We start from the raw sequence: 72,089 nt of genomic DNA, 5'->3' as shown, positions 1-72,089 counted from the left end.
CTACAAGTGTGTTTAAGAATCTCTACAGCAGTAGTTATCAGTGTTAACTACACCTTAAAAATCATCCAGGGAATTCTTAGGAATTCTGATGCCAGGGTCTGACCCCCAGAGATTCTGATTTAATTGGTATGATATGTGCCACAGGCATCAGGATTTTTAAAGTCTCCCTGGGTGAGTTTAATATGCAGGCAAAGTTGAGAAGCTCTGTGCTCTGCAGAAGGAAAGAGACAGGGTTTTGCTGCTGTGAGGCTGAGTGAACAATCACCTCGCAGCATCTTTGAGAATACCGTTATGTTTCATGACATGAATTAGAGCAAGGTCTTCTCTAGACTGGAAAGGAGGATATTGCAATTTCAACAGTTGATGACACTCTTTCTAGTGGCCCACACTGGAGGCCACTTCTCTTACCTTTAGACTTATCAGATGCATTTAATATTGTTGATAATGGGATTTCAATACTTGATTATGATTCCTGCTACATCTGCATGTCCAAAGCAGTATGACATTCAAAAGCTGCAGATGGTCCAGGACTTTTATTGCTTAAGGGACCAACATGCTTGAGTATAAATCCATTACTCTGCTACAAAAGACAGAGATTGGATTATTAACAGGCATTCACTGACCAACGCGGCTCAGAGATTTAGTAACAACTGGTCATTCTATCATTCACCTGTCTAGTTAAGCCACTGAAATTAAAGATCCCCACCTCCCCTACCCCCTTACCCTATGTTCCAACATTTTAATAGCCAAGCAGACCACTAAAGAAAGAGGACTCATAAATTCTGCTTAAGAACTCCTTCACGCTCAAGTTCATTTCCTCAAGTCACAGGTTCCTTTGGTCAATAAGCTAGCAGTCAAGGAAGGAGTCACCATAATGTTAAGGGTAGTAGACCTTGATAGTTAGGATGAAATAAGGCTTCTGTTTCACAATGAGGTCAGTGAATGATGTGTCTGACACTCAGGTATAGTGAGTGTATACTGTGAGCACAAAAACAGAGGTGTCACCTCCCTGTCCTTTTATGGAGATAACTTCTCCAGCCACATCTGCTTACTCCAATCCTTCTCTTCCTCTAATCTCTCCCATCTCTATGAATGATGCCAACAGCTACTCAGTTGATCTGGCTGAAGTCATCTTCGATTTCCCTCTCTCAGACATAATTCCAACATCCAATTCATGACCACAGTCTCTACTCTCAAACATAACTGAAAGTTCCCTTTTCCTCCAAGTTCTCTTTTTCTCCACCACTAAAGCTTTAGTCCATGCTACCACCTTCTCTCATCTGGACCACTTCTCCAGGCTTTTACCCTGCGCATCTCCTCCTCAGCCCATAAACTACATAAAAGCTATTTTTACTTTTATTCTTCCATTTAATACATATTTATTTTGAATGTACTATGTGATAGCAATAAGTACTCTCTTTGGTCTTGGGGATACACTAATGACCAAAACAAACCAACATATCCTACCCTAGAGGAGATAATATTCTAGTAGGGAGCTAGAAAATATACTAGATAAAGAAGTAGCATATACTGTACATTAGTGATAAGTGTATGAAAAAAATAAAGCAGAGAAAGAGGGATATGAAATGTTGGAAAAGGAGGAGGGAGGTAAGGGTGAAATTTTCTGTAGGATCTCAGGGAAGTCCCTTTTACCAAGATGACTGACATGATCCTTTTGAGGAGTAATTCATATCATATCACTCTCCTGCTTCAAATCTTTTATTGGCTTAATTTAAAATAGAATAAAAACCAAACACCTCAACCACTAAAGCTTCTCCTACTGCTGTAATGCCCTCTCGTGCTCTGCCCTCATTTTCTGTGCTCCAGCCAAACTCAGCTGCTGCTGATGTTCACAGAGATGACTAGCTTTCTCCTATCCCCATGCCATCATGTAGGTTTTAGAACAAAAATTCAACTCTTCATGTTAGATCACTTTCCCCCTCTACCATCAACTATTCTGTTTCAGTACCTTTTTATGATTTTTTATCATCTTCTGAAGTTATTTATTTGGTTGTTTGTCTACATGTTTATTATCCATAACTCCCTGAATACTGAAACAAATTGTAAGCTCTGTGAAATTAGTGGTCTCCACAGGTCAGCTTCTCTAGGAGACAGATGATGAAACCCAGATTTGCGTGCAAAGGGTTTACTGGGGATTGCCCTTTGGAACATGTACGGGGATCAAAGAAAGCAAAATTTGGCAGAGGGAGAACTTGAACTGCGGTGCAGTTGGTACCATGGACAGCTTCGGAGTTGAGTTGACCTTCAGAGACATGGCAAATCAAGGCAAGGGGACCAGAACTTCATATTTGCATTGACCAGTGCTTCCATGAAGGCTCTCTCCAGAAAGCATAACCTTGGGTGAGGTCAAAGGCAGTTCTCATATAGGAACATAGCTCTGGAAGCCTCAACAACCAACATCCCAGAAGTGAGTGGAATGAGCTGCCCCACCCAAAGGGGATCTAGATAGTACACTCCAGCTTCCACTGGAGTCCACCCCTTGTAGCACTCAAATTCCTGTTTCACATGTTATGCTTGCCATGAAAACAAGACTTCCAGTATTCTAATTGGTCTCTTCCACTAGGAACTCAAAAAAAGAAAATTAGTAGGACAAGCTACAGTCCCTTGCACCAGAGCTGACCTCAGGGTTACAACCAATGTTCAACATTTACCTCTTTTACTACCTATTTCTAGGTTCTGTTCAGCTTTGGCCAGTGCTGCTGCTGGGCTACATGGTTGGGTGATCCAGACGTCATCCCTCAGAGGTCTGGGCCCTTAACCAGCATGGCCTAAGGAGATTCTGGTTGCTGCATTTTTCCATTTGCCAACAAAACTGGTCAGGAGACTACCAAGATCATTGCCAGTGAAATACCTGAGTGTCAGACACATCATTCACTGACCTCGTTGTGAAACAGAAGCCTTATTTCATCCTAACTATCAAGGTCTACTACCCTTAACATTATGGTGACTCCTTCCTTGACTGCTAGCTTATTGACCAAAGGAACCTGAAGCAATTGGGCATCTGTACTGGCTTCAAGTTTAAAATGACTCTTGCTGTGTCCTATGGTAGAAGTATTTCTCTTCTGAGCACCAGAACCTCTAGGCATTTGGTGCCCAGGATTGCAGGGTTAGGAGGCACAGAATCCCCAACTTGATTAAAGAGTAATGGCAAGTGGAGCCCCATTCCACCCCTTGGGTCTCAGACCCATGTATTCTACACACGGGGGACACAGCACCATTAGATGCTCAATGATTTAGAGTGTGCACTCCCTCTTGGAGGATGGAGCCCCATTTTTACAGGTTATAGTCACCAAGCTGGAACTTGGCCACACTTTCCAAAGCCATCACTCTATCAGGTCAACAGCTTCTGCCTGGGGCACCATATGATGGAGCCAGTGGACCCCATGGTCATTTGCCCATGGCCAACCTCTTTGTTATCAAATGGGTCCTGTGGTCCCATGTAACATTAAACAGTTTCCCACATTGTTAGACTAAACACTGTAATCTTGGTGCTATCTGCACCTCGAAGGCATGAAAGGCAGACAGATACCTGATATACCTGTCAATTTAGTCAAGATGAATTGCCATCTGTAGAAGGGTAAAAGGGTTCAATGTCATCAACTTCCACCAGGTGACTAGTTGGTGTCCTCAAGGGATGTTGCTTACCTCAGGAGCCCAGCGATGGTCAGTGCTGTTGGTTTAGCATCAGCAACTTCTGTGTCAGCTTCAGTGTGAGAGTCCACAAGGCTGAGTAGCCTCTACCCCTGTACCAGGGTACACTCTTCATGCTCCCGTGGTGCTAACACTGGGGTGACAGAGGTTGTGTAATGACAACAAACTGAGTCATTCTGTCTTTTTAGAGATTAAGTGTCTTTGAAGTTTATTAATATGTGATACAAAGATCTTCACACTCTGTACCCTCTTACCTTATTTATGCCCAATAACAGATACAGTACTTCTGTATTATGACAGAAGTACTGTGATTGTATTATGTATTATTGTATTATGATTGCTCCTAGGCACACATAACCTTACAGAACCCAACTGGTAATGTGTAGCTATGGTCACATGGTCACTGGTCACTGGTCCCGGGGTCAGGCACTCTGTCTCTGTCAGGATGCAACAGCATTCTAGGAGCGGATTTTTGAATGGCTTGATATTTTCTGCTGGTGCTGGCATGGCCTTGTTCTACAACCCTAGGGGTCTATGTTATGATCCTACTATCTGGGGATTGCTATGAACTCCACATGGCACCCTTCCCACCAAGTTACCTCTAACAGCATGGGGTCTGCTGTGTCCCATGGCCCAAGTGACAGTGACACTTTGAGTGCAGCCAGTAACTCCTGGATCTCTTTCCTCCTCTGGGCCCACTAAAAGCTGTAAGCCTTCCATGTCACTCAGTAAACGGGCCTGAGCACTATTCCTAAGTGAGAAATATGCTCCCTCCACAATTTGAGAGCCCAAGGAAACCTACTGCCTGTTACGCGATGGTCTTAGGTATGGGAAGTGAGAAATTCAGCAATATGTTCTTTAATTTGTAGGGGAATATTTCTCCATGCCCCAGACAACTGAAAATCATACATTTCACTGATATCATGGGCTCTGACACTTTGAAGACTTTATCTCCAACCCTCTGGAGCACACAGTCTTACCAAACCCTTCAACATACTTGCCAGTTCTGGTTCTTCTGTTTTCATTGACGTGAAGTCATCAATGTAGTTGACTGGCAGACATTCAATGGGTTGTCCGGATGGTCCAGGTGCCCTTGAACTATATCCTGACAGAGGATGGGAGAAGTAACAAGGGCAAGACTGTAGGTGTAGGTGCATATTCTTTTCCATTCCATGTGAATGTGAACTGCCCCTGGCCTTCTCTCTGGATAGAGATGGGGAAAAATGCACTCACCAATTCAGTACTGGCACTACTGACATTTTGGACAAGACATTCCATCTTTGTTGTGGAAGTCTGTCCTGTACATTCTATGATGTTACTAGTATCTCTAGCTTCTCCCTACTAGACGCCCATAGCTCCACACTAGTCATGACAATAAAAATGTCACCCACCCTCAGCTGGGAACCACTGTCCTAACTCAACTGCCATATTTAAAATTGAAGCTGCAGATGTAAGCTATTATATATAGAATAGACAAACAACAAGGTCCTACTGTATAGCACAGAGGACTATATCCAATAGCCTATGTTAAACCATAATGGAAAAGAATATAAAAAAAGAATATATATATATATATGTGTAACTGAATTATTTTGCTAGACAGCAGAAAGGGACATTTTAAATCAAACATACATCAATAAAAATGTATAAATAAGTTAAAAAGCTAAATAAATAAATAGATAGCTAAAGCTTAAGCTATGTTAACCTGTTCTAGCAAAGACATCATAACTGGCAGAGCAGTTATAAATGGGTCTACTGTTTACTTGGTTAAGTTTGCGGTAGTTCACTGCTGCTCTCCAGGATTTGTGTGATTTATACAGGGGCCAGATGATGAATTAAATGAGGATATGATGGCAACTCCCTGCCCCCTGCATTTTAAGGTCCTTATGAGTGACACAAATCCCTGCCATTATTTTTTAGGATGCAATATTGTGTTGGATACACTGTCTTAACTTGGGGATGGGGATGGGTGATGGTGTGATCAGAAGTTTCTACTTGGCTCCGATGATAGCTCTTATTCCACAGGTCAAGAAATCAATGTGGGTTTCTAGCAATTACAAAATACATCCATTCTAATTATACATTGGGGAACCAAGGAAATGATCGTTGGGTGGGTGAATGGACACATGGAGCCCATGTTGAGCTGAACCTGAGCCAATATTCCATTCATTACCTGTTGCTCATGCACCTCCTACTCTAACAGGAGAAACAGGATGACAAAATTTGGGTAGGTCTCTGAAAATTTGATTTGTCAAACCAAATCCAGTATTCAATAGTCCTCCAAATGTCTAACAGTATCTTTTCATTAATGTGTGGTAACTTCAGTACAGGGCTGCAGGTCTTCTGGGAAAAAGGGAAGCAGGAATAATTATTGTATGCAATGGCCACGGTGTTGCAGGGACTTCCCTTCTAGAAACCCAGCCTCTCCTTCAGGTGTGGCGTCTACATCTGAAAACTGGATCAAGTCCAGAAACTGGCCATGAGATTGTAATGTTTTATTGGGGTGGCTGGCTTGGCCCCTTAAACATCCATCTTTTCTTCCTTTTGTTTGTGTAGATTAAACAAAATCCTTGTTGGGTTACCATCTACCTTACTTCTGGGATTATTGTATTTTCTTGAACATCCCCATAGCTTTGTGTAAACCAGGCTCTCTTGGATGGCTTCCTGTGCTCGCTGTTTGTTACAATGATTGTGCAGTTGTGCTTACCTTACTTTTGAAAGGTAAGGACCATCACCTGGACTCTAATATTCAGGACTCTATCCTCCCCTTTTCCTCCCCAGGGTCACAGTTCTGTCGACCCTATGGTCGGACCTGGCCACAGGAAGCAGGCTCCTTTGAGTTCTCAGTGACGCCAATGCCCCTCACCAATGCGTCCCTTATCACTTTGGTGAGCAGGTCGTCTGAGCTTCCTGCATTATACTGCCAGCTTGCAGGTGTTTAGCCCCTGAGCATGCCCACTTCAACGAGCCTTTGAATTCCCATTCCTGTCATGACAATTCCGGTACTTCTAATGCTGTTATCATAGATCCTTGCTTTCTCCAGGCTCTGAGGATTTCCATCCCAGCAATATGTTAGTACCAACTCCCAAGGTTCTTCCTTCCTAGAGTGTTAAATCCTGTGTAATGGGCAATGGCCTCCATATCAGTAAACTCTCCCTCACTCAGCTTTCTCTTCTGTCTCTTCTAATCTACTATGCTCAGAATACAGGCGCCTGTATACTCTCCAGCTTCTTTGACTACATGTTGGCTGAGTCCCACAGTTCCTTCAGGACACATATATATATATTTTTTCCTCTTAGCACTTTCCCAGCTAGCTATATGCTGTGATTTAGTTATTGTTCTAAGGGGAGGTAGGGTTACATCCTGAGAGAACATGGATGCCCTGCAAGACAGAGACCTTTGCATTGTCTTCAAGAAGTGGGGGAGGAGTGGGCCACCTCAGCAAAGAGCATAGGAACATCCCAGTGGGTTCAGGGATTTAATATTTTCAAGTGCTTCTAGCTAAATGTCCCTTTCCATGGCTCAGATTCTCACCTCACTTCAACCAGGGTCTTCATAATAGATTTGTTGAAGTTGACAAGTCAACACCGTTGTGATTGTTACTATCCTTATAATTAAGTTTCGGACCTGATGTCTCTCAGCTTTTTTCCACTTTCAGACTGCAATTGATGAAAATCTCTGTGTAGGCTGCCAAAGGGGCCCTTCGGCTTTCACATCCTGCATTAAATTGATGGTTAATTGTACTGATCCTTTCCATTGTCTTTCTCCAATACATTTATTGACCATGAACGATAGATATTTAACTCCCTAGTCCTTATAATTGCTATCTCTCCTTTACCTCTCAAACACTTGAGAGATCGAACCTGCCAGTGCAGTTCCCTACACTGGTATCTCGCCCCAGGTCGCAACTGGAGGAATTTTGAACTGCATGTGTGGGGCTATCCATCGTCATCATGAGTGATAAAGTCTTCCTGGCCAGTCAGACTATTGATTGCCAACTCCAAAATATGCTTCCTAGGATTCCAACTGACATTTCTCAAGTCCCCAGGATACTGGCTCTGAAACTTTGAGATACTGAGGAAGAGCTTGCTGTGAGTACTCTTGGAGTACTACTTGGAGGGAGCAAGGGAAGCAGAATTGGGCAGGAAGAGAACCTGGGCTGCACTGAGTGACAGCACCCCGCGGCTGATCCCACATGAAGTTCCAAGACGGAATGACTATTCACAGATGTCCCAAATTAGCGCAAGGGAGTCGGGCCTTTGCACCCCTTTGTACCCCATGTCTACTAGTCATTGAATGTGGGATGCTTGGTGGGGAGTAGATGCAACTTTACATAAAGCTGCTTCCACTCATGGAAATTTCTGGAAAAGGACACAGCTGTGAGCTGTCTGCATCTAACATTTCCAGCAGCTGGGGAAATGAGTTCCTCACTCTTGAAAAGCATCTGGACAGTCAGTACAGCATCTGCTAGAGTGAATTTCTCATATTCACTATTGTTTCTCTTACAAGAATAAAGATCATTATGGCAGAAAGGCCAAAGTGGAACTTCCTAGAAATGCTCCCTCTTTACCAGCATACTAAACCAAAAATATTCATATCCCTGGAAAACATGCAAATTAGTGCCACCATCAAAGACTTGAAACTGCTAGTGTAGTGATAAGCGTCCCATTCTCCTTTAACCCCCCTGTTTTGTCCATGCAGAAGGTGGGTGGGTTTTGTAGAGTGACTGTGGATTACCATAAAATTAACCAACTGCTAACTCCAATTGCATCTGGTATCCCAGATGTATATGTTCCAAAGCAAATCAGCACAGACTCTGACATCTATTTTGTAGATATGACCTAGAAAAATGTTTTTTCCTCCATACATATATTCAAGGAAGACTAGAAGCAGTTTGCTTTTCCCTTCACATTCTGACACCAGGAATGAGTCCATTCACATACTGTAATGTAATATACAAGAGACCCTGACTCTCCTTACATCGTACCCAATATTTCACCAGCTCCCTCCGTAATTAAAATATGCTAACTGGACCCTGTTAGCTGATGTAATAAGTATTTTAAATGCTTTAGTATGACATATTTGAAGTGTCAGAGATAAACCACACACAAATGTAAGCACGAGCCACCTCAACGTAGTGGTCAAGAGCATGTTGAGATATTTCTTCTAACATAAAAGACAAGCTGTACCATCTTGCACTACCCACCACAGAAAGGAAGAACGATGATTAATGCACTTTTTTTGAATTGAGGAGGCAACATATTCCATGTTCTAATGTGCCAACTTGACACATTTATCAAGTAACTCATAAGTCTTCCAGTTTGGAGTGAAAAGCAGAGCGAGAGAAACTTTGTAGTAAGTCTAAAGGACAGTGCATGCACCCGGGCCCAATGACATAGCAAATCCAAAGATATTCAAAATGCATGGCAAATAGGGTGCTGTATGGACCCTCTCACAAGCAGCTATGAAAGAATCAGACCTCTAGGGGTGCTGATCAAATCTTGGCTGTTTTCTGCATATAACCATTCTTTTTGAGAAACAGCTTCTACCTTATTATTTGGTTCTTGTAGAGATGGAGTACCTAACCATGTGACATCAATTGACTAGTCTACACTGAACGTTATCTGACCTGCCAAGCCTACTGATGGCCATATACAGCTACAATATATCAACAAATGCCTTAGTGTGACATGTGAAGTGTTGGAGATAAACCACACACAAATGTAGGCATGAATCACCTCAGTGAGCACGTTAAGATATTCCTTCTGATGTAAAAGACCAGCTGTGGCCTCCTGTGTAGGCTTGAGCAGGTCCAGAGACCAAGTAGGTTGTATGAGCACAAGTCTCTGACTCTTTGGCACCAAATCCTGCTTCAATGAATCCCTCCCTCAATTGACACTTATGTCCCTTTGGGGGAGTTTCTTATGACCACTTAATGGAGGAGGAAAAATAATGGGTCTAGTTTCCAGATGGTTGTGCTTGAAATGCTGACACCAAATAAGAATGGACGTCTGTACTGTTAAAACCCCACTGATAGATGGAGGGAGAGCACTGAAGGGAAATCTTTCAGGGCGAGAAGCTTTGAGTGGTATATTTGGTTTTCCACTCTGTCAGGAAATAGATGGTCATAAGTACATATCTGCATGGATTTATAGGTAGCAACTAATGAGTTGGCTGGATGGTCAGGAATTTGGAAAGAACAGCATTGAAATGTGGTAATGAAGAGGCAAAAGAGGGCTGTCTCAGAACAGGTACAGGAAGTAAGGACTCTTCTCTTTCATATGAATCTTCACCAAAGGGCATCTACTACAGAGAAAGCTTTCCATGATAAGACAGACAAATAACACGCTTTGTGTCCATCATTCTCTTTCCCCAAACACTCAGTCCTTTTCCAGTGGGCCATGTAAAAAGTGACCCTCACTAAGCCTGACCCGGCTCCCACTGGGGGAGAGCACCGTACCGACCAACAGCAGGAATGAACACTGAGACCCTAATACGGCACAGTGCCCGGGGTACGAGGCAGCCCCTCGATTGCAGGTAGGTTATACTGGACCTCTTCCATCATGGAGGGGGACATGGTCCTCACCAAAATACATACCTGTTCTGGATATATGGTTCTGCCTTCCTTGCCCATCACACGTACACCCACACTACAGTCTGCAGAGTTCTAGGATGCCTTACTTACCATTAGGACATTCCAGACAACGTTGTTTCTGATCAAGACGCTAGCACAGCTGCCTGGTGGTCCTTCTTCAAAGGTTTGGGTCTCAGCCTCACAGGGTGAGATGCCCCCATCAGGACCACAACAAATCCTCCTCCGAGGTACGAGTTTCAGCTTTGTGGAACTTCTCGAAGTTTCTAAGTTTTTGTTATTTTAATCTTTTCCCTTGTTCCTTCAACCCTAAGGATGGTAGTTGCTTTCTATAGCTGCTCTTATCGTGGCACTCAAAATTTTGCTTTGACCTTCTCCAGTAAAATATTATCATTTAATCATCTAGCTAACGATTCTTTACACTACATTCCTTCTGTTCACATAACTGATGTAACTTCTGTCTCCTGACTGAGCTCTGGTTGATGCACACAATAAATATTTGTTGAATGGATAGGTACGTGTATTCCTACTGGGACTCTGCCATAAACTTTTCAGGAAAACTGCCCACAGGACTCTTAGTTTGGAAATTCTTATCATCTGGAGTCTTATTTCATTTTTAGATCTAACTTGGAGACCAAAATTTCACGGTTTCACTTCCTTACTGTTCTTTTTGTGATTATCTCTATGTTGGATGAAAGTGTTGTGTTGTCTTCTTCTACAGTTGCTCACCTAAACTAAATGGGAGTTTCTGTTCCATATGAAGTAGCACCCAGAATCTAGAACCAGTAACAGAAATACACTTCTCATCCTTGTGACACTACTGCTACACAGATAAGCCACTATGTCCCAGTATCACTCTCTATATCAGTGTCCACAAACATAGAGTACATTTTGTTACTTAGTGGTAATCAAATGGGCTGCTGATAAATAAATTAATGGAGAGAATTTGGTGCTTAAGCTGCTCAGAACCCTCCATACACCTAAGCATGAGTTTTTCCTTTTTGTAATCTTCCATTAAATGCGATATTGAGAATAATCCAAGAATAATTTTGAACATAAAAGTTAATATTACACAAATGATTTCATTTGGGTTCAAAAAAAATTTGCTTCCTAACAATCTGACAACACATTGCTGAATTAAATGTGGCATCTCCCTGGCAAATTTACCAGTTTTTAAATCAGAAACCAGAACAAACTGGAATTTAAAGCAACACCACATTAAGTAAGAGAGAGCCACACACTCCTCTGATTTCTAACCTGTAAGAATAAATTAAATAGAAGCTGGCATTTATGTAAAGCTTAATTGGACGTTTAATTTGCTTCTAAACATCAGATGAAGTCTTTGATATGTGAAAGCTAAGAAGGGGGATCAGAGTTAATGCTTCTTAATCCCATGTAAATTGTTCACAAAGATACAGAGGTAGGAAAATAGTCTGCAGGGGAAAACATGCCAACTGTTTGCAGGTGCAGAATTTCTGCGAAAGAAATGCATCAGCCATCTGAAATGCATTTCCCTGCTTTCTTTTGTGTGAAAGAATTTTCCTTCATTTTGTAATGTATTTTGCACTAATCTTGATTTAAGAATGAGCTTCTTAATAATCAGTGACTTTTATTCACTAGGTCTGGTGATCATTGTGAAATTGGAGATTGAGCAACTACATATTTAGTGATTTAAAATAGGAAACCCTGTTTGGAATAATATCATTTCATCTGAATTCTCCCTACTCTTTTCTATGTCCACGCCTATTCCCCGGTGAACTATTTAAATGAGGTACACTCTCAGAGAAGAGGATGCTCTTGTAGGAACAGACCACAAGGTGAAGGTTTAGGGAGGACCCCATTATCCCATGACTTGGATGATCGTCTTCCCAGGCCTATTTTCACCTATTTGGACTCTTCTCACCCTTCCTGGGTTTAACCAACTACCACCCCCCCTGCCCCCGCTGCCGTGGGCTTGCACCACTGCCTCTGAGGCTGCACTTCCGGTGATTAAAGGACAATCTGGGCTCAGAGAGGTCACCCAGTCACCACTCACAGGTGCAATACCGATGCCAACCCACTGGCGGTTCCAGTCTCAGTACCTCTCAGCGCAAGGAAGAGTGCAACATTTTTTTCTCCCAGCTTTTTAAAATTTTTCACAGGAGGAGAGGCATGGTATTGGTTAAACATGTCACTGGAAACATGTCTCTAGTAAAACACGTATATTTCTGCAATGCCATTTCAAAGTTAATAAAATACAAAGCAAGAAATGTGCAAAAATAACAGTAGGTTTTTGTTCTGCTCAACAAAAACAAGTTAAACCCAAATTTAGGTCCTAGCCACATCCTTAGGCAGGCTCCAGTGGTTCCTAGGTACCGCTGCCCATATGGTCTGTGAGATCCCCCACTGTCTTCAGGCACCCCTGTCTGATGACCAGATGGGCTGGCTGAGGTCCCAGGGAGCAGGAAGGCAGCACAGACCATCCAGTGCCCAGCATCCTAAAGCATCTCTGCCTCATGCGTTTACCAAGGTGCATTTTCCCTAACTATAGTTTACTTAGACCTATAAGTTAGTATATTATTTTCAAACATTTTAACTTTCAGAACACATTAAACTCTTTACCCTGACTACACCCAATGTTATTTCTTTGAACAGCAAGAATAGAAACAATATATGGCCTCAAATAAAATTTTATTAGCAAAATAAAATTTTATAATTTTAATATTAATTTAAGATTTTCAGGCTTGATCAAACTGTAGTGTGTCTCCTCATTTAAGTGTTCAGTTAGGTATTCTTTGTAAGAATTTATTTTTAAATTCTCTTGCAGCTATTAAAAACCCAGGGCAAAATTGCTCAAATGTTTATCTTTATCTTTTATAGTTTTATAGTACCAATGAAATTACATATATTATATAAAGTTATATATATATTATATAAGAGGGGCATGTATATGTGTATATATTAATATATATACATATATGTATATGTATTCTGAGCTTATAGGGAAAGAAATAACTAAAATGGCTTCAAAGTCTACTATGTGCCAGGCCTATGTCTTGCACTTTTAATATATTATCTTATTTAATCGCTGCAAGATAAGAGAATTAAGCATAAGGCAATAAGGACTTAGAAAATTTAGACTGTATTTCAGTCTGTTATGTTTTGATTTGCCCTTTCATCCTTCAAATAATATATGAGGTTACGAATAATACATGAGGCTCTATAATATATTATGAATTTTGTAGTGGTTCAAATTGATCTTCAAACAGACACAATTATGAGGAAAGACTGAAGATGGAAAGAACAGCAAGTCAGATCAGAACTGAGTTCTAATCTCGCTGTGCAGCTCTGCGCAAATGACTTACCTTTGTCATCAATAACAAACACATTAACAAGACATTGATAGTAATGTATTGAAGATTATTTCAAGTAACTTATGAAAAGCTCTTGACTCAAGATAATCACTCATCCAATAAATACAGGCCCCTTCCCCTTATTAGCTATAATATTTGGCAATTGACACATACTCTTGGACAGTCAGTTTCCTGTAAGTATGGGATAATAATTTCTATCCTCAGAGTGACTGTGAAAATTAAAAAACATTATATGTGTCAATTCAATTTAATATACAATAAATTGTTACTTCTGTTACTGCCTAGGGAACAATAGAACAAGCATTTCTAACTAGAAACGTATGTTACCGAGTAAAAGCCGTTATTATTGTAGATATTCTAGCAGTCATTACCTCCCTCTCCTGACACTCAGAATAAATGTCCTCACGTGTGTTTGTACTGTGACCCTGGAATGACAAATCCAGAAGGTTTCAGCAGGGAGAGGCTTTCCTATCAGGAACATTTTTTGGTTAAAGAATTCCCAGTGCACTTCTCCAAATGGCTTCATAGAGAGACCTCGCCTTGTATTAGTACCGCGTGATCATTGACAAGTTGAAACAGACCATTCTGCACCAGATTCTGGCGAATCACCCCTGCCCTCATGAGTGGACTTGCAGAATGTAATTACAATTTAGATGTGCAGACAAAAGGTAACAGTTCATCCATATAAGATTAGATATTCTTCAGAAGTGCTCACCTACTGGCTGTCAGTTTTAGCCACGCCGTCTCAGGAAATCATGTTTCTTATTCAGCTGCGTGTTGCCTGTGCTGGTCTGTGGCTGGTGGAATTTACGACTGGTGGGATGTACAACCGGCCTTGGCTTGGTCGGAGCTGGGTGCAGCTGCCTGGCTGGCTGGGTCCCTTGACTCTGCACACACGTTCTCCATTCAGTGTCCTGGCCTGTTCAGTTACCTTCAGCCTCTGTTGCCACAAAGGACCTGATGGCTGACCCTCCACAGCTCAACTCAGCATCCGTGTTCCATGGTGATTCTGGGCAGCTTGGAGAAGTTAAACTGACTCATGCCTTTAATTGCTAACTGAGCCTTCAAGTTGACACTACCAAGCCCTAGGTTGTTTAAGGGAAGCTAAAGAAAGAATTTCCTTCCAGAGTCCAAAACTAAGAGCACAGGTGAGAGCCTCTCCCCACCCCACCACCTAGCTTGAGACCCTTACTGATCAACTTTTAGTGAGATGAACCCATAGGGAAAAAACCTTGGACACATACAACTGGTCAGCTCTCTCCTCTGTGTGCCATAATCCCTGGGAAGAGCCTGAGAGTTTCCTTTTACTTTCCCCATGTGAAATTCTTCTTCTGTCTGACTCCAAAGCCAGCTTAAATCCTTAATATGATAAATGGGAGTGAAAGGAATTTGGGAAATCCTTTTCCAGAAAAATAGCATGGTTTGAAAAGTTATTGCCCTACTTTGTCCAAAATTGCATATTACCTATACTTTCCTCTTTAGATTCATCTTGTTTTAGTGTCTCTACCCCATTTTCTTTCCCCAGAACATGGCTCTGGGCCAATGACGATGACATTTAGAGTCATGAAAGTGGAGTAAAAGAGACCTATCAATCATTGCTTTTAGTAAACATGGTAGATCTCGGAATAATGAGAATGGAGGCTGGGAGCCATTTTCTCTGTTATTTTAATCCAGCAGGCCCAGCAAGATGGGGTCAACAGAAGGAACTACACAGAAATGTATTAGCATTAGATACTATTTCTTTTCCTATTACAAAATAAAATCAATCATTTTTATCTATAAACACTCTCCACGGTCTGCTATGTTCCTGGCACTGTGCTGCCTATTGGTGGTAGAGGTATGCAAGGGCCTGCCCTGGAATTCCAGGAACTCACAGTTTGGTAGAGAGAAGAAAGCATCAGTTAGGATAAATGTAAGTCTTCTTGGAGAAGCCTGATGTCGGTGTACTGTGAGATGTGCTCAAGGAGCAGATAAAACACCGTCTTCCTTAACTTTTGTGTCCTCCACTATCTTTATTACGTGCTTTCAATTCTGTTGAACTCATTTGAATGCTCCCAAGTGTGACTGAGAAAGAAACTTCTCAGTATTGAAAAACAGATTACTAGGAACTTCTCTTACCATTTCTAAGATTTTGAGGTTCTATCCAAGGGAATAGGAAAAATATCTCCTTAGGTTTTCTTTTCCTTGGAGACATTAACAAAGTATCCCCTGTTGCCTCTGAAACATCCAAACAAGTCATTTTCAAAAAGTATAAGTTACTGAATTGTTCACATCCACTCCTCTAAATTTTTTATACTGTGACAATATGGTTTCACTTGTCTGCTACTGACCTCACTTGAATAAAAGAGGGGTTTCAATATTTACCTAGCATGAAACTTTAACAGAAGCAAAAGGGTCTCGGGAAACAGAATCACAGCAAGAAGAATCTTTCCAACCAGCAAGTGGGAAACCTACCCTGTGATATTAAAAACACACACCCATTATGAAAAAACTAGAAATCTATTGCTCCCCAATTCTTCCCTATTAGAAACAGTTTTACAAAACCAAGGAATGCTCTTGCAAATTTTCAGCCCCAGAGTCATAAGAATATTCCCAAGTAAAAAATTTGTTTAGGATTCCATTTGTTTTCACGCTTTCCTAATTAAAAACCTGTCCATGTACTGCAGCTAAATTTAAATGACAAACACTAACCAGGGGTATTTTAAAGTTTTAATTTTCAGTCTGAGGCTTGTGAGTTTTGGTCTTGGTACAGGGAGAAGTTCTTTAGGGGCTTTACAGCACAGAATTTTAGAACATTTTTCTTCCTTCCACCAGGGAAATAAAAACAACAGGCAGCAGCAAGTTTGTGTGTTCGTGTGTTATTGGTGTAAATCCTTTCACTCCCAAATCTTCTGGTAGAGATTTCATAAGGAATAAAAATGAATCAAAATTGTCCGAACACACAGTACATACTCACGGAGCCCGGACAGCTCCACAGGCACGTGGCACTTCATGAAAAACTGTAGTGAGAGTTTTGGTATTTCACACAGTTGCTCCTCTGATAATAAAAATGACTAAGCTCAAAGGAATCAGTTCGAACTGAAACCAGGTGACAAACCTTTGCATCTGCAGATACGTAAGTATAAACAAATATGCCCTTCCTTTAGATATTAAGTAAATTTGGAATTTTGGAAACTGATAACCGACAGTTTGTTTGTTCATTTTTATTGACTTACAATATTATATTCGTTTCAGGTGTGCAACATAGTGAGTTGATGTTTTCTTACACTACAAAATGACCACCATGTAAGTCTAGTTACTTTCTGCCACCATACAATTATTGATTATGTTCCCTGTACATCACATACCCGTGACTTATTTATTTCATAACTGGAAGTTTGTGCCTCTTAATCTTTCTCACCTATTTCAGTCATCACCCCAAGCCCCTCCTCTCTGGCAACCACCTGTTTGTTCTCTGTATCTATGAGTCTGTTTCTGTTTTATGTTTGTTAGTTTTTTAGATTGCACATATAAGTGAAATCATATGGTATTTGTCTTTCTCCGCTTGACTTATTGCACTTAGCATAATATCCTCTAGGTCCATCCATGTGGCAGCAAATGGCATGATTTCACTTTTTATGGCTGAGCAATACTCCATTATGTAGATAGATAGATAGATAGATAGATAGATAGATAGATGTTGAATTTTGTCACAAGATTTTTCCACATCTTATTTAGAGGACCATATCATCTTTATTCTTAAATTTGTTAATGTGATGTATCACATTGATTGATTTGCAGATACTGAACCATCATTTTAATGTGTTGTTGAACTCAATTTGCTAATGTTTTGTTGAGGATTTTTCCATCTATGCTCATCAGGGATATTAGCCTATAATTTTCTTTTTGTGGTGTCTGTCTGGTTTTGGTATCAGGGTGAAGCTGGCCTCATGGAATGAGTTTGGTAGCATTCCTTCCTCTGAAATAATTTTGGAATCATTTTAGACGGATAGGTGTTAACGCTTCTTTTAAATGTTTGGTAGAGCTTATTATGGTCCTACACTTTTGTTTGTTGGTTTTTTTTTTTCTTTATTGCTGATTCAGTTTCATTACTGATAATTGCCCCCTTTGTGTTTTCTATTTCCTCTTGAAATAGAAAGACAAAACCTCTTGGGAGATTGTACATTTCTAGGAATTTATCCTTTTCTTCTAGGTTTTCCATTTTATTGACCTATCATTGTTCATAGTAATCTTGTATATTCCTTTGTATTTCTGTGGTGTCAGTTGTAACTTCTCCTCTTTCCTTTCTGATTTTATTGATTTGTGCTTTCTCTCTTTTTTCTTGATGAGTCTGGTTAAAGAGTTTTGTTTATCTTTTCAAAGAACCAGCTCTTATTTTCATTGATGTTTTCTTTTTTTTTTTTTATTCTCCATTTCATTTATTTCTGCTCTGATCTTCATAGTTTCTTTCCTTCTACTAACTTTGGGTTTTGTTTGTTCTTCTTTTTCTAGTTCCTTTAGATGTAAGATTAGATTATGTATTTAAATTTTTCTGGTTATCTAAAGTATCTCTCTTAGAACTGCTTTTGCTGTATACCATAGATTTTTGGCTTGTTGTGTGTTTTCATTTGTCTCCAGGTATTTTTTTTTTTAAATTTCCTCTTTGATTTCTTCAGTGACCCATTGGTTGTTTAGTACCATATTGTTTAGCCTCCATGGTTTTTCCAGTTTTTTCTGGTTTTTCCAGTTTTTTCTTATACTTGACTTTTAGTCTCATAGTGTCATGGTCAGAAAAGATGCTTGATATGATTTCAGTCTTTTTAAATGTATTGAGACTTGTTTTATGGCCTAGGGTGTGATCAAACCTGGAGAATATTCTATGTGCGCTTGAGAAGAATGTGTAGTCTGCTGCTTTTGGATAGAATATTCTATATATATCTATTAAGTTCATCTGGTCTAATGTGTCATTTAAGGCCAGCATTTCCTTATAACTGGCAGTTTAAAGCAAGAAAGAATAATTAGCTTGTTACAGGATGGAATTCCCTTTCCTGAGGTTTTATCTCTGTACCACAGACTCTGCAGCATTTTAATAATTCAACTTCTCAAACTTCTAGTCTACCTTTTAAAAATAAATATAAACAATAATGTTAAATTCCCTTTTAATATTTTATTGAATTGTTTTGATGATAGGTATGGTCAAGTATGATCAAATTTGTCCACAATTCTTCTCATATCAAAATGTCTTTAAACATTTCTTGTTTAAGAATTTCTTAATATAGTCCTTATAGTAATAAATAAATATGGGGTATTAAAAACAGGAAAGAAAGCTATGCCCCAAGAAGAGCCTCATGTATGCCTCCCTGTTAAAGGAATTGGATCAGTAAACTATTAAGAAACAAACAAAAAAAGGCAGAAAATGTTCTTGGCACACCTGGTTGATTAAATAATTGGTAAAATCTCAAAATGATTGGCAAAATCGAATTCACATCTATAGTTCACATTATGACACATCTACTTGTGAGCTCAGGGTCTTTAAAGGACCTGATTTTTTTAGCCAGTCATTTCGCACTCTCATTCTAGAATTACAGACACTATTGCAGCAGCAGATACAGCAGTTTGTCCAATCACCTAAACACCAAGAAGGGTGTGGCAAGTTTAGGGGTCAATGTGTCCGCCTTCTGAGGGCATTCTGGCATTCTCCTCTGTAACTGTTGCTTCCTCTCACAGGCTACGTGCATGATGGAGTCTCCTGTTCTGCGTTTGTCTCTGGGGCTGCCAGAGTCTCTCCCTCATCTCTCTTTTTTAAAATTAATTAATTAATTAACTTATTTTTGGCTGTGTTGGGTCTTTGTTGCTGCGCGTGGGCTTTCTCTAGTTGCAGTGAGTGGGGGCTACTCTTCATTGCAATACGTGGGCTTCTCATTACGGTGGCTTCTCTTTTTGCAGAGCACGGGCTCTAGGTGAGCAGGCTTCAGTAGTTGTGGCATGTGGGCTCAGCAGTGTGTGGCTCACGGACTGAGTTACTCCACGGCATTGGGATCTTCCCGTACCAGGGATCGAACCCATGTCCCCTGCACTGGCAGGCGGATTCTTAACCACTGTGCCATGAGGGAAGTCCCTCTCCCTCCTCTCTGATGTCATCCCAATGCCTCCAGAGAGAAGAGAAGAATGTGGGTCATCCAAGGGGCTCCTGAATGGAAACCAAAGTCACAAAGTCACAGAGAGAGGGAAGCAGCAGAACTGGGAGGAATATAGATGGAGAGAACTGTCGCAGGAAATATTCACATTTTTTGGTCCATAGAGCTCATCCTCTCACCTCCTGATCTTCATATTATTGACTCTCCTACAATGTGAGTATCATGGAAAGAGCTGACTGGCGTGCTTTCGAGTCTCAGCTCTGGCACATACCCACTGACTGAACTTTGACAAACCAACTGACATTTCTAATTTTTCTTTTCCTTTTCCATATAGTTCAGTGATAAAAAACATTATTTTCTTGACCTCACCAGGACTGGATCCAGATACAATGAACTTACGTGGAACTTCAAGTATTTTACAAGTGGAATGTTTTGGTAGAGGTCTTTAGCTTGAGAACTGAAGCTTACTTACCATGCAGGGCATTTCCCAGTAATAGGCAAGGCTGGTGAAGGAAACAAATTCAAGATCAGAGGATGACTAAGTAAAATAGCATCAAAAGAAAGTGGGAAAGGATAGTCACAAAGTGCCGGAGAAATAACCCACCTTACACAGGAGGGATGTTTTTACTTAACTCAAGAATGGGTAAATGGGTTTATGGTATGAGAGCATTCAGAATTATGGTGAGTGGTGAGTCAGAATTATCAAATTCTTGTTCTTTGGCTTTCTTTTTCATAGACTCCATACAGATCACTCACTTCCTGGTAGCAAATTCCAACCAGATCCTCTGATTATTACCTATGACCCGGTCACTATCAGTTACTACTAGTACTACTTATCAGATACTTCATACTAGTCATGTAGTCCAATAGAGTTGTAGGTAACAATCTCATCATATTTGTTACAGTGAAACTCCTCTACTTGAAAATATGTTCTATTCTGTCAAATGGAGTCTTACAAATGGTCACCACTGCCACCATCTAGTAGAGTGAGTTCCTTCTGCAAAAGGTTAACCTCATCCATTACTACCTTTGATTTCAGAGTCACCTTTCCTGAGCTTGTTCGTACCCTGCTGTATCCATGTACGATAAAGGGGGTAGGTCTTCTATCTCCGGGTCAGTTGAAATGCTAGAATTGTTGAGAGTCACATGACTTTTGCTGTACAGGACAAAGAAATATATGACAGAAGCTGTCAATACAGCCCATGTGAGTGAGGCAGAGCCCTTTATCCTTACCGTAGGGAATGTAAAAACCTGAGAAGTTTGAAGGGCACGTCAATCAGCAAGCTTCTCAGTGCCCTGGCAGTTGAGTCTCTTGTAGACCAAAGCCTGCATGGCCATTGGCACAGCCCCTTTAACAGCCACTATGTAGGCAACAGCCATGCAATTGGCAAATTATCTCACAATCCTGACCTGGTACCCACCTCTCCTCCAAGTCTCATCTTTAGGGGCACTTCTTAGGATGTGGGAAGGGGAAGAAAAGGAGAAGGGGGCTCTCAGTCCCACTGAAAGTCCTTGAGGCCGTCTAATCCTGTGTAGATTCATCTGGAGCTGAAGACATGGGATGCTTATGCTGCACTTTGGAGCACTTCTCTCCAGTTTTAATGTGCTGTTTCTCCTTCCAACAATGGCTCCTCTCTATTTATGTAACTGTTACATCCACCTGAAGCCATACTTCCTCCTCAAACCCTTCCCTACCTGCTCCATGTCGCCCTGATTGGGCTCTATCCTCAAATCCTGCAAGATATAGGACTATATCATAACTTAGGGCACAATTTCACTATTTTGAAACTTCCTCAAATTTTCTGTATGCATCTCCAACTAGACCAAGATAATTTTTAAAAAATTTTTATTGGAATAAAGTTGATTTAGAATGTTGTGTTAGTTTCAGGTGTACAGCAAAGTTTATCAGTTACACATACACATATATCCACTCTTTCTAAGATTCTTTTCCCATATAGGCCATTACAGAGTACTGAGAAGAGTTCCCTGTGCTATACACAGGTCCTTCTTAGTTACCTATTTTATAGATAGTAGTGTGTCTAAATGCAACATAATCTAATCCAGGGTCTCTCAACGGTGGCACTATTGACATTTGGGGCTGGATATTTCTTTTGGGGGTGGGTCCTGTGCATTGTAGGACTTTGGCGGTATTCTTGGGTCTACCCACTAGATGTCAGTACCATCCTCCAGTTGTGATGATCAAAAATGTCCCCAGACATTGCCAAATATCCCCTGGGGTGGGGTTGAGGGCAAACTTACCCTTGGTTGAGAACCACTGATCTACCCTGATTTTGGAACATATTTTTATACTTATTATTAAAATGTAAATTTAGATGTGACACTTGATTTCATTGACCATACTCCCCATACTGAAATAGTAGAGGCTGGCCATTTGCATGTATCTGAAGATGACTACACCCTTTGGGGGCCTGGAGCCTCTGAGAAGGACACCAGAGTTAAGCCCAAACATCTGGGATGTGTTCAGGTTCTTCCCGGTCAGAAGACCCTAACAGTAAGGAAGGCCAACCAGAGATGATAAACGCCCCTTAAAGTCCAGAGCTGATGGCTGAGCAACTTGGTTAATGCTGCATTGGCTTGAAAAGTCCGATGAAGCCTTTGGAACTGTTGGTGCCACAAGTTTCCCTGGGTGTTTCTACTGCTGGCCTCAGGAATTCTTCTCCATCAGTGCTCCTGCAGTGGTCTTGGAGACCTCTCCTCCCCCCACGCCACTTCAGAGTGCAGCCTCAGCCTTGGTCACTGGTGATAGGTAACCTACTAGGTCCTGGTGCATAAGATGATGTTGCCCTCAGTCAGCTCTGTGGGCTGCAGGGCTCAGGTGGCTGGGCCCTCAGGCTGCATATTCCAGAACTGAAACCCAGTACTGGCTTAAATGGTGTATTGCTCACCGATGAGTTGGTTAATGGCTGAGGCCCAGGAAATTTGTTAGATCTTTTGTGACGACCATATGTCCCTGGTCGATCATTAAGGTCAGAGTCAGCAGGCTGTTTGTTTTATCCCACTCCTGAGCTCCAGGCTTTTGAAGCCCCAGAATTTCTTTCCAGATTCTATTCATAGTACTCTTCTGTCTGGACCCTTAAAACTAAGGAAATATCTGTTCATTCCTCTTCCTGAACACCCTTAAAAAAGTAGGTCGTCTTGCTGTGTTTTAATTATAAGGTATCCTGTGGGTCTTTGGAAAAGAAGCCAAGTAAATGCTTGTTGTTGTTACGGTAATTATTTCCTAAAGAATGCACACACTTTGGTTTTCCCAACAAAATAACTCCACAAGACATGTAATTTAAACCTCCATTTTATATTATTCATTGAAATTAAGTAACAGGAGGAGAGCTTATTTTAAATGCTTCTTTAAAACAGGCTGAAAAAGAAAGTCCAGAACTTTTACATATAATTCCTACACATGAACCTTTGCCTTACAATTATATTCGTTTCAAATTATTGTTGTCCTATTAAAATCAATGCATCCATGAATGTAGAATGCTGACTGACACTATAGAGCACATTTGTATTTCTTTTAATATGTTTTGCTCATTTACTTTTAATGATGCTATTGTCTTCTTATGATAGAAATAAAGAGATATAAAAACTAGACTCAAGGAAAAAGTACAAAAGTACTTCCCCAACACGGGATTAATCATATAGTTTCACCGGTCATTTCTACGTGGTCATATATGTCCAAGTCAGGAATCACATGGAGTACTTCTCTAGAGGGTCAGATTTCTTCTGCATGTGGCCTGTGTTAAGTGGGTTCTTTCCAGCAGGGAGTGAAGCAGGTGGTCTATGTCATGACCTTAGGGGTCTCCTTCAGGAGAAGACACAAGAATGTGAAAGACAAAGAAAAGGAAGAATGTATTGATCAGCTTGACACAAATCATCTGGAGAAAGCAATCCACTAAGTAATTGAAAACAGCAGTTAACGGTTTTTAATTTTATGAACATTTTTGGTCTTACAGACAAATGTGGCAGGAAAATGATTTTTTAAATTACTCATCAAGATTTTCTTTTTTTCTTTTAGAAGTCTCTGAGGACTTTGTGTTGCCCTGACAAAGCTGCTTCCTTGTCCTAAGCTTCACTTTTTGGATGTTCAGCCACCCTGAATGTCAACTCTTTCTTGTCTACAAAATTTTAGAGCTGTTCCTGTCAATTGCCCCCTCATCTGCTCCTGTTGAGCTGATAGGAAATGATCAGAAACAGACCCATAGACACAAAAAACAATCTTATGGTTACCAAAGGGGGAAAGGGAGTGAGGGATAAATTAGGAGTTGGGGATTAACAGACACACACTACTATATATAAAATAGATAAACAACAAGGACCTACTGTATAGAACAGGGAGTTCTACTCAATATTTTGTAATAACCTATGAGGGAAAAGAATCTGAAAAATGTATATATACATATAACTGAATCACTTTGCTGTACACCTGAAACTAACACAACATTGTAAATCAACTATATTTCAATTAGAAAAAAAAAGGGGGGGAAAGGAAGGTGACCGGATGTGTGGCTGGACTGAAAGGCAGCACTTTTAAACACTGGTTTTCTCCCAGGTTAATGTCGACCATAAGTTCATCCCAGTCAGTGGGACGGAATCTCAGCATAGGAGTTTAGGCCATTTTATAATCATTTAGACTTAGAGGGGAAGCAAAAATTGGGGGCCATTTCATAAATATCCTGTCTTATTTGGACACTTCCTAGACAAAACAAGCAATATGATCTTACTTGACCAGAGGATTAATAACTTTTGAGGCTTTTGTTTTTAAGAGTAAAAGAGTGGATTTTCTCTTTAGCTAACTGTATCAACAAATGTGTTACTTTTCAATCGATGTAGCATCTTTTCCAAAAAACTGGAATATGCTACCAGTTACTGTGTTCACGTGCCAGAATCTGTGATAAGATTTACGTAATTATTAAAACTAGGAACTGTGTTAAAAGAGGTCTTTCTAGAGTTGCCAGCTAAAATGCTGAACTGTTGGTTAAATTTGGATTTCAGATGAACAAGGGATATTCTTTATGTTGCATGGGACATACTTATACTAAAAAATTATTGTTAATTATGGTTTATCTGAAATTCAAATTTAACTGGGCTTTCTATATATTTATTTACTAAATCTGGCAACCCTAAATATTGGACTTTATAGGTTAAATTTACAATGTGGTAGAATTGGGTCCACAGATTTCCAGAGACAGAAACAAGACTTATATTGGATATGGGATTCATAGCTCAATCACATTAACTAAGTTCATCAAAGTCTATTTACTAACATTAAAAAGAAAATAATGGGTCATTGAAGACCCAAGTCAGGAAGAGAGGCCCACACCATCTCTACGAGCTCATTGATTGACACCATGTTTGTCCAGGTTAAACTGATTTTCAGGCACAAAGTGCATAAGGGAATGAGTGAATGTCTTATGGTATAAGACTAAGACAGGGCTAAGAGTTAATCCCCTAGCTGGGAGCTTGGCTATAGGACCTTAATACTTTAAAAAATCTACTGGCTTAAATTCCCTGTTTCCTGAAAGTGCCCAGATGGGTGCTGCTGCCATTTGTCTCTATGACTCCTTTCCTAAGCCCCCATGGGTTGCCTAATCCCACGTGTGATGCATCCTTCCATGAGCTGTATTAATAGTTCCCATTACATTACGTCAAATCCTGCTGCTAGAAGAGACAATTTTTATCCATTATGTGATGATTGTGAGGCTTAACCCACAAAAGGCAACTGTGTTTCTCTTACTTCTCAATTCTTGAAGAACACTCTGTCCCTCATATATTTCCTGAACTTACTAGACAGGTAGAATTGTTCTAATACTGTTCTCTTTAAACAAGGGCAATGCTGATAATTTGTTTCAAGCCAAATTTTTATTGGTATAATCTCATTTAATGTCCCCTACCATCTTGGGAGGAAGGTAGCACAGTTCTAGAGTAGAAGAATAAATATTTAAATTTAAGTGTGCCTGATTGGAATCTATTGTACCAATATAGCTCTAACTCCCACTTCTAAGTAAAATATTCACTATGTATTAATATATTAAATTTCTTTTAGTGGGAAGCTGCTGTATAGCACAGGGAGCTCAGCTTGCTGCTCTGTGATGACTTAGAGGGATGGGACCCAGGGTGGGAGGGAGGTCCAAGAGGGAGGGGATGTATATATACATACAGCTGATTCACTTCATTGTACAGCAGAAACTAACACAACATTGTAAAGCAATTATAATCCAATTAAAAAAAATAACAAATAAATATTTTTTACACTGGATGAATTCAGCTTGTTCTGTGGCTGAACCATCACAGGAGTCCTAAATAAACCATGGTTTATGATCATGCTGATACTATAAGGAAATGAACATAGGCTTTGGAGTAGAAAAGATGTAGATTAGAATCACAACTGACACATTACATACTGTTTTATGTTCATTCTATAACGCACATTCTTTTTATCTCTGAAATTGGTACAACCAGTAACATCCTACAATGATAATCAGAAGTAGTCATACACAAAACAGAAGTGTGCCTTTCAATCAATGGCATCTTAGATTAAATTAATGTAATTGCTAAGCATAAACAAGTTTCCAGGGTATTCTTTTCCATTTTGAGCACCTTGCCTAGTCGAGCTTTGAAATTTTACAGGGTCATTTCTTCAGAGGTTGTTGTTGTTTACTATTTTCTATTTGCTGTAGACACATTGCTTTTTCTCTCTGTTGATCATTTGAATGCATAGGCATTGATCTGTTAAGACAAAGAATCTGTACTCAGGTATGAGATTATCAGCAATAGTCATTTCTTATTTTTTCAGCTATTTTTTATGATTTAAGTGCTCTTAACTTCCTAATGTCAGGACAGGAGTAAAGACGCAGATGTAGAGAATGGACTTGAAGACACGGGGACGGGGAAGGGTAAGCTGGGAGGAAGTGAGAGAGTGGCATGGACTTATAAATACTACCAAATGTAAAATAGCTAGTGGGAAGCAGCCGCATAGCACATGGAGATCAGCTCAGTGCTTTGTGACCACCTAGAGGGGTGGGAAAGGGAGGGAGGGAGGGAGATGCAGGAGGGAGGAGATATGGGGATATATTTATATGTATAGCTGATTCACTTTGTTATAAAGCAGAAACTAACACACCATTGTAAAGCAATTATACTCCAATAAAGATGTTTAAAAGAACCTAAAAATTAAAAATAATTTTTTTAAGTGCATGATAAAAGTGTACTAAAATTGAAATCTTTAGGATAGAAGACCCCATCGATACTCAATCATATTGTGCCTTTGCAAAAATACAACCCAATAAAGGAAAACAGAATTTTACTCTAGTGCAACGATTAGGTCTTTTCTTTGAGTAACAAAGAACTTTTTTCTTTAGTACTTAAATAGCATATTAAATTTCCAAAGCACTTTATATTCATTAATTATTCCTCTAAAAACCCAACTAGAGAGATGCTTTGAGCAATTTTCAATCATGTTAGTTGGTTCCAAATTTAGGGATAAGGAGCAGGGATGAAAGTAATTTGGCTCCTGCAAGGAGTCATGAGATGTGCAAAACACACACCTGAAAGGACAGTGGTCTGTTGTTGTTATTACTAATTGTTTTGGCTGCATTAGAGTCCCCCATATGGCACATTCCAGAATAAGTTTCTGTCAGAAATCCATTTTTTATGTTATACTTCTTGATTGCTAAGGTATATATGAAAATTTCAGTCAACTGCACTCCCCCTAACAATTAACTAATTAGATTGCAAAAGGTATATGGTACCAAATTGATTCCAATAATGGAGGTGGAAATCAATGTAACCCAAATAGCACATCCAGGGGTTTTAAGTTATTTTCTTTTAATGATTTTAGCTGACCCAATTGCATTTTGGTATGTAATATTGATTTAGGTCAATGATACTCTAATACTATGTAGAAGGTTTGAAATGTTTGTTATGATTTTACTGGGCAAATAGCATTGTTTGTATGCAGTATTGATTGACAGTGTCCCACAGAATTAAGAGACACATTTTGGTCTGTACTAGATTTTGAACACCAAAGATCAGTGCGAGTTCACATGTTTTATTGGTGTAGGTCTCAAATCAGTTTTTATTTGTTTGCTTAAGGAAATCCTAAAAATTTAAAACATACCTGAGACAGTTTTTATAAATAATATATACTTCTAGAGAGAAATCTGGATTAATTATTCACCATATATCTTATCATTATTAGGTAATAGGTTTGTTCTCTGAATGAACGACTGGAGGCATTCGGCAGTTTTCAAGCTATTCTGTGTCTAAGAATGACCTGGGAAGCTCGTTAAAAAATCAGATTTAAGAGCAAAATGGCACAGCCCCTTGGGAAAACAATTTAGCAGTTTCTTATAAAGTTAGACATACACTGTCCATATAACCCTGTCATCCAACTGTTAGGTTTTACCCTGGGGAAATAAAAACTTATGTTCTCACAAAAACCTGTACTCAAACGTATACAGTGACCTTATTCATAAATGCCCAAACCTGGAAACCACCCAAATGCCCTTTAATGAGTGAATGGATAAACTAACCCTGAGAGAGAAAACTGCTCAGCAGTGAGAGGGCAGAACTGTAGATCTGTGCAACAATGGTATGAATCTCAAAGGCATTGTGAGGAGATAAAGGACACAGTCTCAAAACATAGCATGATAAATGCTCCCATTTATTTACAGTCCTGACAAAAAGCAAAACTATAGCAACAGAGAATAGACCAGTGGTTGCAGGGGTTACAGGTGGCAATGTGATCACAAAAGGGTAGCATGAGGAACATTTTGGGGGTAATAGAACTGTTCAGTATCCTGATTATATTGGTGCTTATAAAAATCTATACATGGGTTAAAAATCACAGCACTGTACACCCCCAAAAAACTATGTTATTGCATATTTTTAAAAATTCCAGAATCTCACCCCCAAAGCACCTCAGGAGGTCTGAGGTGGAACCTAATAATCTACATTTTAGCACATACACATATATGTGCATTTTAATGGTTCTGACAAAGATGGTCCATACTTTAAGAGACACCATTTTAGCAGAAAATGTGTTGGACTGAAAGTTAGAAAATCAAAGTACAGAATCCTGCCAGTTGATAGCTGTGTGTCTTTGCATGTTTTCATGCTGTTATAGGTTGAATAGTAGCCCCCCAAAAAACCCTTTCAAAAAATACTTTGGAGCTCTAACCCCCAGTAACTCAGAATGTGACCCTATTGGGTTTTTTTTTTAACTTTTTATTTTATATAGGAGTATAGTTAATTAACAATGTTGTGTTAGTTTTGGGTGTACAGCAAAATAATTCAGTTATATGTATACATGTATCTATTCTTTTTCAAATTCTTTTCCCATTTAGGTGTTTATATAATCCTGGGCAGAGTTCCCTGTGCCATATTGTAGGTCCTTGTTGCTTATCCGTTTTAAACAGCAGTGCGTACATGTCAATCCCAAACTACCTAACGATCCTTTCCCGCACACACCCTTCCCCCCGGTAATCATAAGTTCATTCTCTGAGTCTGTGTGTCTATTTCTGTTTTGTAAATAAGTTCGTTTGTATCATTTTTTTAGGTTCCTCATATAAGCGATATCACATGATATTTATCTTTCTCTGTCTGACTTATATCACTCAGTATGACAATCTTTAAGAATATGACCTGATTTGGAGACTGAATCTTTTTTTTTTTAAACATCTTTATTGGAGTATAATTGCTTTACAATGTTGCATTAGTTTCTGCTGTATAACAAAGTGAATCAGCTGTATGTATACATATATCCGCACATCTCTTCCCTCTTGTGTCTCCCTCCCTCCCACCCTCCCTATCCCACCCCTCTAGGTGGTCACAAAGCACCGAGCTGATCTCCCTGTGCTATGCGACTGCTTCCCACTAGCTATCTATTTTACATTTGGTAGTGTGTATATGTCCATGACACTCTCTCACTTTGTCCCAGCTTACCTTTCCCTCTCCCCGTATCCTCAAGTCAATTCTCTAGTAGGTCTGTGTCTTTATTCCCATCTTGCCCCTGGGTTCTTCGTGACCCTTTTTTTTTAGATTCCATATATATGTGTTAGCATATGGTATTTGTCTTTCTTTTTCTAACTTATTTCACTCGGTATGACAATCTTTAAGAATGTGACCTTATTTGGAGACTGAATCTTTATAGAAACGATCAAGTTAAAATGAGGTCATTAGGTTGGGTCCTAATCCAATGTGACTGGTGTCCATTTTTTTTTTTTTTTTTTTTTTTTTTGCGGTACGCGGGCCTCTCACCGCAGTGGCCTTTCCCGTTGCGGAGCACGGGCCCAGCCGCTCCGCGGCATGGGGGATCTTCCCGCACCGGGGCACGAACCCGCGTCCCCTGCATTGGCAGGCGGACTCTCAACCACTGCGCCACCAGGGAAGCCCTGGTGTCCATTATTTTTAAGATTTCTATTTTGAAGCAGTTTTAGATTTACAACAAAGTTGAGAGGCAGGTACAGAGATTTGCTATATATCCCCCAACCCCACATATGCACAGCCTCCCCATTATCAAGATTACTCACCAAATGGCACATTTTTTACCAAGGATGAGCTTACATTGACATATCATGATCAGCCAAAGTCCACAGTTTACAGCAGGGTTCACTCTTGGTGTTGGGTTTCGACATACTATGGGTTTCGACAAACGTATAATGACAAATATCCATCATTACAATATCAATAAGGACCCTGAAGGGGTTTCAGGGATCTCCAGTCCAGGGATGAGAATGATTGCTTTAAAAAAATTGATATCCACTTTGAAGTTTGGGTTACTAAAATTCTGCACCTAATAACGGTTTAGACACGGAAAAAGGGATAAAGCTCCTCGTTTTACAGGTGAGGATGCAGGCATGGAGAGGCTTTATCCAGTTACGCTGGGAGTTCTTTCATTCATTCATTTGATTATCTATGGAACACGATATGCACAGAGCTAGGAAAAGAAAAAGTTTCTCATCCCGTGCTCCTTCCACATATGTGTGTGCTCTGCTGTCTCCTAACGAAACCTCAGATCTACCCTTGCATTTATTAGTACTTTCTTGCTTTACTTCCTTGTGATCAAGCTTTTTAAAGAAATGACTGACATCCAATTGTTTATGAAGCCAACCAAAGAGGTGCCATACGACAAAGAAGTACAATTGAAAGCATTTGTTGTCCTTAAACTACCAATAGAGCGTTTCCCTTTCATATGAGCTTCCTTGTAAAACCGGATATTAGGACTTGGGGTTCTGTGGCACAGACGTTTACTTCTCATTGAATAGCCATGTAATCCTCCCAATTTCCCAGTTCCTGTGAAAGCAGGGGCCATGTGACTGCTATGTAAAGAGACACGACAAGTGTCACTTTTAAATGAAGGCATCTTTTTTTTTAATCTTTATTGAAGTATAGTTGAATTACAATGTTGTGTTAGTTTCTGCTGTACAACAAACTGAATCATCTATATGCATACCTATATCCCCATATCTGGTCCCTCTTAAGCCTCCCTCCCAACTCCCATCCCACCTCACTAGGCAGTCACAAAGCACCGAGGGGATCACCCTGTGCTATGCGGCTGCTTCCCAGTAGCCATCCATTTTACATTTGGTAGTGTATATATGTCAATCCTACTCTCTCACTTCCTCCCAGCTTCCCCTTCCCCCCCATGTCCTCAAGTCCATTTCCTACGTTGGTGTCTTTATTGCTGCCCTGCCACTAGGTTCATCAGTACTGTTTCTTTTAGATTCCATATATATGTGTTAGCATACAGTATTTGTTTTTCTCTTTCTGACTTACTTCACTTTGTATGACAGTCTCTAGGTCCACCCACCTCACTACAAATAACTCAATTTCATTCCTTTTTATGACTGAGTAATATTCCATTGTATATATGTGCCACATCTTCTTTATCCATTCATCTGTCGATGGACGTTTAGGTCGGTTCCATGTCCTGGTCATTGTAAATAGTGCTGCAATAAACATTGTGGTACCTGACTCTTTTTGAATTATGGTTTTCTCAGGGTATATCCCACTATATGCAGTAGTGGGATTCCTGGATCATATGGTAGTTCTATTTTTAGTTTTTTAAGGAACTGCCATACTGTTCTCCATAGTGGCTATTTCAATTTACATTCCCACCGAGAGGGCAGGAGGGTTCCCTTTTCTCCACACCCTCTCTAGAGGCATTATAAATAATGCCTCAATAAATATAGAAGCATTTATTGTTTCTAGATTTTTTTGATGATGGCCATTCTGACTGGTGTGAGGTGATACCTCATTGTAGTTTTGATTTGCATTTCTCTAAGGATTAGTGCTGTTGAGCATCCTTTCATGTGTTTGTTGGCAGTCTGTATGTCTTCTTTGGAGAAATGTCTATTTAGGTCTTCTGCCCATTTTTGGATTGGGTTGTTTGTTTTTTTGATATTGAGCTGCATGAGCTGCTTGTATATTTTGTAGATTAATCCTTTGTCAGTTGCTTCATTTGCAAATATTTTCTCCAATTCTGAGGGTTGTCTTTTCATCTTGTTTATGGTTTCCTTTGCTGTGCAAAGCTTTTAAGTTTCATTGGGTCCCACTTGTTTATTTTTGTTTTTATTTCCATTACCCTAGGAGGTGGGTCAAAAAGGATCTTGCTGTGATTTGTGTCATAGAGTGTTCCAAGTCATCTTTTTTTTTTGACCTTTTAAAAATGATAGAACTTTACTTTTTTATTGAAGTATAGTTGATTTACGATGTTGTGTCAATTACTACTGTACAGTGAAGTGATTTAGTTATAAATATACATACATTCCTTTTTTTAATATATTCTTTAAATCATTATACTAAGCGAAGTAAGTCAGAAAGAGAAAGGCAAATAAACCAAGGCATCTTAAAACTTGATGCACTCAAATAACGAGTCTCCCTTCTCCTGTCTGGGTGCATATGGAGGCCCCAAAATGAAGGACCAGCCACACCTTGGAACAAATCTACACATGGGAACCTGGTGAAGGAAGGTTGCAGGCACATGAGAAATAAACTTCACCGTGTTTAGCCTCCGAGTATTTATTTAGTACTACAATGTAGCCTAGCCTTTCCTGACTCGTATATGGGCAAAACGAGGAAGATTAATTCAACATGGTTAGAAGTAACCAAATGTACCATTTAATTACATGTTTTTGAGTCTGATAACCGTTCTAGTTCCCAGTATAGCTGCTTTCTCTTTTCTTCTAGAGGAAGGAGGAAAATGTGACAAATCATAAACTGCTACAAGGAATGAGAGGAAGCAAGAGTAACCTCCCCATAGTCTCAAAAATAAACAAGAGGTTAACTAACAACGAGCAGGCTCGTAAAAACACAGATTGGGTTTAAAACACTTGCTTCACCTTTTAACAGCTTAAGAACTCTAAATTTTCATTACCTGTCCCAAATTCATAATAAGACAGTATAAGTACAAAACAAAACAAATAATAGGCAAAACCTATTGATTAGCCTCAGAGCCATAACTTCCCTCAAGAAACTTTTTCTGTCATCATCTGACAGAGAGAAAATAAATCAAGTTCTATTTGTGAAAGAGGACTCAATGTTGTTTAACCAAATTGCACAGTAGTCCCTGAAAGAGCAGAGAGCCCACTAATGTTCACTGAAGGAGTATGATTCTACTCATGAAGGAACCCTTAAGACAGAGAAGAATCCAAACCTTTCACCCTGAGTTACTGAAACGTGCTCTATTTAGAGCCCTTCTGTGTAAAATTTAAATGATAGTTTAAAATTCAATTTTGTTATGTGTTAGTTTTATATTGCCACTGTGACAAACTGCCACATTTTAACTAGTTTAAAAGCAGCACAAATTTATCATCCTACAGTTCTGTAGGCCTGAAGCTTGCCACAGATCTCAGTGGGCTGAAATCACAGTGTCTGTAGGGCTGCACTACTTTTTAGAGGCTCCAGGGGATAATTCATTTCGGTGCCTTTTCCAGCTTCTAGGTGCGCCCACATTCTCTGGTTTGTGATCCCCTCCCTCTATCTTCAAAGCCAGTACCATTGCATCTCCCTGACCCTTCTTCACATCTCCCTCTGACTGCAACTGGGAAAGGTCCTCTGCTTTTAAAGTTTCCTGTGATTAACTTGGACCCACCTGGATAATCCAGAATAATCTTCCCATTTCAAGGTCCTTAACTTTAATCACATCTGAAAAGTTCCTTTTATCACATGTAGGATCACATACAGGTTCCAGAAATTAGGACATGGACATCCTGAGGTGGGGTGGGAGGAAGCAGCTCTGCCTACCATGTTGTATATAGAACCTGAGGCACTGGAAGAAACACATCATTTGGAACTCAGAGTGTTCTGCTCTAGACGCACTCCTCGTTTCAGGTCAACTGTGGGCAAATAGTTAATTTTCTGGGCTTTGCTTAGGCAAAATATAGATGATACCTCCCCTGGCTAAAGGTAGAAAGTCGGACAGCATAATTTAGTGTAGGTTTCTTCTTGCTACAAAATCAGCAATCATATTAGTTCAGTATGGGGCTCAAGTCTATATTTGGGTTATATATATATAATTTTTACATTTAATCATTTACACCTCCTTCTTCTACCTCATTAAGCTTCTCAGTAGCCTCCTCCCAGCAATATCTCTTACCAAGCTCCACCTTTCCTAGTCCCTTTCTTTTGGGGTAATAGTCTGCATCACCTGAAAGGGAGCAGTGTTAAACTAGGCAAATGAACTAATTTAGCTACTACTTTGACAAATGTGTCTATTGTGCCTTAATTATACAAATAGAAGACCTTGAGAAGTGACCTGAATAGTAGAAATACCAACAGAATGACAACCTTGGTTGACAGGTCACTGACGGATTCTTCTCATCTCAGCAGTTGCTCTGTGGAAAGCTGGCTACAAGGGCATTAAGAGAACAAAGGCTAAGGTCAGACTTAAGTTTAAATTAAGTCCCTTCTTTTCCAATTGCCAGTTATATTTGTGACAAATTCCTTAAAACTTAACCTCAATGTCCCTACACCTCAATTGCATCATCTGTAATAGTACCTAATTCACGGGGCTGTTGTAAAGATTAAATGAAATAATGTATATAAAGTGGCTAGAATGATACATGGCATAAAACTACAGTCAATAAATAATGACTGCTCTAGATGTTTTTATTGCTCCTGCTTTGCTGTGTCAACCAAACTTCCCAATGGACTGATGCCCTCATGTCTCTCAGTTCTTCCACATTTGTTCTCCAAGAATTCTTCCGGCATCCATTTATTCTGTGCAAGTTACCAGGGATATAGAAGAGAGAAAACAGATCCGATGCCTCCTTAGTGGAGCTTACGTTCTAGTAGGGGGAAGTAGACAAAAACAAACAAAAGGAAAACAAAAACAAAAAGAAAAATGGGCACACACAAATAAACACTATTATTTTAGACTGTAATTAGTGCTCTGAAGGAAATAAACAGGGCAGTGTGACAATGAGTATTTGGTGGTCAGGGAGGAGCCCACTAAGGAGTGACATTTCAGCGGCCACACAAAGGATCGCTCTGAGTCAGGCAAGTGAACAGCAAACATAAACAAACCAGGCAGGACAGAGTATGGTGTGTTTGAGAAACAGAAAGGCATCTCGTTGAGCACAGCCTGGGATGCAACAGGGCAGATGGTATGAGATGATGCTGAACACTTGGGCAGGGGACCAATTTACAGGACCTCGGGACCCTGCGTGAGCACTGAGGGTGTTTGCACTCTAAAAGCAGCAACAAAACGTTAAATCATAGGATTCAAACTTAACTTGCTTTTAAGTATATACATCTTTTATAAAGATGATGGCTGCAAGGGAATAGATTTGGGTCTAGAAAATAAGAAAGGATGGGTTGGCAAGAGTGCAGTCAGAGAGGCTGTGAGATTATTTCACATCCTGGGGAGAGACTGGAAGATAAATCCAGGATGAGAGGAATGGCTACAGCTCAGAGATACACATTCTTCCTAAAACACTAAGACTTGCCTTAGATTGAGGAGATGAGGGGAAATTTCTCCTCAAAGGAGAGCTTTCAAGGATGCTTCCTAGACTTTTTGCTCAAGGATATAGGTGTGGTGGTGCCACTTACTCCATTAGATGGGAAAGAATGAGAGAAGAATTTGGTTTGGAGGATGGTTGGAAAATAGAAATGCTGAGCTCCCTTTGGATGTATTTTTGAGCTGCCTATTAGACCTGATATCAGCATGTTCCAGGTTCATAGAAGTTTTCTAAGTGGGAATGACAGTCAATTGCTCCCAAGTCTGTAGGTCTTCCTTTGTATGCCAGTAGTATCTTGGGTATACCAGTCACCCATCACCCTGCTCTGTGATGAGTGCACCAATTTCTCAGGCCCCACTAGTCTGGGTGAGATCCTGGAGAATATCTTTGTATCCCTAGACAAGACTCAATGCCAAGCCTGAAGTAGTAGCCCAGGAACTGCTCTGTGAATCGATGAATGCATTGGTGCTTTGTCCTTTAGCTTACCGTTTCTTTATCTGAAGATTCCAATCTCTATTAGAAAAGTGTCTCCTCTGAAGATAACTACGGTCTTCTCCAGCATCCCCAATAATTTAGGGGTGACTGATTCTTTCCTTTCATATACATACAAAGTTACCAGTAATTTTATCAACAAATTCAAATCTGATAATAGAAAGGACAGCTATTTCCCTGTGGTCCAGGAAGAAGATGGTTAAGTAGAGTGGAGTGTGGGGAAGAGGCACAGAAAGATAAATTTTCCATTTGATTCCTGCAGTTGGATGGGATTCTTTGCTTCTTCAGGCCGGGCATGTGGTTCTTATAGTGGAGGGGCAGGAACCACTCTTAGAGTGGATGGCCTTACAGGGGATTCTCATAATACATTCCTCTGCATATCAATGGAGAAGAAGGAGGGCTTCCCTGGTGGCGCAGTGGTTGGGAGTCCGCCTGCTGATGCAGGGGACACGGGTCCGTGCCCCGGTCCGGGAAGATCCCACATGCCGCGGAGCAGCTGGGCCCTTGAGCCATGGCCGCTGAGCCTGCGTGTCTGGAGCCTGTGCTCCACAACAGGAGAGGTCACAGCAGTGAGAGGCCCACATACCGAAAAAAAAAAATATATATATATATATATATATATATATATATATATATATATATCAGGGCAGAAAACCTTGCCAGCATGCAACCCCTTTGATGGAGATTCTCAATGGCTGTTAAACACTCTGGAAGGCTTTTGTTTAACTCTGATTGACAGAGAATTCCCCAGATTTATTTGACCTCGCAATACTCTTTTTTTTTTTTTTTTTTTAAATTTTTTGGCCTTGTGGCTTGCAAGATCTCAGTTTCCCAACCAGGGACTGAACCCGGACCATGGCAGTGAACGCCCGAATCCTAACCACTAGGCCGCCAGGGAACCCCCAATCCTTTTTATTTTGAATGACACTTTTTAAAGTACCTGAGAACTAGTGTTTTTGGAACATCTGTAGCTATCAGAATAGCTTAAGTGATTGATGAAAAGGCATACCCAGGCCCAGAATACGTGTGCTTTAAGAGAAGGATGTAATAGATATCTCCACATAACAGGGATACAGTCATACAAAAGAGCCAGGTATCAATAATTCCACCTGACTGGAATGAGGCTTCCAGGAAGCCCTGAGAGGCTCCCTCCTCAACCACACTGGCTCTATGTCTGCCTGCTTCTCAGGTGAGGGGCACTTACCTGGAGACATCTGTGGCTCAGTCCTGAATGTGTCCATCCCTCTGCCATGCCTGGGAACCACTCTTGCAACCCAGCCATTCTCCTCAGTTAATATCCCACAGTATTAACTCAGCAGGCTCATCTCTCCTTGTCGCCATAAATTATTCCTTACATCTCAGCCAGAGTAGAACCAACACCCCTCACCAATGGGTCAATAACTACTTGAACTACTAATGAGAGGATTATTCTAATTAAACCAATCAAAGTAGCCCATTTCCTTTAAATTGTATAACTTCATTCCTTCTTCCATCTGGGAGACACTGGGATCATATTAATTATTATGTATTTATTTATTTTTGTCTGTGTTGGGTCTTCGTTTCTGTGCAAGGGCTTTCTCTAGTTGTGGCAAGCAGGGGCCACTCTTCATCGCGGTGCGCGGGCCTCTCACTGTTGTGACCTCTCCCGTTGCGGAGCACAGGCTCCGGACGCGCAGGCTCAGCGGCCATGGCTCACGGGCCTAGTTGCTCCACGGCATGTGGGATCTCCCCAGACCAGGGCTCGAACCCTTGTCCCCTGCATTGGCAGGCAGATTCTCAACCACTGCGCCATCAGGGAAGCCCCTGGGATCATATTAAATTAACTCATAAGGATATAAACAATCTTCTCTAGCAACTTACGTCATTTTAGTCTTTTAGAGCATTTGTATGGACCCATGTCCTTTCCCAAGCTCTCAAGCTGGTTCAGATGAACTCTACTCACTGTTTTCCTTTAAATACTCAGATGATCAGCTTAGGCAGTTAGCAGCATTCACTCCCTATGCACCAGTTTACATTGTCTAACATGGGCACACCACGCTCCGTCCCTCCATCCCTCTGAAAGCTTCCTGCTTTCTGCTAATGGCACCACTGCTCATCTGGACTTCTTTTGTCCCAAGGTATGGAATCAGATACTCTTTTTTTAATTTGTTTGTTTTGGTTTTGTAGTGGAGAACAATATTAGCTAGAGGTGAACAAGTGCACATGTACAGGTTAGGTGGGGCAGGGGACACAGGGGCTGTTAGAACTCTCATAACAAAGCACACAAGTAACCATTTTCTCAAAAATCATGAGTCATGGTGATGTTTTAAAATGATATTTCTTTTTTTTCAGTTTTTATATATTCATGAAAGTATTTTTGCCATAGGTATAAGATATGAAGTATATGTCTTTTTTAAGCAAAGAACATCCTAGTACCTTTAAATCTTCTTTTGTGACCATTCTTGATCTCCCCCAACATCTCGGTCAGCCACTATCCCACAGTATCTGTAAAACAGTTTTACTGTGTATCCCTAGTGTTGCATCCCTAAACAATACATTATTTAGCTTTATCTATTTATAAGCTTTATAGAACACGTATATATTCTTCTGTAGCCTGGTTTTTGCTCATCATTGTTCTTGAGACTTATCCTCATTGACACACGCAGCTGAAGGTCATTCATTTTCACTGCTATACAGATTTGTTATTGCCTGACATACCATGGTTTATTTATTCCCTGGTGGATGGAAATTTGGATTCTTACCAACGTTCTATTCTTACAAATGCTGCTGTTACGAATATTGTTGTATCTATCTTTGGGTGTATATATCAAACAATTTCTTTAGGACATATGTTTCAAAAATGGAATTTCTACAGTAAAAATAAGTGTCCATTTTAAATTTAAGGGGAAACAACTAAATGTTTTAGGACGTATTTTTAAATTTAATATTCCCACCAGTAAGGTATAAAGTGTCCACTTGCTTCCTATTTATGGCAATATTTGTCCATCTTTATGATTTTTGCTAACTACATAAATGTGGAATGGTATCCTGAGTTGTTGAGCTTCTTTTTCTATGCTTATTAACCATTCAGATTTCCTCTTCTGCCAGTTTTTTTGTGACTCCATGGACCAAGTGCTCCAATCTTTCTCTTAATCCTTCAAGAATGATTTCATCCTTTTATGTAGATTTTAGACTCAGCTAGTCAATTTCCACTGCAATGCCCTGTTGGGATTTTGAATGGAATTATTCTGGATCTATAGTTCAACCTGTTATGTTTCATAAGTGTGTCTTTTTATCCATAAACATCTATCTCCATTTATTAGATCTTCTTTAATATCTTTCAATAAAATATAAAATTTATAATTTTCTCATGAATACCTTGAATGTTTTGGTCCAGGTTTTTCTAGGTATTTGACACATTCGTGTTTTTTTGTATGTTTTTATAAATTACATTTTTTTGGTGTTTAGAAATGCAATTATCTTTAATTTTGTAACCAGGAACACTGTTAAACTACCTCAGTAGTTGTAATATGTTAATTATGGGATTCTTTTGATTTTTCTACATAGACGATCATGTTAACTGTGAGTAATGGTGGTTTTGTTTCTTCCTTCCCAATCCTTTTACTTTTCATTTATTTTCATGTCTTACTTCACTAGCCAGGGCATTCAATTCAATGTTGAATGAAAGTAATGATAGCAGTTATTCTTTCTTTGTTTCTGATCTAAAATGGAATACTTTAAACAATTCTTTATTAACCTGATATGTCTGCAGATTTATTTAGAGGAACGATTTATCTGGTTATGGAAGTTCCTTATGCATAAAAAGACAATTTAAAATAAAAAAGATTTTACAATGGCCCTTAAACATATGAAAATACACTTAACCTTCCTCATGATTAGAGAAATGAAGATTAAAACATTTCCTATTTATCAGACTCATGAATATTAAAAAATGTGACAATGTAATTTGTAGTGAGACTATTGAGAAACAGGAACTGCCATATATTGTTGCTAAGAATGCAAACCCTTTTTGGAGGTGCGATGGGCAGGATGTGCCTTTCCATTCACATGTGAAATGCTAACCCCTAATGTGGTGATGTTAGGAGGCGGGGCTTTGGGGGGTGATGAGGTCAAGATGGTGGAGTGCTTATAAAAGGATTGGTGTCCTTATAAAAGGGATCCCAGAGAGGCCTCGAGCTCTCTTTTCTGCCACTTGAGGATACAGAAAGGTGGGCATCTGCAACCAGGAAGAGGGCTCCCACCAGGACCTCATGACACCCTGATCTCAGGCTTCCAGCCTCCAGAACTGATAGAAATAAATGTTTGTTGCATAAGTCGCCCAGCCTGTGATAATTTGTTATAGAAGCCTGAACAGACTATGGCAGAGGGGAATTTGGAAATACCAACAATACGCTTTATGCACTGAATTTACCCTGAAGAAAAACTTTTCAACAAGCCCAAAGTACATATGCAGCACTGTTTGAAATTGCACATTATTAGTAACAATCTGAACATCCATATATATGAGAATGGATGGATAAACTCTAGCCAATCCACAGAGTGATGTTCTATGAAGCTGTAAGAAAATGAAATGATCTCTAGGAATGGATACAGATATGTTTCCAAGATACACTGTTAAATTTAAAAAGTAAAGTGCAAAAGATTATCTACTATATGCTATCTTTCACCTAAAAAAGAAAGGGAAATTAGAAAATGTAGATGTGCCTGCTCATTCGTGAAAAGAAAATCACAGGAAAGGTCAACTGGACACGAGTGACAGTGTGTACCATGGAAGGTTGGGAAGGGCTCCCTAAGATGTCCTGCTCCCCAGAACCTGTGAATGTTACCTTATTTGGAAGAAGGGTCTTTGCTGATGGGAGAAGAATCTTGAGGTGGGGAGATGGGCCCTACATGCAGCCACAGGGTCTTTCTAAGAGAGAGGCAGAGGGAGGTTTCACAGGGACGCACAGAGGACAAGACAAGGGGGAGACAAAGGCGGGGCTTGGAGGGATGCAGTACAAGCTAAACAACTCTAAGGATGCCAGCAGCCACCGAAGCTGGAAGCAGCAAGGAGGGGAAGCTCAGAATCTCACAGAGCCTCTGGAAGGAGTGCAGTTCTGCTGACGCTTTAACTTTGGACTTCCGGCCCCTAGAGCTGAGAAAGAGTAAGTTTCTGCCTTCTTAAGCCATTACCAAAATTGTGGTAATTTCCTACAGCAGCACCATGAAACAAATACAGTTACCTACAGAGGCAGGGTGGAATGAGGTGGAAAGAAAAGAAAATGGAAATGGGGTCGAAAGGATGAGGGGAAGTGAGCAGACCTTCCGTGAGCATATTTCTGTGAGCATGTCTTTTTCTGTAATTCTGACTTTTTGAAACACATTAATATTTCACAGACTCAAAAAATAATATGCTATTAAAATCAAGCGAGATGCAGGAGGAACCCCAAATGGAAAGTAAACATTTACAAATCGAGTCTAACTGTATTGCAAATGCATAACACAGCAACACTGAAATGGCGGGAAGAAAAGAACAAACACAAGTAATTTTGGGGAAAGTATGTTGACGACATATTCTGAGACTGAAGATGAAACACAAATTCATCTTCACCCAAATATTGTGCTCTAGCTAGTAAACTTGTTTTTCAACAAGTTAACTATGAGTTAGCAGTTCTGAGACTAATTGAGGTGAGTCCCAGGGTTGAGAAATAAGCAAATCGTGTGTATAACAATGAGCCACGTTACTCATTGTCAGAGAAGGGCATTTACAAGTAAGGAAAGGAGGCTAGATGGATTCTGAGGTGGGGTTGAAATCAATGGTGTCACTATGAATTCATTATCTGTAATATACATTTATAAACAGATGTGTATACATATGAATATTTATTAACATATGTCAATATTGATATTCCCTAGCTCTGTTTGCTGATGGGGGTCTAAAAGCAATAACACCCCAGTGGCAGTGAGCACATCCAGTACCCAGACCTTCATTTTCAAGGGTTGCTCTCCAACAAAAAGAACCAGAGATCCTTGGAGAAATGGCTGATTCTGGGGCTGGAACAGGACAAGTACAAGATAAGCCTGAAACCTCTTTTCAATTCAGGAAACCAGAAAAATGTTCAAAAAGTGATGGGGACATTTCAAAGTAGAAGCAAACTCGCAGTGGTTCCCAATGGCCAAAGCTAGGACAATATGAGCAATAGAAGAAATAATGAGAGTAATGAGATATAACTCATAGGGTAAACAAAAATTCACAAGTTCATGATGATATCAATAAATAATTGAATAAATGAAAGAGGGAGAAAGAAGAGCTCTTCCTCGCAACAGAAATTTAACTAGTGAAAAAGAAAGAATTGTGCAAATACATCACCATTTTAGCAAACAACACAGAAATAATTCTTGCAGTAAAACACCATCAATGATATTAAAATTCGTGTGCAAATATACCATGAGATATGGGATATTTACATAGTCACAAAGAATCTCTCCATGAGACAACTATTTATTTACAAAGGGAAAAAGTAGTATCTTTGCAAAGGAAGGACCAAGCAGACACTACTTTAACAAGTTGGTAAGGAGAGCATTCCCATCAATGAGGCATAGCAACATCACATGTTTACTGAGATGATGCACAGGGATAGCACATCACTTCTCTGCTATTCATGCCAGAAACATATAACTTGAATTTAATCAGTAGGGGGCATAATACAAACATAAATTAAGCAATATCATACAAAATAACTGGCCAGTACTCTTCAAGAGTAACATGAACCAAAAATAAAGTGAAAATTATCTAAGATTAAAAAGAGACTAAGGAGATATGACTATTAAATCAACATCTAATCTTGGATTGAATTCTGGTTCAAAAAAAGTAAATTAGTGGGACAATTAATGAAATTTGGATAAGGTTTGTAGATAAGTTAATAGTGTTGTATCAATGTTAATTTCTGGGTTTTGATAGCTGCACTCCCATTATGTTAGATCTTAACCCCTGGGTAAGTTGAGAAAGCATGTATAGGAATTCTCTGTACTATTTTTGTAAGCTTTCGATAAGTCTGAGCTTGTTTCAGAATGAAGTAAATTAAAACTAATTTGGACATTAATCCTTTGTCAGTTGCTTCATTTGCAAATATTTTCTCCCACTCTGAGGGTTGTCTTTTGGTCTTGTTTATGGTTTCCTTTGCTGTGCAAAAGCTTTGAAGTTTCATTAGGTCCCATTGGTTTATTTTTGTTTTTATTTCGATTTCTCTAGGAGGTGGGTCAAAAAGGATCTTGCTGTGATTTATGTCATACAGTGTTCTGCCTATGTTTTCCTCTAAGGGTTTTATAGTGTCTGGCCTTACATTTAGGTTTTTAATCCATTTTGAGCTTATTTTTGTGTATGGTGTTAGGGAGTGTTCTAATTTCATTCTTTTACATGTAGCTGTCCAGTTTTCCCAGCACCAATTATTGAAGAGGCTGTCATTTCTCTATTGCATATTCTTACCTCCTTTATCAAAAATAAGGTGACCATATGTGCATGGGTTTATCTCTGTGCTTTCTATGCTGTTCCGTTGATCTATATTTCTGTTTTTGTGCCAGTACCATACTGTCTTGATTACTGTAGCTTTGTAGTATAGTCTGAATTCAAGGAGCCTGATTCGTCCAGCTCCATTTTTCTTTCTCAAGATTGCTTTGGCTATTCGGGGTCTTTTGTGTTTCCATACAGATTATGAAACTTTTTGTTCTAGTTCTGTGAAAAATGTGATTGGTAGTTTGATAGGGATTGCATTGAATCTGTAGATTGCTTTGGGTAGTATAGTCATTTTCACAATGTTGATTCTTCCAATCCAAGAACATAGTATATCTCTCCATCTCTTTGTATCATATTTAATTTCTTTCATGAGTGTATTATAGTTTTCTGCATACAGGTCTTTTCTCCCCTTAGGTAGGTTTATTTCTAGGTATTTTATTCTTTTTGTTGCAGTGGTAAATGGGAGTGTTTCCTTAATTTCTCTTTCAGATTTTTCATCATTAGTGTATAGGCATGCAAGAGATTTCTGTGCATTAATTTTGTATCCTGCTACTTTACCAGATTTATTGATTAGCTCTAGTAGTTTTCTGGTAGCATCTTTAGGATTTTCTGTGTATAGTATCATAGGTCATGCAGCTCAATATCAAAAAAACAAACAACCCAATCCAAAAATGGGCAGAATACCTAAATAGATATTTCTCCAAAGAAAATATACAGATTGCCAACACATGAAAGAATGCTCAACATCACTAATCATTAGAGAAATGCAAATCAAAACTACAATGAAGTATCACTTCACACCAGTCAGAATTGCCATCATCAAAAAATCTACAAAAAATAAAAGATGGAGAGGGTGTGGAGAAGAGGGAACCCTCTTGCACTGTTGATGGGAGTGTAAATTCATAAAGCCACTATGGAGAAGAGTTTGGAGGTTCCTTAAAAAACTAAAAATAGGTCTGTGTCTTTACTCCCGCCCTGCCCCTGGGTTCTTCATGACCATTTTTTTTTGATTCCGTACATATGTGTTAGCATATGGTATTTGTTTTTCTCTTTCTGACTTACTTCACTCTGTATGACAGACTCTAGGTCCATCCACCTCACTACAAATAACTCAATTTCGTTTCTTTTTATGACTGAGTAATATTCCATTGTACATATGTGCCACATCTTCTTTATCCATTCATCTGTTGATGGAAACTTAGGTTGCTTCCATGCCCTGGCTATTGTAAATAGAGCTGCAATAAGCACTGTGGTACATGACTCCTTTTGAATTATGGTTTTCTCAGGGTATATGCCCAGTAGACAAAGTGAGAGAGTGGTATGGACATATATAAACTACCAAATGTAAAATGGATAGCTAGTGGGAAGCAGCTGCATAACATAGGGAGATCAGCTCGGTGCTTTGTGACCAACTAGAGGGGTGGGATAGGGAGTGTGAGAGGGAGACGCAAGAGAGAGGAGATATGGGGATATATGTGTAACTGATTCACTTTGTTATACAGCAGAAACTAACACACCACGGTAAAGCAATTATACTCCAATAAAGATGTTAAAAAAAAAAAGAACAATTGATCAGTAGTGATTCTCTAAAGACCTGAGTGGAGAAGAATTTTGAGGCCTCAACAAGGTATATTGGGCAAAAGCATGATGATTGCTTAGCGAGGTGTGCCGTGAGAACAGGAGGAGAGAGTGGCGCCATACTTGTTTGATTGGATACGCCTGATCTAAAGAATTGTTAGTTACTTTGAAAGAGAGACCAGCAAGCTAGCCAAAGAACACTGGATTTGCACAGATTCTGTCTGTTGGCTCCACACATTTTGTTTATTTTTTCATATTTTATTTTTGAAATATTTTACTGTAATAAAATGTTTGCAATTTAAATGTTTTCAATATTTAATGAGCAGCTACTATGCATCAGTCACTGTTTTAGGTAATGACAAAAAATGCTGAGCGAAAGAAGCCCTGGGCCCTGTCTTATAAAGTGAGCAAAATATTAAACAAACAATCATAAAAACAAGTGTGCATTACAACTGAGGACAAGCATTAGGAAAGAGAGGGACTAGATGTTATGAAAGTTTGTATTGAGGAGATAGACCAATTACTAGCTGTGTGACCTTGGACAAGTTACTTAACTTTCCTGTGAACCTGCATAAAATGGGTACTAACAATATGTCTTAGGGGTTTACAAAAATTAATTGACAATGTATCCAGTATGTATAATATGTATAGATATATTGAATATAATGTATACACATGTATATATAATTTGTGTATATATATGTACCGATATATGGATATAAATAAACACAGGATTTATAGAATTTATACATGTCCACTGAAATATCCTATTTAGTAATTGTACATGAAATGGGGTATTAGTTGCTGTGAAGGTATGCAGACATTCTATTTTTTTCTGTGTTATGTCCGCATTCTATGTATTCCTCACAACCTATGTTAGCATGCAGGTGGACAAGGAGAATTGGTATAATTCCAGGAAACAAGACTTTCACTAAGGGAAGAGTAATTATCCCTGACAATAACACAAAATAGCTAGGTGGAAAGAGAGCCCAATATCATGTTGTGGAGTAGCCAAAAATATCAAGAGGGTGTCCTTCCTCCTGGGAGATAAAGACTTTGCTTAACCCCACAATTAGAATGAGATGATAAAGACACATTAACAGGGAAAAGAGTAAACTAGGAAGGGGCATCTGATGATAGGGGGACAATAGGGCACAGCAGGAAAGAAGGGAAAGGCAGGAGAAACTGGAGACCCTCCTCCTAACTCAGCCCAGGGAGCCTTGACTCTGAGAGGGACACATCGCAGGATCTAATCCCAACTGTGCTAATATCCATGAGCGTAACCTCAGGGAGGTTATTAATCTCCCTGTGCTTCAGATTCTCATCTGTCAAAATACAAAACATAGTAGGGCTTCCCTGGTGGTGCAGTGGTTGAGGGTCCACCTGCCGATGCAGGGGACGCAGGTCCGTGCCCTGGTCCGGGAGGATCCCATGTGCCACGGAGCAGCTGGGCCCGTGAGCCATGGCCTCTGGCCCTGTGCGTCTGGAGCCTGTGCTCCGCAGCGGGAGGGTCCAAAGCAGTGAGAGGCCTGCGTACCGCCAAAAAAAAAAAAAAAAAATACAAAACATAGTAGAACATATCTCACTGGGTTAAATGAAATGATATAAGTAAGATATTTAGAACAGTCCTTGGATCATAGTAAGTGCTATGTGTGTTAGCTATTATTATTAATATATTTCTAGTCCTTTAGATGAACGCACCAAAATGGGAATAAAATGTGATAGTGAGAAACCTAAGGTGCTTACACCTGTGATTTCTAGTCATCAAGTGAAATCAAAATTATATCAGGAATGTTTTCAGCTGCAAGTAACAGCATATCTGAGGAACCAAGGCTTAATTAATAAGGACATTTAATTATCTTATATATAATAAGAATAGTGGTAAAGGGTTACTAATTTGGTGCAGGAGCACAAAATATTATCAAAGACCAAGGCTCTTCTTATCCTTCCTATCTGCCATCCTCAGGTAATTGGTTTTTTGCCTCATGATCACAAGATGGCTGCCACAGCCACACACATAAAATCCCCTGGCTAAGGAGAGTGAGGTTTTCATTGGTAGGAGCTAAACAGGTTAGAATTAGAAATTACAAAATTAGGATTCTGTTAAACAGGAAGAAGGGGTATCGCTCCTGGGTGGGCAGCTAACAGTGTCTAAAATTTTTTTCATGTTTTAAAAATGTTCTGAGTTATCATTTTGAAGGCAATTAAAATCATTACCTGCAGCAAGTTGAAAGTATATAAGTATATATGTATTTATAATATTTAGATACAAAGATCATGATGTATCTGGATGAAAGAAGATAGGAACACTGTCAGTGCTTTGGGCAAGTTTTCCACAGTGAATTTTAAGTATAATTGTATGCATAAAAGCATAGATTTATTTTCAGAAATGCAAATGAAACAGCTGGAATAACTGAAAATAATACCGCTGTGTTTCTTCTATTATCACTCTCCACCATATGTATTATCTGAATGACGAAAAGTGTTTCAAACTGATATTTAAACCTAGATCCTCTTCTAAAAATCTGCTCTCCTTTTTCTGCCTTTGTATGCAGCAAAACTCTGGAAAGAGCTGACTCTAGTTTCTCTCTGTACTTCTGTCCTCCCTTGAACACTCTCCAGTAAGTCATGTGTCACCACTGCTCTGTCTAATCTCCTCTTGTCAATGTCATCAGTTACCTCCATGCTGCCAAATGCAATGGTCACTCAGTATCTGACACAGGTCATCACTTACACCTTAAACCACTCTCTTCATCTCCTGACATTCTGACTGTTCCCACTGGTCCTCCTCTACTAGATCCTCCTTAGCTTCCAACTTTTAACTGTTGGAGATCCTCTTTGGGATCATGTGTAGATCTTTGAGACCTCTTACCTTCTTCAACCACACACCTCCTCGAGATGGTACACCCAGTCCTGTGGCTTTAAATACCATCTCTAATGCCAAATACTCCAAAAATTAGCTCTCAATTCAAAACCATTTACCTGAAATCTAGTCACATATGCCCAACAGACATCTCAAACTTAGCACACCCCAAACTATACTCCCAACTCCCTCACCACCACCCCAAAACTTGCTTGTTACATGGGTTTTTCCTAGAGCAGTATTTGATCCTACACTTTACCCAGTTACTCAGGCTCTAAATGTTGAAATCATCCTTGACTCCTTTCTTGGTTTCCTGCCCCTGAGCCAATCAATCTGGAAATTCCGTAGGCTCTATGTACAAAACGTACCTTGACTGGGACCACTTGTTATCACCTTTATGCTACCCTCCTGCTCCAAACCTCCATTTTCCGCTTGTAGCTACACTGGTCTCCTTACTTCCACCTTCCCCCCTGCAGTCTGTTCTACACACAAGAGCCAAAATAATCTTTTCAAAACAAAAGTCAGGTCATATCACTCCTCTGCTCAGAACCTTCCAGTGGTGTCTGATCTCCCTCTGAGTGAGTCCTAAGCCCCTACAGTCACCTGCAAGGCCCTGCCTGATCCATCCCACCAGAAACTCTCACCACCTTCTCCTCCAGCCCACACTGCCTTCCACTTGCTCCCTACATGTCCCAAATGTTCCATGCATGCCCTGCTCCCTCTGGCTGGCATGGTCCTCCCTAGATGACCACGTGGCTTGTCTCTCTTTTCCTCCAGGCTCCTCTTCAACTTCTTCCCATCAGAGAGTCTTCTCCAACTACTTCTCTAAAATGCTATTTCCCATTCCTGTCAGTCTTTATTCTGCTGAATTTCTCCCCACAGTCACTGTAACCACTGACCTGTGTGTGTGTGTGTGTGTGTGTGTGTGTGTGTTGTCTGTGTTCTCCGCCAGCATGTTTGCAACACAAGACCAGTGATGGAGTCTGCTTTGTCCACTGCTGTGGCTGGGATGTGGACCAGTGCCTGGCTTCCAGGAGATGCTTCGGTCCATGTGCGTTGAAGTTAGGAGTGAATCAGTGAACGGCTGTTTGCCAGTAACCACTTTATTTGATAACTATATAAACCTCATAGCTTTTGAGTGTTTTTACTCTTGATTGAAAGTCAATGTTTTCAATAGGCCCCTTTGTTTCAAGCAGGTAATGAGACTAACATTTTGTTATGGTATTTAACAAAGTATAGGAGTTCAGGTTTTTTGAGCACAAACCACCTGTTATCCTTGCTTGGTCCTGCAATAAACCTTTCTCTGTTCAAAACAAAAGAAAACAACAACAACAAAAGAACAAAGTTTAGAACTTACCTTGTAATTTCCATTAATTTTTTTGTTTTATTTTTACCAACATTATGTTTCATATATTAATGTCTTCTATAAACTGACTTGTTTGGTATAAATGTTCTGTTTATTCAAAAAGATCATATTGAAATCATAATGCTTTGAATTAAATCATCTTTGTTATTTGGGGGTCATTTTTCTATAGCCCAATATTTTAATAATCTAATCAAAAATCAACCCAAAATTAAATGCTGTGATTTTTCTGAATATACCAATTAACACCTTGAAAACACAAGGCACTTCTTATATCTGTTAGGCCTGACACTATTACATAATTTGTTCCTATTTTATGTAAAATATTTTGATGAACTAGTTTTAGCACATTCTCATTACTGTTGTAGCCCTTATACAAATGTTAATAGTGTTAGGGACATGCATAAACACACACAATAATATCTAAATATATTTCATTAAAAGATATCTTTAGAAGATGATGGAAAAATAATCACAGACAAAGCTTTTGTTTTCTGGCTGCTAGTAATTTCTCACATATGCTAATAAAAATTATCCAAGTAAAAATCACCCAAATGGAAGAGAATTTTAAAACTTGCCTTGGAATATCTTTTATATCCTGCCCCCCCCATCGTTTGTATCCGCTTTCCAATGAGAACATTTTTTTTTATTATAAACTGAAATAGTTCTACAAACTGTCTACATTTCTATTCATGGAACATTCTCTCCATACATGGTGCATCTTTCTCTCACCTCCTCTCACTCAGCCCGTTTCTTCTTCCTTTAATCCACCAGCTTCCTCACTCCTGCTATGACCTTGGACTTATTGATCACTTATCTACTGATTACCTTCTCACATGTATCTTTATTGTTTGGAAATAACAGTGATGTTTCTCTTCCTCGGTCTCTGCCCTTTGTTACTTTCCTTCCTTTCTCTTGAGATGATTTCACCTTAATCACTATTTAATTATCATCTATGCAGTAAATAATCACAACACTTTGGATCTCAATATGAAACTGACTTCACCCCGGTGACTAATGGCAAACTCAAGTCAACATCACTGAACAAGATGAAGGACATCATTTGTCCTTTTTTATTGTCATTTTTCTGATCTGTGTTACTCATTCCCTTCTGTGCTACTCGAACTTAACAAGTGTGGTGTAATTTTAGCCTGCCGTTGTCTTCAAAACTATAAGCTTTGGGCTTCCCTGGTGGCGCAGTGGTTGAGAGTCCGCCTGCCAATGCAGGGGACACGGGTTCGTGACCCGGTCCGGGAAGATCCCACATGCCGCAGAGCGGCTGGGCCCGTGAGCCATGGCCGCTGAGCCTGTACGTCCGGAGCCTGTGCTCCGCAACGGGAGAGGCCACAACAGTGAGATGGCCCGCATACCGGAAAAAACAAAACAAAACAAAACTATAAGCTTAAATCAACTATACTTCAATAAAACTTTTTAAAAAATTTAAACTATAAATAAGCTTATAGATAACCTGTGAATAAGTGCTTATATATAACAAGTTTCTTTAAAATAGGTTAATTTTAATTATAAATGGTGCTGCTGTGCTTAAACCAAAACATACAATTATTTAGAAGACCATAACTGCAAATAAAACAGTGTAAAATTATAAGAAAAATTAGGCTCAAATTATTCTACTAGCAAGGTAGGTCAGGTTACAATAAAATTTCCACATCCTATTGATACATTTTCCCCCTCAGCTTTAAAATCTATGCTTTCCTTTCATCTTGTTTTCATATAAACTTTCATAATTACTTGCTACCCACTGGGTGTTTAAGCTTGTTCACTAATCCTGCTCAGCTGTGCAGTGTTTAAAGTTTGAAATCCACATTTACAGCCCCAAAGGTGGTGAACTTCATAACAACAGGAGATAAACATCATTTATCATTCTCCATCCATAGACAAGGACAGAAAGTACAGAAAGGGGCTCAGAAAAGCTGTTTTTCTAACTGATGTCATGTGTCTCAGAAGGGGCAGCAAAACGAAAGGCAAGTGTTCTAACCCCTGGACAATAGCTGTCTTTGCCTGTCATCCCACAGTTGTCTGTAGAGCAGAACATTCATTAAAATAAACATGGAAACGTTCAGTCAGCCCTGCAGGGATTAGGGTTCCACGGTGACCTGACAAGTAAACAAAATGTATTGTTTCTCTCTCTACATGCCAGCAGGTGTTTGCTCCATTTTGCTTCCTGGGAGGTGTGATTTTGCTTTGTCCCTGTCGCGTGTTTAGTGACATTATCCTTATGTTTCTGGAGAGAGATAGACGTAGGGGATGTTAGAGACCCCAGTGTACAGATTGCATTTCTTATTTCAATTGGATAATCAGGTTGGAGTTTATAAGTTTAGCATAGAAAGGGGGAAAAAATGCTGAAGTATCATGGTCTTGTCATTTTACCTTTCTGGACCTCAATTTTCTCATCTAATAAAATAAAAGAGATCGACTCAGTAATAATAATCATAGGATAGTAAAAATGAAACCAACCTCTAATGAATTCAGTGCTGACTTCAGGCCAATGATAAATCTTCACATCCATGATCTCGTTTAACATTCATAAGAACCCCTCGAGGAGGAGACTTATTATCTCCATTTTAGAGACAGTGAAACAGAATCTCAGAGAGTTAGTTCCTAAGATGACAGGGCTGATGAGAGACAGAGGGGCCAAGTCTATACTCATAACTCCCAGGCAGTGAAGCCCCTCATTGCTGCACCACCTCCATGGTTCCTAAGGGTTTGAGGATTAACAGATACTCACTACTGTATATAAAATAAATAAACAGCAAGGACCTGCCGTATAGCACAGGGAACTCTGCTCAATATCTTGTAATAACCTATAAGGGAAGAGAATGTAAAAAAAGAATATATATATATATATATATATATATGTATAACTGAATCACCTTGCTGTACATCTGAAACTAACACAACATTGTAAATCAACTATATTTCAATAAAAGCATTTTTAAAAGAAAGAATATTTCATTGTTCTTTTCTATTAAACAGACATGGAATTGTTTCCTGTTTTCTCATTACCTGTTGAAACATTTGGGACTTGTTTCCTTAATTATAAATCAATATTTGTTGTTTAACTTAAAGAACTAGGCAAGGGACTGGTAAGTGGAAAGTCATTGGAAGTTCTTAAATTGATGTGGGATGTTGCTAAATTAAGAAATCTTATCATTCAGGGAGAACTTTGTTAATAAAACTTCAATTAAATTAAGATTACATAGTTCTATTAACTGTAGCAATGAAAAATATACCCCCAACAGCTTCTTCCTCGTGAGAGCATCACATCTGAGTAACATTCAACTACGGATGTTTGTGATGCATGCAATTACAAGTTCTAGATTTCTCTCCACAAACATTTAAAATATACGCATTTATTATTATTTTCAGTTAAAGAATATTAATATTACATTAAACATTTTAGTCTTAATGATACCACAAATAATAACCCACAGCAAATTTTTTTCCATATGGTGTTTAAATTGAAAGAAAACCTTGTTTTCAAAAGTATTGGGGATTGTTATTTCTCTTGCTGGAAATGACACAGGTATAATACTAAACAGAAGTAATACCTATCTCGATAGTCCTTTGTTTTTGTTTTGTTTTTTTTACATCTTTATTGGAGTATAATTGCTTTACAATGGTGTGTTAGTTTCTGCTTTATAACAAAGTGAAGCAGTTATACATATACATATGTTCCCATATCTCTTCCCTCTTGCGTCTCCCTCCCTCCCACCCTCCCTATCCCACCCCTCCAGGCGGTCACAAAGCACCGAGCTGATCTCCCTGTGCTATGCGGCTGCTTCCCACTAGCTATCTACCTTACATTTGGTAGCGTATATATGTCCATGCCTCTCTCTCTCGCTTTGTCACAGCTTACCCTTCCCCCTCCCCATATCCTCAAGTCCATTCTCTAGTGGGTCTGTGTCTTCATTCCTGTCTTACCCCTAGGTTCTTCATGACCATTTTTTTCCCTTAGATTCCATATATATGTGTTAGCATACGGTATTTGTCTTTCTCTTTCTGACTTACTTCACTCTGTATGACAGACTCTAGGTCCATCCACCTCATTGCAAATAGTTCAATTTCATTTCTTTTTATGGCTGAGGATTCCTTTGTTTATAAACAACTAAAGATGAGATTCAGAGAGCCACTAATTCTAGCCTTAATGCTGAAGTCGTTTCTTATCCTGAATGTAATCTTCATTTTCATGCACTTTGATGTTTTTACTATTAAAATTCTGCTGCTGAGGAAAGAGAAATATATTCAAGGAAATAAGTTAGTCTGTATAGATAGGTCATTTGATATTTTTCTTTAAAATAAAATTTGAGTGTGTATGTCTATGGTACAGAGGCAAGGGAAACAGTGGAGAAATTTTTAAAAAAAACAACTAATGCATATCACAATTTGGTACTGGGGAATATTTCAATTATTTTAATTATTTTAATTTTAATTAAAATATTTTCAATATTTTAAAGCAAAAAGTGGTCAGACAATTCACATTAAGAACTTAGAGTTTCAGTTTACAAATCAAGAAAGCATAAAATTGTGAAAACGTTGACCAAGTCTGCCAGGTAATAATTAAGGATTTAAACTTATTTTTATTCACAATGTCTTTTGAAGAACTTCTGTTGTATTGGTACTTAAAAACAATATTCAATAGTAAATAGAAGTTAACTGGTCCCATAAAATACCTATCGGTCTTAAATACATACCATGTCATATCAATCTTGAGCCCACTGTAAAGTGCTGTCAACATTCCCAGACCAAGCAAGTGACACAATTGCTTATAACGAATGTTAGTCATGTTCAAGAGGAAGAGATCATCCTCTCTCCAAAAATCTAGATCTTCAACAACTTCCTCTTATGGCCAAAGCCCCATTGATTAGGTTATCAAGTCACTGTTTATCACTATATTAGGCCTGGCTCCAAATCTCCATCTGGTTTCTTGCTTTTTCAAAAAACCCACACATGAATCTCTGCGATCTTTGGCTATTTTAGTGCCAGGCTCAAACCAGACCCAGAGGTCCTTGCACTGCGCCCCCCTGGGTGCTACTCTAATTACTTTCTCATTGTTAGGACCCAAAGTCCTGCAACTGCAAGTCTATCTACAGAGAAGTTCCACCCACACATCCCTGAACCTTCATCCCTGCACTGAAAGGATGGTTTCAGGAAAAGATCCAGGGCCGAAAAGGTGATCCACTGACACTAGAAAAAGGAAAGTTACCCAGAAAACCCGAAGACTCACTACTTGGACATTTTAATCCAAGAGAGTATTTGCATGGCCTCAGGGGAGCAGGCTGGAGAAACATCCATAGCAGCTGCCCCAGGTCAGAACCCTGTAGAGAAGGATTCCTGAGGCAGGAAATGTGAAAACAAGGGAAAATTCAACGTGGGAAGCAAGAGATACAGACATCAGGGATATCGGCGGGTGAGGCAGAGGAAGAGACAAGGGTCCGGGGACATGGACTCCAAGCAGAGCTTGATGGCTGAGGAAGGAGAGGATTCAGCAGAGGATGGTTGGGATTAAAGTCTTCATGTGGCTTCTGTTGAAGGACTTTCTAGTCTTCTCTTCCACCATTTGCTGAAACCCCAATCCTGCTTTCCACAAATTTAATTCTTAATAAGAATAAGTATGGATTCCAAATGAGGAGGTATTTCTACATCTGGAAAAAGGTGAGTTCTGTCCTTGAAATATTATGTTCTGCTTGGTCTAATCAAAGACTGAATAAAATCTTTTGAAAGGAAACCACAACAATCTTTTTCTTCTCTTCACAAAAGGGAATTCATTCTGTCAGTCCTGATTCATTAAAACAGATTGGAATTGTGTCTGCTTTGTCTCTGTTGACCTTCATCTTTGAATGAGGCTTTGTAAGCTCTTATAATAAACTTCTCCTGAGATTTTCGGCATCAGTTGTGTTTTCCAGGAATTAATTTTTAAAAAAGGATGTTCTGAGACAATCATAAACAGATATTGAGAAACCCTATTTCCTCTTTTTTCAGGGTATTTTATATAATGGAATGAGCTTTGGATAAGAATCAGAATTTAGAATGAATTCCCATGTCTGCAACTTCCTGGATGTTTGACCCCTGGAAAGTCACTTAAGATTTCTGAGTCTCAGCTTCCTCATCTGGTGGGAAAAAAAAAAAAAAAAAAAAGATGCTTGCTGATTCAAAAAATAAATAACATAAATATGGCTAATAAACACAAAAATGTTTAACTTAATGGGTCATCAAATAAATAAAATTAAAATACCTGTCAAATTAGCAAATGATCTCCCACATACTCAGTTTTGGAGATGGTTAAATGAGACAGGCATTTTCATACTCTGTTGGAAACAAAATGTCAGCCTATACCCGGAAACTTAAAAAGGTGGGTGTGATTTGACTCAGCAAATCTCCTTCTAGGACTCTATCTCAAGGAAATCATTTGAAAATCACAGATGACACTTTATTCCAGAAGACAGTTACAAAAATGATTTATAACAGTAGAAAGTTTGAATCTTCCTAACTGTTTGGAACAAATCCAACAGTGAAACTGACCGTAAGGGGTACACAACAAAGCAGCCTTAGAATGTAATATATGTATATTGATAAATGCATGTGTGGAGGTTAGTTATTGATCTCTAACGAACAACAGAGATCGTTCAGCCTGCAGAGATTTAAAATATTTACTGTTTGGCCCTTTGAATAAAACGTCTGCCCGCACTCCATCTGAGGTTAGAGGTCCTTGTTGTAATTTATCTCAGTGATCTCCCCAGCTGCTGAATAGGAAATGAGCCTACATGTCTTTTTATATTCTATCTTAACTCCAGTCCCTACTGGTGCATTTGTCAACAGTCTGCAACTGAGCTGTGATGGTGATCAAGTCTCTTCCTGAGCTCAGCCCAGAAGGCAGCAGATTGCTGCTGTCAGAAGTGGCCAAGCCGAGTGTCCCAATCCCAGCTCTCAGGAATCCCAGCCCTCAACGGAATCACTCATGGTGACCCTACACCCTTAACCACGGGATACTTCATGCCTCAGAAGTGAGGTGTGACCCCAGCCACCACCCATGTGCTCACAGCCCAAGAAAGAAGACCTTGTCCTTCTTGCCCAGGTTGACTGGGAGAAAACCCACTGCATTTTTGGTGATCTTATCCCTACCTATAAGGTTGTCTGACTCCTATACCTGGGACCAGAGCTTGCAGCCCACTTCTCAAAATTTGGGTTAATTGATTTTAAATAACGTCAACTGTCCAGTACATACAGTGTTATACAAGCTTCTTCCAGTATGCCGTTTGGAGAGGTAAACAGAAGATCAGGCTTGAATATGCCTCCCACCATAATCCGAATCCTGATTTCCGATGAGCAAATTCATAGATAAAAAGAGGGGTGAGGCAACAACTGAAGCAGGAGTTGACACACTAGGCTCATTGGCAAAATCTGGCCAGCTGCTTAGTTTGGTTTTGCTTTTGTTTTTGTTTGTAATTGAAATATAGTTGATTTACAATGTTGCGTTAGTTTCAGGAATACAGCAAAGTGATTAAGTGATATATATATATAAAATTTTCCATTACAAATTATTGAATTTAGTTCCCTATGCTATACAGCATGTCCTTATTGTTTATTTTATATATAATAGTGTGTATTTGCTAATCCCAAACTCCTAATTTATCCCTTCCTCCCACTCTCCCCCTTTGGTAACCATAAGTTTGTTTTCTATGTCTGTGAGTCTGTTTCTGTTTTGTAAATAAGTTCATTTGTATCATTTTTTTAGATTCCACATATGAGTGATATCATATGGTATTTGTCTTTCTCTGTCTGGCTTACTTCACTTAGTATGATAATCTCTAGGTCCATCCACCTTGCTCTAAATATTTCATTCTTTTTTATTGCTGAGTAATATTCCATTGTATATATGTACCACATCTTCTTTATCCACTCATCTGTCAAGGAACGTTTAGGTTGCTTCCGTGTCCTGGCTGTTGTGAATAGTGCTATGAACATTGGGGTGCATGTATCTTTTCAAATTAGAGTTTTCCTCTTTTCCAGATGTATGTCCAGGGGTGGGATTGCTGGATCATATGGTAGCTCTATTTTTAGTTTTTTAGGGAACATCCATGCTGTTCTCCATAGTGGCTGCACCAATTTACATTACCACCAACAGTGTAGGAGAGTTCTCTTTTCTCCACATCCTCTCCAGCATGCATTGTTTATAGAATTTAGGGGGATGGCCATTCTGACCAGCTGCTCATTTTGTAAGGTTTTATAGGAACGTAGCCATGCCCACCGTTTTACTCGTAGGCTATGGCTGCTTTTCTGCTGCAGTGGCAGAGTCAAGCTGTTGCAATAGAGATCGCTCAGCCTGCAGAGCTTTAAAATATTTACTGTCTGTCCCTTTGAAGAAAATGTCTGCCAGCACTCCATCTGAGGTTAGAAAATGTAGCCTGAGCTTAGAAGCTAGAAAGCTAGCCCCCTGGTGAAAAAGCCAAGGCAACTAAATTGAACCTGCCCTGTAGAATTATAGACAGGATAAAAAGAGGCTCAAGGAAATGAGCAAGTTAAAGGAAGGTGGCGGAGAAGACTGACCTAGAAGCTCACCTGTGAAGTTCACCACCTACTGGGGACTGACCGGCGCAGAGTCTGACCGCAGCGGTGATGCCGCAGGTTCCGGGATTGCTTCTCAGTCACGGGACACTTGTCTGCACCTGCCTGACTGTGGCCCTTGTCCAGAGCCACCACGGGGAGAGAATACTTACACTTCCCTTCTTCAACGATGGAATGGACCTCAGGGCCTGGGCTCCAAGGTGGCGGCTCACCAGGCCATACACTGTGCACAGAATGGGTGTGCTCAAAGGGTACCTTGGTCTGTTTCTCAGAAACCAATTGAATTCGTATTCTGACACCTCCCTCTGCCTTTTCCCTGAGATCACCTCTGAATCCACCCAGAGTATCCAGTGCACATGCGTAAGAAGCAGGGTCAGGGGAGTGCAAAGGGCCGAGGTCCCCAACTATCGATTCCCTCAGTCAGCCATCGAGTCCTCTCTTATTTCCATCTTCAACTTCCCTACAGATCCAGTATCAATCTCTGCTATTCTCCTCAACTCTCAGGCATAAAGGACTCACCCTGTCCCCACACCATGCTGGAGAACTAGAAACTTTATGAGGCCATCTGGGGTCTGGGTTCAGGGACACACTGTACTAACTGTTTCCTGGCAATTGTCACAGCCCCAGGAAATTACTGAGGGGTCAACCAGGAAGGGGGGCCCCAGGTTCCTTCTTCTCCCAGAGCCCACTTACCCTTCAGGGTCTGTTCCTGCACACACACCCCAGGGTAGAAGCGAGGAAGACCACCCCTCACAGGCAGCTCCCTGCTCTCTCAGAGCCTTTAGATTCCCTCCCTCTAGTCAAAGGAACATTGCTTTTCCCTAAAATTGGGGGCCAGAAAGACTAGGACTGATATCATATTTTTCACTCAAGACTGTTGTTTGTTCCCTTTCATCTACTACTCACAGGGCCTGAGCTCTTGTAACTTAAAAGCCAGAAGTAGCAACTCCTCTCCGTTTTTTGCCCAAACATCTTTTCCCTAAAGCAATGAGTCCAGAATAACCTTTTGCCTTGAACTGGGGATAAAGGAACCGAGTGGAACAGGAAATGCCCAGTGATATTGTTTGAAATTTGGTTACTATTTCAAAAACATAATCTCACTGAAACCAATTACTCAAGTTATCCATCTTTTAGCAGTGGAATACACCAAAGATGATGGTGCCAAGAATCAGTGTGTATCATGCTACACATTGCTTTTTATACACACACCCCCAACGTGCAATCAAACACACAGTTAAAATGCCAAGGGCATGAGGGAACATTTTCGCAATACCCATAAGAGATCAAAGTTTCTATCTATCTAGATCAAGATAGCTACATAGTAAGATACATGTCAAAAATTTATATATACAAGGACATATCAAGATTTGTGATAAAGCAATAAAAAATAGTAAAGGAAAACATTGGCAAAGGACACAAAGTAGCAACCTACAGAAGATGGAATACAAGTATATAAATGTGTACCAAAAATATTAACAGTAAATAGGGATAAAATCACCGAGAGATATTAATAGGAACACAGCTTCCTAGGGCCAACCCTGGTGTACTGACACAGAATTTTGAAGGAGAAGCTTGGGAAGCTGCACTTTCACTTAAGCTCTCCCAAATATTTCTAGAGCCTATTAAGGTTTGGGTCCCATTGGTATTGAGGAAATTATACTTGCTCAGAGTCTGACTAAATTAAGGCGACAAATAATCCTACTCGGGAAGCTAAACTTTAAATTCTCTAAAGTAGGAACCAATACACTGTCGACTAAAAGAAATGCACAAAGTGAGAGCTGTGAGTTAAGTTTTATTTGGGGCAAAATGAGGACTACAGCCTAGGAAACAGCATCTCAGACAGCTCTGAGGAACTGCTCCAAAGAGGTACAGGGGTGGGAGAGGGTCAGTGTTATATATGATCTTAGTGAAGGGGGCACTTGCAGTCAAGCACACATTTTGGTAGAAGCTTGCTGCTAGTTCCTAGGAGCAGATGTCACCATTGATGACTTGAGTGCTTTTCTAGACGTGAGGAGATGCAAGAAATTGGGCTCATAAAATCTCCTGAAAATATCTATCTGAAGACCTGTTCTGCCAGTTTTCCCAGAGCACGGAGCACCTCACTCCTGATCTCCACCCTGGACTCCTTTCAGGGGGTGTTGAAGGTCAGCGGCTGTGGAGCTTTATGACTTTAGTCCTTGTAGAAGCAGATGGCAAGTGCCAGTTTGTAGTCTGCACTGCCTTCAGAAGGCAAACATCACCACACCAACAGCAGCAGTACTCCCAAAGAAGCAGCAACCACACCTGGAGATGGAGTCTTACGGAGAGGACATTTGCTTTTCACCCCTTGTACTCCCTCAACCTTTTTCTAAATAAAAATGGTAACTACTTCTATTAAATTTCAAATATTCGCATGCCCGTGCATCCTCCTTACCTAAGAAGATTTCTTTCATCTCAACTGGGAAAGGAGAGCTATTGCTGCTGGTATCTAGGTTTGGGGACTTGTACACGCTGCCTTGATTACTTTACAGAATTCCACTGATAGCATGGAAGCTATCTGAGAGCATGGCGGCTGCCTGAATAAACATATGCCTCACGCGAAACTCAAACATGTGCTCAGTGGGTCGTGTTACTTGGTGCTACCTACATGCATTCAGAGTAGGCAACACAATGATGACATTCCGTAGAGAAATGTGGGTTAGCGTAGCCTCAATGAAATTGTCTGGAAACACATTCCTTCAAAGTGGCCTGCTCTGTGGTAGCAATTGCATTTGCATTTATTAACCAAATGTAAACAAGATAGGCTATAAAGGAAAGGGAAATGAGAAACAGGTCTACCATCACAAAATGATTCTATTTAGAGCACTGCCATCATGTCTTGGCAGACGTATATTGTTGGCTTCATTTTGGAGCAGATTGCTTTGATATTTTCCCCCATTCCAAAATTTGGGTGCCAGGCTCTATAACCAGCACATTAATGCCAATGTTTGTTAACTGACCAGAAAACGAGAAAAAAAAAGTCACATTCTAGTAAACTATATCTGTGTTTTTAGAACAGTTCTCATCTCTAACCCATAATTGGAAAGACTTCATAAGGGTCTGTAGGAAAGTTCTGTAATGGAAGATTCTAGAATATGCAGGTATACTCACCCGCTCTGCATCCAATAATACTGACTCCCTTTTCCATGTTTCAATAACCCTCTAAGAATTCCTCTGTTACTGCACAGGTTATGCTGGGTCACAATCATCTGTTTAGATGTCTGTCTCGGCTCCTCAATCACGAGCCACGTGAGAAAGCCACCTCTGGCTTTGTTGCCTCTAGCACAATACAGTCTAATAAATGCTAACTAAGGAACTGAGTGATTCCACAGCAAAGGAATAACAAAACCAGGCTTACATATTTAAGTCTAACCAGGCTGTGTAAAAGCAATGAAAACAAACCATCTTACTCAACATGTAAAATGGACAACACCTATAGCATATGTTAATTCTTATCACACATAAAATTCAGTTAACGTTTCAGTGCAAGAAGATCCACACTCCAGATCCACAGAGTGTGAGTGTTCCTTAAACACTACCAGTTGATTTGCCTTTCCATTTGCACGTGAAGGAGTTCTGAGTAAAGTGTTCTAGAGTTAACCCTGATGGGGCTGGCTCAAGTGAGCCTATTTGGTGCCAGTGTTAGGCTTTCTTTATTCACCGTAAAGAATCCTCTCTCACCAAAAGCAACAGCAAGAAAGATAGATCAGTCCCAAAGATTGTTTTCAACAGGTTTACTGAAGATTTGGAGGGAAAATAGAGATAGTTAACATGCACACACTGCATCAGTCAGCTTAATTTATTGATGCTTGACACATTCCTTATGTCTGCCCCTCCGCAAGTCATTCTTCCTCCCCACTACTCTCCAGCACTTCCTCTGACCTTCCATCAGCCCAATGGCCTTGTCCTCTGCAAACAAACACCTTCCAGACGCCTCGCACACAGATCCCCCCTAACCCCCAAGCGCGCAGCACTACATCCGGGTACACATTGGCCAGCTTCCCTCTAGTTTGACAGAACAACTGAGGACAGGTCATCTTTCAAATAAATAAAAATACCATCATCTCATTATGTCTAAAATTTCTCACGAAGTAGCAGGTAGTTAAATAAAGTTGATGACAGAAAGTAATTCACTTCTAGTATTGGAGATTCTAAACAAAAAATAGTTATTAAAAATTTAAGTTAACCCTTAACAAATTCTAAATATTCTGAAAGGGATTGATACCTGTTATTTAAGAACTTTTTCTAATTCTAATAATCTCATTATTCCTGTCCCAGATTTACAGGACTAAGACCTCTTCTCTAATAGACTCTAGAATAGCTAGTGTCACAGGAAGAGATGGGGTATGTGTACCACTTAATGAACTTATTCGACTCAATTCCTTTCTTGAGGACAGTGCTAGGTGCAAAAAATGTGATCCAATATTCACTGATAGTAATCTTGAGTGGTAAAAACATGTGTGCCTGTCTTACTTTCCTTTATGTTTTTCTTCATTTAAATCTTTTTTCCAAAATTATTTTCATAACCATTATGGGGTAAATCAAAGATCCCTTCCACCAACACATCGTTTTCTTCTGTGACATGCAGTAACTTTCTTCCTTCGACTTTCCAGACACTTCACTGCCAATCCTCTCCTTCCTCCCCCTGCCCCTCATCTGTAAGAGGTTCTCCAGGCTAATTCTTGAAAATCCTACAACAAGGGGACCACCTGCAGGAACCAGGTGCCTGAGGAGGTGAGCAGAGCTGGAAGGTAAGAGAAGAGCATTGAAAGCAGTTCAGTTATTCACCTAACATGAGTGTGCTTACCTAAAGAGATGCTGTTGCCAAAGCAGGGGAATAATTGACACAGGCTGGAAACGTCTGTTATCAAGAGTAATTATAGCACAAAGCATTGGGAGATAAGGGTTAGAAGCAGTAAAAAATCAGAAATCATGGAATGGCAACCTTCAGTAGGAAAACTCTTATTCCAAAAGTAATCTCTCTAAATGCACCCTGAGTCTTGGAAGCGAATGACCCCAGAATCTCCAGACTCCTCAGAGCTAACAAGGAGTTAGGGTGATCCCCCTCCCCACGCAACTGAACAGAAGAAAATCCTGTCTCTGACAGTTGGTGATGCAAAGCCTACCAGCATAGCCTAATTTAAGGGCAATCTGTCATTATCTTATGAATCAAATGTGTAAGGAAATTAGATATCTTGACATCAAATTCATGTAATACTGATAGTTTCCTAGTGTTACAGCAGGCAGGTAGTTGTCTCACTGTGAGCAGAGAAATGGGGGCAGGAAATCATGCATCTTGCAAACAGTGGGGGTCCATGGGCAGACAAAGAAAAGCAGGAACCTCCAGACTGACAGGAAACCACACGTTTTGGGTGATAAGCTTCCTGAAGGCAGACAAAGAAAGGTGGGGAAAGGCAGGAATCTCCTGCTTCTGAATGTAACCTGTTGCTCATTATACTCTCATTACAATAAAATTAGCCTTGCAGATGAGAAGTTCCCATCATGCCCTGAAGCCATGACACTTCTGATAAAAGCTAAATAAAAACAAAAATCCCTCCTCCCCTCGGGAGGGAAGATGGAACTGGGATGAAAATCAGGGAATATGACCCCCCAACCCCTCATTTTATACATATTACTGAGGGAAATTACCTTTTTTCTTTTATGAAAACAGTCATAGCAAAAACTTCACCACACTGTTAAACAGGAAAGAAGATTATTCAAGACTATTGCAAAAAGAGAGAGATATTAGAACTCCATCTAAACTCTGCTGTAAGCCAGGGGCTGGAGAGTTTTTGCTTTACTTTCTCAAATCTTCATGTCAGGAGGTAGTTTTATAACTTGGAGCAAAGCACCTAAGGAAGTGAGTTCCTCCTCTCCCAGGGTCCTGGGTGATAGCTGCTATCTAATGCCCATAATACCAGCACTATCTTTCTTACGATTGCACTTCAAAGGGATGGCCCCCAGGTCCTTGAGAAAGACATTCCTGAGGTGTAATTCAGGCAAGAGGCCAGGGAAGGATTTATATACCTTTCAAAGGGGCAGAGAAAGAATTTGCAATTACAAGTTTTCTGAAGTAAATGCTCTAAGAAAAGGGAGGTCGGGGGGGCTTACAGTTAAGACCCCTCAGTCAGTATTTACAGGGCTTCTTTGACTCTCTCTATTCAAAGAGGATAATTCATGCACTATTTAAAACATGGTCATTAGAGTAATGCCAACCCTACAGCTATGCCTCCTCTTAATAAAAGTTTTAAGATTATTGTCAGTGAAATCCCATTTGGAATCCATTGTCTTCAAATTAATGAAAAAGAAACGTTTGTTTTCTAAAAGAACTACTTACTCTGCAAAACTATGCAAAAACCCTACAGTGGCATCTGTTATGATTTTGAAATGTTCCTAGGGTGACAAACGTTGTTCAGTGCTGAAAAGAATTTAGTTGTACTAAATGGCTTGGAATAAACTAAGTGAGTTTTATTTGGATATATCTTCATTCAGTGGTTCAAGGCATTCACAAAATGTCTGAAATGTACGTTCAGTTCGGATGGGTGAAAATTTTCATTTTCCCCTTCTTCAGGAGATACTGTAGTTCCATCTCAACAAGTATGTTTAGCTCCTGTTGGATTAAAAATTGAGTAAGGCTAACGCTTGCTCTTAAACTCACACTAATAAAGTAGACCATGCAAGTCACCAAGCTGCTCTAATACAAGGTAGATTGAAACTAGTGCCTTAAAATAATGTAAATTGCCATGGCATTACCAAAAAAAGGAAAAATTAAGTCCTGTTAAGTAAGTCTCTTATAGTTCACAAGTACCTTAGTCAAACATTAGGAGGCTGCCAGTAACATAAACTCCTGAATTTCTTTCAACAAAAAGGATGAAAAACTGGCCAAAGTAAATGGATTTCATGGAACCCAAGGCCAACTCTCTGGAGAAGATGGATCCAGAAACTGGATAATAAAAACACCAAAATTATTTTCTGTGTCTCTCCGGATTGGCATGGTCTCTTGTTCCTGCTTCTCTCCCTTTATTTTTCTCTTTCTCTGCAGAATGGTTATATCTAATTTGGCAGGCACCAGGCTAAACATGGCTGGCCCAAATCCTAGTTTGCATCAAGAGCTAATAAAGAATGACCTATGTCTTGGAGACCCAAATCCAAACACCCTGAAGAGCATGTCTAAGGGCCCAGCGTGGGCCAGGAGTCTATCCTAGTCAACAGATAGCTAGAGGTTAAGGATACTAAGGTGCAATGAGGTTCATTTAGTGAGGGCGTGAAGTGCTCCTAGATGAGGGAAACATGAGTTAGGACATTAATGCAAAATATGCCTAAGACAATGAGAGATGCTAGACCAGGGAGTAGTTACCACCTTCCATCAATAGACATATTCTATGGAGTTGTCGCTTAGCAGGGCTGAGGTTCTAAACATGGCACACACTGAAAAACCACTTATGGACAAAATTATCTTTGAAATATCTTAAAAAGCCCTAAATTCTACCATACATGTGTTTTTTTTGTTTTGGGGTTTTTTTTATGTTTGTTTTTTTTGTATATAACCCTGGTATCCTATGGAATGCATTGGTTGCAGATAGCAAATAACCTTGACTCCATTGGCTTACACAAGGACGAAAACTTGTCATCTCACAAACAAATGGTCCACGGTTTGTAAACTCAGTTGACCAGTGTCATTACAGTCCCAAAGTGCTTTTGGTATTTCCCTTCTGCAACCTTAGCAAGTCTGACTCTCCCATATTAGCCCCGCTCATGCTCACAAATCGCCGCATCAGACCAGGGAATCGATTCATCTAGGAAGATACACAAAGTCTTTTCCTGGTTCGTCTAATTCAAGGAGTGCTGTAAATTTTTCCCAATGCCCCCTACCCTTAGTAGACCTTCCCCAAGTCTCAGTCAGGCATGGGGCAGAGCTCACTCTAAACTAACCCCAAGTAGAAGAGTAGGATCGCTGGAGCAAGTTTATAACAATCAGAAGTTACTCGGGAGCCACACTGGGCAAAGCTGGACACATACAGAAGCAGGGTTCTCTCAACCTAAAAGAGGAGGAAGTGAATAAAACTCACAAGACTCTTGGCTCCAGGCATGTTTAGTTTAGGTCTGATTTATAAAAAAGAAAAGAGTAAAAATAAACCTTAGACTTCACCAGGTCCAGTGAATTCCAAGACTAGTAGTTGTGTGTGTATGTCTATTGACATCCTGTGACCTGGGGATATTCTTTCTGAATATTCGGGAATATTCTAGAATATTCTTTGGGAACTTATTGTCCAGGCTGCAAGGTGACACTCTCAGGCCCAAGTGATGTTTTAAAAAGTGAAGTAAAACTGCTATTTTATTCCAAAGGTAAATGTCATGAATAAACTTAGGCAGCTTGTGAAGAATCCATGTGGATAGGATGGGAGAGCTATTTTCACTCACCCAATCATTTTGTTACTTATCCCACAGGGGTTCGTGTTTCCCTGAGGCCCTGTCGGAGACTCCCCAGGGAAGGCTGAGGGTTACATGTCATCCTCTTCTCTAAGAGATCAACAGGGTCACAGTCTGGATACTTGAAAATAGCCACACCGTTTTGCATCTATTTGTCCTAAATTCCCACTAAGTTCTGAGAAACACTGCACTATTCTGTAGAAATTTGTGTTCAGGTAGCAAAAAAAGTTTTATCTTAAATTCTTGCCCACGTGTCTTACTGCAGATTTGCTTTTTTTTAAAGTAATTGTTTGTCATGCTCAGTTATAACCTTCTTGAAAACAGGTCTTTGATACTCAGCGTCAAGTTCAAGGCCAGGGTCACACTGATCAGAAAGTGTTCAGTGAATGAAAGAACACATTTCTTCACCCAGTGCTGCACCTTTACCCAAGCCACAACGCTCTGTCAGTTGCTTTATGAATTAGTAAATGTCCTTAACCGAACATATGACTCCCTTGTCAAATGATGCACAGTGACAGATACATGTATCAAAGGCTTAATGTTAGAACGAAAGAAAATATACAGTCAGTCCTCAAGGAGAGCAAGACTCCCCAGACCCTAAGTGTGGGATATGCACAAGGACTTCCTCCCAAATAATGCATCTGGGAAAGGGGACAGAAAGAGTAACTTTTCAGTGGAGACACTTGACAGACGCTACCTCAGCTAGGTGGTCAAGGTCAAAAGCAAGAGTGAAAAGTCACATTGATAGTATGTCCCTTTATAGGACGTGATATTTATGGCACCTTACCTCTGTGATCCTCTTCCCAAAACACAGCCCCAATCTAATCATGATAGAAACACCAGCAAATTCCACTGAGAGACGTTCTACTAATATTATACCTGACCAGGACTCCTCGGAACTGTCAAGGTCATCAGAAACACAGGACGTCTGAGAAACTGTCCGAGCCAGGAGGAGCCTAAGGAGACATGATGACTACCTGCTATGTGGTGCCCTGGATGGGACCCAGGAACAGAAGAAAGGAACTTGGGTAAAAAGTATGGAAAATGAACCAGGTAAGGACTTTATTTAATAACAATGTGTAAAAAGTATGGAAAATGAACCAGGTAAGGACTTTATTTAATAACAATGTATCACTATTAGTTCACTAATTGTAACTGATGTACAGATGTACAAATATACTAATGTAAGAAGTTAATAATAGGGGAAACTGGATGTAGGGTATGTGGGAGCTGTCTGTACTATTGCAACTTTTCTGTAAATCTAAAACTGTTTCACAAATAAAGTTTATTGTTAAAAATTGAAATTTATCAATAGGAATTTGTCATTTTTGTAGAGGTATTGAGATGGGTCACTCAAGGACACGTAAGGATCGGCAGAGCAGACACACTTACCCAGGATCTTTACCTCACATGAGTCTGGAGTGGAGAGGGAAGAAGAGAAAGGCAATTGCCAAACGATGTCCTTTCAGTAGATTATCACACACCCAGCCGTAGAGGAATGGATCAATGTCTGTGACCCGGCAAAGAGAGAACGCATGCCTTCCTCGTGGGGAAGAGTGAGTAAAGGGTGAAGCTGGAGGACAGGAATGTCAACCTAGTGGGGGCCACTGCACACAGTGTCAGAGGAGTACCACCCACCACAGCTGCCCTCCATGGGCAGGAGGGGCTTGGTAGGAAGACCACTAGCCCTGACTTAAGACCTGGCAGAACTGACCCAAACGTGCCAGGAACTTTTATCTTCTCCCAGAGTTTTGTCTCCTCAGAACTAATAAAGACAACGTCTTCTTGAATGAAAAAAAAAAAGAAGTATATTATAGTACTGTTCTTCCCAAATAAATGTTTTAAAAATTTTAAATCAGTTCTGTCCTCAACAAACCAACATACAAACAAAAAGAAATGAGATAAAGGGTAAGGTTGCTCAGAGCTGGCTCAACTATCATGTGTACCGGTTATAGAAAGATGACCTTCTAATTTTTTACCTACAGACTTTGCAAACATTGAAAAGAAAGGCTGAAAGACTTGGCTAAGTAGACTGAAAGGAAAATGCACAGTGTAAGGCAGTGATCCCCCAACTTTTTGGCACCAGGGACCGGTTTCCTGGAAGACAACTTTTCCATGGACAGGGTGGAGGGTGGGGGAGTGGTTCAGGTGGTGATGCAAGCCATGGGGAGTGGCAGATGAAGCTTCACTCACTCATCCACTGCTCACCTCCTGCTGTGCGGCCTGGTTCCTAACAGGCTGTGGACCGGTACTGGTTTGCAGCCCAGGGGTTGGGGACCCCTGGTGTAAGTGTTGTGAGTTTAGGCTTCATTTAGTGACCTTGCTGAGGACTAGAGTCTGGGAGACAGAATCTCAGTCGCTGTGGGGGAAATGCTCTGAAGACATAGGGGGAACACTTGTTTATATATGATTTTGGCTGGGGATACATGCAGTCAAACACCCACCTGCCAATGCAGGGGACACAGGTTGGAGCTCTGGTCCGGGAAGATCCCACATGCTGTGAAGAAACTAAGCCCGTGAGCCGCAACTACTGAGCCTGTGCTCTAGAGCCCGCACACGCCACAACTACTGAGCCCGCACATGCCACAACTACTGAAGCCTGTGCTCCACAACAAGAGAAGCCACCACATTGAGAAGCCCATGCACTGCAATGAAGAGTTAGCTCCCACTCGCTGCAACTAGAGAAACCCTGCACGCAGCAACAAAGACCCAATGCAGCCGAAAATGAATTAAAAATCAAAAAAACATACAAATCAGTAAAAGATTACTGCTAGTCACAAGGAACAGATATCTCAGGGTAGTGACTTTAGTGACTTTCTATGTATGGGAAGATGCAAAGATGTGACTTCATTAAAGATCTAAGGAGCCTGCTTGTCCACAGCACAGAGCATCATGTTACTGTCGTTATTTCCTTTCTGAGTGCACTGTTGGTCATGACTGCACTGAGTTACGACTTAATCCTTGTTGGGATGAGTAGTGAGCAGCCCTTTACTCTTCTTTGATTACAGCTGCCTAATCCAGATGCCTGGTTTTCCCTGAGGAGTCCTCTCATACAGAAACCTGTTTAACTTTGCTTAACCCAGCATTTTTCAACATTAGTTGAACAGAGAATCTATTTCTCTGGTTATCTCACAATGATAGAATATATGGAAATCCTCCTAAATTAAAAGTTGTAAGAAAACTAGAGTTGGGTCATGGCAGTAAATCAATGAGCGTATATATTTTACTCTGCAGATAATTCCCAGTAAATAAACAGGTATTGTGTCTCCCTGACTGCCCCGTACGTTCCGACTAAACATTCCCAGCCTGGATTGGCAACAACTTGAAGAAGAGGCGTGGTCTTTCTCCCTACTAGGAGCCTTCTTCCTTAAGAGGGGAAGATTTGCAGTGTGTGTGTGTGTGTGTGTGTGGTTATCTACCTACCACCTTAAAGGTTGGGGATTGCTTGCTCTTTGGGGTTATCTTTGTCACTGCTGCTTCCAACTATTCACTGATCCTTTGTTTTTAACTGTCTGCCCTTGCTGGTCCTTTCTGCATCTTTTCCCACAGTGTCAGATATAGAGGTGAGCAGACAAACATGGCCCCGCTACTGCCCTCTATAAGCTCTCATGGCTAACCAGGCAAGTTTCCTCATTTATAAAAGTTATTTTAAGGGAGTTCTAAAACTTTAGGTTGTAAAGGATCAATATATATTCTCATTTGTCATTCATTCACTTGACAAATCTTTTCTTGAGGACATACAGTATGCCAAGCACCACGGTTCCAGGTACTGGAAATACAGTGATGAATCCAAGTCCATGCACTCATCCTTGTGGGGGAGACAGAAGGAAGAAAATAAGTGTTGGGGACCTTAAATGCCATAAAAATGAAGCAAGGTAGAGTGGATAGAAATTGATAAGGAGGGTGCTAGTTTATATATTGATAAGGAGGGTACTAGTTTATATAGTGATATCAGGGAGGACACATGGATAAAGCGACATTTGAACATAGACAAGAAGGCAATAAAGGAGCTGGCCATGCAAAAACTGTGGGTAGAAGAAAAAAGACTGGGTCCGGCAGGAGGGCAGAGCAGGTGCAAAATCTCTGAGGAGGGAGGGTGCTTGGCATATCCTAGGAATAGCAGAGGAACCCAGTATAGCCAAGGCAATGGCAGAAGAAAGGGGAGCGCTCAGGAGATAAGGGCAGGAAGCTTGTTGGTTGAGCAGAGGCAAATCATGCTGAGTTTTTCACCTGCAGTAAAAACTGAATTTTACTTTGATGCAAAATGGGAAGCCATTTTAGAAATTATTGTAAAATTCCTATATTGGGGGAAATGTCATTAATTTCTCTGACTCAATCACTTTTCTTTTGCATAAACATACCAAGGTACAACCATCAGCAAGTTTACAATGACACAATATACTCATCAAAATTAAATTCTGAAAACTGTTTCCTCTTGTGCAGTATCCTCCCTTTATCTTAGCAGCACCAAAATACTACTACCTTCTCCAAGTGTTACGATATTGTGCCACAGATTTTAACCCCCCAAAAAGATGACATTACCTTATCTCCAGCAATGACTTCAAACTTAGCCACGTCTGGCTAATTTTATTTTTTATTTTTATGATTAACCATTCAAAAAGTGTGTATCCTTTCTCTTGCATTTTTATTTCAGATCTCAGATCCTCAAATACTTGGGTTCATCCTGCCTAACCTGCTCAAGTTTCATATTTCCCAGAATTGCTGTGGTCCAAGAGTCTTCTTTCCTTACGATAGTACTTTTCTTCACTGAGTTATCTTTTCTGTCTTCAACAATTACTTGTCCTTGGCTAATGTAAATTATGAAAGAAATCCGCAGCATTTCAAGGTAACCTTTTCCCATCAGCCAAGGTTGGTTACCTGCCAAGAAACCCTTGGGGAAACCAAGTTACTTACTAAATCTTGATAAAAATTGGAGAGGTCTAGAAGTTGCTTCCTTCTGTTGGGCAGCATATAAATGTAGCAATTATATTGTGTATCCCAAATTCATTACCAATTATGGGCATATCAGATATTTTGTTTTGGAATGTGTTATGTGTTAATTCACAGAAAAAGAATTCCAAACCCTGCCACCAAATTCCTTCTTCATGTCACTTGAAAATGAGGCACTAAAATAATTACAACCCCTATATATATCCAGGGGATATATGTATGGATAGATCACAAGCCATACATTTTATATAGAAACTGAGAATTTCAAAAGCTTAAAGCGGTTAAGTAAATAGTTGCTTAAATTCTCAGCCAAAACCATCATTTTGATTGGAGAAAGACCACATAGTAAGTTTAATCTGTGACCTTAACTTAAAGGAAGCCATCTGTTGTCAGTTTAAAGTAGCATAAAAGGACTTTTGTTTTTTGTGGACAAGCCCAGATGGGTTATTTCAAATAGATTTCTAATCTTTCTTTAAAAATTTCTTTAAGTTTCATTTTTAATTAGCAACAAAGATGCATAAAATATATCTGTGACAAGTTCCAATTTCTTATCTTTTGGCTTTTGAAAACTGATTTTAGATAGATAGATAGAGAGAGAGAGAGAGAGAGA

This window comes from Monodon monoceros, unplaced genomic scaffold (assembly GCF_005190385.1).
Source record: "Monodon monoceros isolate NGI ecotype Baffin Bay Population unplaced genomic scaffold, NGI_Narwhal_1 Super_Scaffold_15, whole genome shotgun sequence".
NCBI classification, from domain to species: domain Eukaryota; kingdom Metazoa; phylum Chordata; class Mammalia; order Artiodactyla; family Monodontidae; genus Monodon; species Monodon monoceros.
This window is presented reverse-complemented; position numbering follows the sequence as displayed.